This window comes from Setaria italica, chromosome IV (assembly GCF_000263155.2).
Source record: "Setaria italica strain Yugu1 chromosome IV, Setaria_italica_v2.0, whole genome shotgun sequence".
In the NCBI taxonomy this organism is placed as follows: Eukaryota; Viridiplantae; Streptophyta; class Magnoliopsida; order Poales; family Poaceae; genus Setaria; species Setaria italica.
In genome coordinates this window covers 26,077,005-26,144,846 of record NC_028453.1, presented here as the reverse complement: position 1 = coordinate 26,144,846, position 67,842 = coordinate 26,077,005, and the positions used below count along the sequence as shown (strand labels likewise).

The window sequence follows — 67,842 nt, the reverse complement described above, 5'->3', positions numbered from 1 at the left end:
ACACAGAAGTCGGGCGGGTAGGCGCATGCATGGAAGCAGTGGCAGGGTCTATTCGGTTGAGCTTGTTCAACCGACTTACTGTCATCAGACTGTTTTCCTCTCAGAGTTGGGTGAGTTAATGGTGGGAGGTCTTCTGCTGCGTCTTGGGGTATGGGTGCAGGTGCCTTTCGGTTCCCGCCGCCAAGGAGCTCGGCCGCCGGCGACGGCGATGTACGTGTTCCCTCCACCAGTTACCTTTCCCTCTAGGGGCGTCGGTGAGCTCTCAATCCCGAAAATCTGAACCTTGTTAGAAATAATATTGACTTGTTAAAACGACACTCATTAAAACGTTATGCATTAGCATATGGCATATTTAAGATGAGCTTTCAATCCCAAAAATTAATCTGAACCTTGTTAGAAATAATCTAGGGGCATATTTAGTTCTTGCATATAGGATAGATGTGTTTGTCACATTAATTCGTTAAAACGTTCTGCATTAGCATATGGCCGGCGGAAACGTGTTGAGTTCACGTTGTGGCCAGAGTTAGTTTGTTCATCGGTGCATGGTCTTTTGTTAGTCACATATGCACGTTTAGTTAGCTGGTTAGTTAGCAAACGCGTACGTGTGTTGCATGTGTTAGCAGAGTAAGTCTACTTTTTGTTAGCTAGAGGGGCGTCACACAGGTGTGGCATGCAAGAGCTAGTGGCTGTGCATGTGGATATTGTGTGGGCCTGTGCGTGAGAAGCCGGCCACAGGAAGTTGCTCGGGCGTTGTGTCAAGTCGTCACATGGCTCAGCACGATGTTGTCTAATAGGTGGTCTCATGCATTGACATGTAATTTTAAAATAATTAAACAAACAATCTGTACAATAGGATGTTGTCTTATAGTAATTCTATTTTCTTAACTGTGCATAGAGAAAAAAAAATATTATAAGTTGCATGTCAACCATAACTCATATAACGGTGGAGTAGTGGTCTCATAGTTCTAAAATCTAACCTATGAGGTGGTTGTTTCGCGAAACAACAACCTTCTTTTCTCGTCATTCTCTCTCTTCCACATCAGCAAAAATTTTATGTGGTACTGTATAAGATGATGTATAAAACTACTGAGGTGTAGCAATGCACTGAGCATCGTGTAATAGTTTGTTTTTTGATTGAGTTGAATACAGAGAAAAAAGGGCCTCGGTTGCCGCAAAAACTTCTCTTGTCCGGAGAGTTCGTGAGAGTAGTTGCTGCTCGACCTGATCGATCCTGGGCGGTTTCAACGAACCTCTAGCCTATGAATTTCTAATTTCACCGGAGTTCGACAGAGATGAAATGGGAAATCCTGCCCAGATGGGAAGGAAGAAAAATCGAGCGAGGGAGAGCTGCGAATCACTCGAGAGAGTGAGTGATAGCTTTCTCGAATGAACGGATCGAAAATTGCCAGTGTCATGCGTCTGCATCTGCATTTGTGTGGGCGCGCTTGTCGCGCCTGTCCCTTCGCCATCATTTATTTTGTCCGACCTGCAAGTCACGCCAATCAATAGGCAAGAGAGGCACTAGACAGAAAAGTAGGCAGGCAGTAGCATCAATGGAAGCAGTAGCAGGATCTATTCGCTTTAGCTTATTCAACCGACTTATCAGTCATCAAACTGTTTTCCTCTCACAGTTGGCTAAGCAAATTATGAGAGGTCTTCTGCTGCGTCTTGTGATATGTGTGCAGGTGCTCATCGGCACCGTCGCCGTCGGAGCTCGGCCGCCGGCGACGGCGATGTACGTGTTCCCTCCACCAGTTACCTTTCCCTCTAGGGGCGTCGGTGAGCTCTCAATCCCGAAAATCTGAACCTTGTTAGAAATAATATTGACTTGTTAAAACGACACTCATTAAAACGTTATGCATTAGCATATGGCATATTTAAGATGAGCTTTCAATCCCAAAAATTAATCTGAACCTTGTTAGAAATAATCTAGGGGCATATTTAGTTCTTGCATATAGGATAGATGTGTTTGTCACATTAATTCGTTAAAACGTTCTGCATTAGCATATGGCCGGCGGAAACGTGTTGAGTTCACGTTGTGGCCAGAGTTAGTTTGTTCATCGGTGCATGGTCTTTTGTTAGTCACATATGCACGTTTAGTTAGCTGGTTAGTTAGCAAACGCGTACGTGTGTTGCATGTGTTAGCAGAGTAAGTCTACTTTTTGTTAGCTAGAGGGGCGTCACACAGGTGTGGCATGCAAGAGCTAGTGGCTGTGCATGTGGATATTGTGTGGGCCTGTGTGCGTGAGAAGCCGGCCACACAGTGGCGGGCGCAGGATTTGGACTATGGGTATTCAAAATTGAAGATGGTAGGAAAAAAAATGACAGACTAAATTATAGTTTTATAACACATAATAATTAAGTGGTAGCAGCATCATTGATTAATATAAAATTTATCAGAAATTGAAATTGTGCAGCTACTAATGATCAACATATAATAGTGGCAACATGTGAAATAAATAGAGGCTAAAACAGTAAAATGGTAACAAAGATTACAACTTACAAGCTATAGGACAACTTTCCATTCTGCAATGCTTTGAAAATAAGCGATGATGTCCTTATCCTTAGCTTGCATGAAGAATTCCCTTTCAATCAATGTGACCAAGCAACCATTCAAATATTTCTGCCCCATCTTACTTCTTCTCTTGTTCTTTATCAAATTCATTATAGAAAAGACCCTCTCAACACCAGCAGTTGCAACAGGGAGAACAAGCACCAATTTGAGAAGTTTATAAACAATGTCATACCGAGAAACCTTTCCTTCTTTAACTAGCATCATAGACAACTCTGCTAGACTTCTCAAATTTTTGAAGTTTTCATCATTTCTGACATCATTGATATAGTGGTGCAACTGAAAATGAAGCTGGTTTATTTCTTGAAATTCAAAGTCATGTGGATAGAACCCAGCAAGCTTAACCAAGTTCTCAACATTAAAAGCAGAAAAGGAATTAGCTGGACTGAATGATGCCATGCATCTAAGTAGCTCTGTATTTACCTCATCAAACCTATTATTGAGCTCTTGAACTTGTCTATCAATGACACCCAAAAACATATCAGCATGAAACCGGTGATAATTAATGGCACCTCTGTAGAACTGCCTTGATCTTTGCATAGGAATATACTTCCCATTCATGTCAACAACTTTAACATTGTGCTTCTCACAAAAAGAAGTGACCTTGGTAAGAAATTCTTGCCATCCAGAATCTTGTCTCAAAACATCCAGTTCTACCTTTGTGAACTCCAGAAGATCCATTGCATTTACGATATCTTGCTCCCTCTTTTGCAAAGCATTGCACAAGTCATTGGTGTATCCAAATATTTCATTCATCAAGTGTAGCAGGAAAACAAACTCAAAGGACTTAAATACTGTGAGCATAGTTTGAGCCCCATTAGCCTCAGCCCCTTTACTTTCATTCCCAATCCTAAAGAGAACTTTCTTGATTGGAGGATACAAGAACATAACATGCATTACAGTTCTGTAGTGAGATCCCCATCGTGTATCACCTGGCCTTGCTAAGCCCATCTCTTGATTCAATCCTTGCCCGATTTCAATTTCACCCAATTTCAATGCTTCAATCATGTATTCAGCTTGAGCAATGCGAAGCATACGGATCTTTTTACAAGACATCCCTAGAACATTCAACAAATAAGCAAGTTGCCCAAAGAACCAATCACAATCAGTATTCTCCTTAGCAACCGCTACAAGTGTTAGTTAAAGTTGATGGGCGAAGCAATGAACATAATAAGCAGAAGGGGACTCATCCATAATTAGTTTCTTCAAACCATTAACATGACCCTTCATATTACTAGCTCCATCATACCCTTGACCACGTACCTTGGATAGGGGCAATTGATATTTCATAAGCAAGGACTGAATTGCTTCTTTAAGAGTCAATGATGTAGTATCTTCAACTTGGACAAGACCTAGAAACTGCTCAACTGGTTCTCCTTTTTTATTGACAAAACGCAAACAAAGAGCCAATTGTTCCAATAGGTATGCATCACTTGACTCATCAGCAAGAATTGCAAAACACTCATCACCAAGTTCGTCTATAATAAATTTGGTTGTTTCATGAGCACAAGCATCAATGAGTTGTTTCTGGATCTTGTGATCTATCATCTGACAGTTTTGTGGTGCATTCTCTAGTACCACCAGATTAACCTCTTCAAAGTTTCCTGCTAGCCATGCTAAAAGTTCCCGAAAATTCCCCTTGTTGAGTGAATCCTTTGTTTCATCATGACCCCTAAAAGCCAACCCTTGACGCAACAGAAATCTTATGCACTTAAGTGACCATGTCAAGCGAGCTAGATACTTAGCCTTGAATTGTGCAGTGTTTGATGCAACAGATTCACGGATTGATGCCTTAGGTCTCATGAACGATCTATATTTCTCTTCAGCTTCACTATGAGCACTATCGATACCACCAACATGCCTATGAATTCTCCTTTTCATATTCCAATTTCTAAACCCTTCAACAACAAAAGCATCTCCACTAGGAAATTTGCACCTATCTTTGAACAAATAGCAAACAAAGCAAAATGCAACATCTTTATCCACACTGTACTCAATCCACTTAAATTCAGCAAACCACTTATGTTGGAAGCGGCGCATACCTCCACAATCATGTTGCGGAAAAGCATCCCTCTTCATCTTTGGTTGACATGGCCCTTCTAACTGAATCTTGGTCATTGACATCATAGCTTGAGATCGGAGCCCTCAATCTAGGATCATGCTCAATGCCATAATCATTCTTGTCTTCATCACTAGAATCATTTTCTTCCACGGGTATGGATTCACCAATTTCTGTTGTACCGTGATTTGGTGGCTGATTAGATCTCACAGGTTCAGGTGGTACCGTGCTTGTTTCACTACCACTTTGTCCTTGGAATAACACTACTTGCATTTGACTTTCATTGCAAGATTGATTAACATTCTCCGGTTCAGGTTGTCTCTTCTTTGCAGCAGCCCTTGCCATGAAAATCCTCAAATCAGTAGCGGCACTACCCTTCCTCTTCATGGTTCAAACCTAAAAGTTACACAATTTCAAGTTATCAGATATTTACAATTTCACATTGAACTAAATTCGTGAGCATCCACATTTTGCAAGTTGATGTGCTATTCCAATCTGACAAACAATTGAAAATGATTACCTCAATTTCACCAACAATCAGCAGTTTGGGGGCAGACCGGCAGTACTGTCGCGGTGTCGCCGCGTGCTCGTCGGGTCGCCCAGTACTCCAGTAGTCCAGTAGGTCGCCGCGTGCTCGCCGGGTCGGACGGCGGCGCCGCCGCCTGCTCGCCGGCCGCCGGCCCGCCGCGGAGCCGCCGGCCCGGCCGCCGCTCCGCGGCTCCGGGGTCCCTGCCACTGCCTACGTGCACCGTGCGCCGTGCGGGGCTGCGGGCTGCCGGCGCCAGACGCCGAGCCGGCTGGCGCCGAGGCACACCGCGCCGGCCGCCCGCGGCCCGCTTGCCGCCGACCAGGCACGCGCCTCCGCCAGTCCGCCCCCCAGCCGCCTCCGGCTCGCCGCTCGCCGGCTGCCGCGGAGCTGCCGGCCCGCCGCTCCGGCTCCGTGCGCCTGCGCGCCGCGCGCACCGCGCCGGCGGACGGCCGCCCGCGATTCGCAGGCCGCCGCGCCTCCGCCCCTCCAGCCGCCGCGCCGCCGCTTGGCCGCCGCCGCCGCCGGACTGCCGCCGCTGTGAACCCTAGCGGCGCGCCGTGAGCCCGTGAACCGTGTGTGCGTGCTAGGCATGGGGGGGGCGGGAGGGGGCACTCGAGTGGGACGGATGGGCCGGATGGCCGGATGGGCTAGTTGGCCAGTTGGGCCAGAGAGCGAAGTTGGCCTCCGGTGGGCCTTTTTGAGTGAAATACGTATGCTACTTCTATATTTTTGTTTTTTTCATACATATACCTAAAATACACTATATATATGAATTTTTTTTACAAAAATAATAGGTATTCAATTGAATACCATTGAATCTAAGTGGGCCTGCCCCTGCGGCCACAGGAAGTTGCTCGGGCGGTGTGTCAAGTCGTCACATGGCTCAGCACGATGTTGTCTAATAGGTGGTCTCATGCATTGACATGTAATTTTAAAATAATTAAACAAACAATCTGTACAATAGGATGTTGTCTTATAGTAATTCTATTTTCTTAACTGTGCATAGAGAAAAAAAAATATTATAAGTTGCATGTCAACCATAACTCATATAACGGTGGAGTAGTGGTCTCATAGTTCTAAAATCTAACCTATGAGGTGGTTGTTTCGCGAAACAACAACCTTCTTTTCTCGTCATTCTCTCTCTTCCACATCAGCAAAAATTTTATGTGGTACTGTATAAGATGATGTATAAAACTACTGAGGTGTAGCAATGCACTGAGCATCGTGTAATAGTTTGTTTTTTGATTGAGTTGAATACAGAGAAAAAAGGGCCTCGGTTGCCGCAAAAACTTCTCTTGTCCGGAGAGTTCGTGAGAGTAGTTGCTGCTCGACCTGATCGATCCTGGGCGGTTTCAACGAACCTCTAGCCTATGAATTTCTAATTTCACCGGAGTTCGACAGAGATGAAATGGGAAATCCTGCCCAGATGGGAAGGAAGAAAAATCGAGCGAGGGAGAGCTGCGAATCACTCGAGAGAGTGAGTGATAGCTTTCTCGAATGAACGGATCGAAAATTGCCAGTGTCATGCGTCTGCATCTGCATTTGTGTGGGCGCGCTTGTCGCGCCTGTCCCTTCGCCATCATTTATTTTGTCCGACCTGCAAGTCACGCCAATCAATAGGCAAGAGAGGCACTAGACAGAAAAGTAGGCAGGCAGTAGCATCAATGGAAGCAGTAGCAGGATCTATTCGCTTTAGCTTATTCAACCGACTTATCAGTCATCAAACTGTTTTCCTCTCACAGTTGGCTAAGCAAATTATGGGAGGTCTTCTGCTGCGTCTTGTGATATGTGTGCAGGTGCTCATCGGCACCGTCGCCGTCGGAGCTCGGCCGCCGGCGACGGCGATGTACGTGTTCCCTCCACCAGTTACCTTTCCCTCTAGGGGCGTCGGTGAGCTCTCAATCCCGAAAATCTGAACCTTGTTAGAAATAATATTGACTTGTTAAAACGACACTCATTAAAACGTTATGCATTAGCATATGGCATATTTAAGATGAGCTTTCAATCCCAAAAATTAATCTGAACCTTGTTAGAAATAATCTAGGGGCATATTTAGTTCTTGCATATAGGATAGATGTGTTTGTCACATTAATTCGTTAAAACGTTCTGCATTAGCATATGGCCGGCGGAAACGTGTTGAGTTCACGTTGTGGCCAGAGTTAGTTTGTTCATCGGTGCATGGTCTTTTGTTAGTCACATATGCACGTTTAGTTAGCTGGTTAGTTAGCAAACGCGTACGTGTGTTGCATGTGTTAGCAGAGTAAGTCTACTTTTTGTTAGCTAGAGGGGCGTCACACAGGTGTGGCATGCAAGAGCTAGTGGCTGTGCATGTGGATATTGTGTGGGCCTGTGCGTGAGAAGCCGGCCACAGGAAGTTGCTCGGGCGTTGTGTCAAGTCGTCACATGGCTCAGCACGATGTTGTCTAATAGGTGGTCTCATGCATTGACATGTAATTTTAAAATAATTAAACAAACAATCTGTACAATAGGATGTTGTCTTATAGTAATTCTATTTTCTTAATTGTGCATAGAGAAAAAAAAATATTATAAGTTGCATGTCAACCATAACTCATATAACGGTGGAGTAGTGGTCTCATAGTTCTAAAATCTAACCTATGAGGTGGTTGTTTCGCGAAACAACAACCTTCTTTTCTCATCATTCTCTCTCTTCCACATCAGCAAAAATTTTATGTGGTACTGTATAAGATGATGTATAAAACTACTGAGGTGTAGCAATGCACTGAGCATCGTGTAATAGTTTGTTTTTTGATTGAGTTGAATACATAGAAAAAAGGGCCTCGGTTGCCGCAAAAACTTCTCTTGTCCGGAGAGTTCGTGAGAGTAGTTGCTGCTCGACCTGATCGATCCTGGGCGGTTTCAACGAACCTCTAGCCTATGAATTTCTAATTTCACCGGAGTTCGACAGAGATGAAATGGGAAATCCTGCCCAGATGGGAAGGAAGAAAAATCGAGCGAGGGAGAGCTGCGAATCACTCGAGAGAGTGAGTGATAGCTTTCTCGAATGAACGGATCGAAAATTGCCAGTGTCATGCGTCTGCATCTGCATCTGTGTGGGCGCGCTTGTCGCGCCTGTCCCTTCGCCATCATTTATTTTGTCCGACCTGCAAGTCACGCCAATCAATAGGCAAGAGAGGCACTAGACAGAAAAGTAGGCAGGCAGTAGCATCAATGGAAGCAGTAGCAGGATCTGTTCGCTTTAGCTTATTCAGTCGGCTTATCAGTCATCAAACTGTTTTCCTCTCACAGTTAGCTAAGCAAATTATGGAAGGTCTTCTGCTGCGTCTTGTGATATGTGTGCAGGTGCTCATCGCACCGTCGCCGCCGGAGCTCGGTCGCCGGCGACGGCGATGTACGTGTTCGGGTCCTCCATACTGGATGTCGGCAACAACAACTACCTGCCGGGGGCGTCCGTCGCCAGGGCCAACAGGCGCTACAATGGCATCGACTTCCCAAGCTCCATCCCGACAGGAAGGTTCAGCAACGGCTACAACATCGCCGACTATGTCGGTATGGAGTTTTTTTCGCATACTCATCTGTATGATATATCTGTTTGCATAATTTGTATGGAACGCACGCTAAATTTTATCGGCCCATGCGCTTGTATGTGCTGCAGCAAAGAGCATGGGATTTGCGAGTAGTCCTCCTGCCTATCTGTCGCTGGCACCGAGCTCCGGCCCTCTGGTCCAGAACGCTGTCGCCAATGGCATCAGCTATGCTTCCGGAGGAGCTGGGATCCTTGACTCCACTGTAAGTACTTTAACGTGGGATTAAACTAGTAAAAGAAATTCCTCCGGTATAAGTAGTTACTCCCTCGATTTTTCATTATAGGATGCTAGAACGAACTAGTTAATATAAAAATATATTCTGAAAAAGGTTGGACTAATTAATATGCACGTGCGTATACAAGCTATGATTGTGATAACTAGAGAATATATGCATATATATGCAGAATGCCGGAAACACAATCCGGTTGTCGAAGCAGGTGCAGTACTTCGGCACCACCAAGGCAAAGATGGTTGCCGCATTGGGCCCCAATGTGGCGAATGCCCTGCTCTCCAGGTCAATCTTCCTCATCGGCATCGGCAACAATGACATGTACGTCTTCGAAAGCGCAGAGCGGGCGCAAAATAGGTCAGCTGTGGAGCAAAGGAGGGAAACGGCTGTGCTCTACGGTAACCTCATCTCCAACTACACTGCAACTATGAGGGTACAGTGCTCTGGCTCAATCTTGCGCAACATTTTTTTATTTTTCTCAAAATGGAACCTCACTGATTATGACACTTTTCATTTACCCCTTGCCCTATACCCAAATGTTGGGCCCTTTATCTTTATCCGAGGGTCATAGCATCTTTCATCTCAACTATTTTCCTCACTCATCTTCCAGTACCCGCTTGCCGACAGCATCCCACTATCTTTCCACCTCGTCTACCAACACTACTGCAGAACCGACCTTTCGTACCCCCACTTAGTAACCCCCTTTAGTACTAGACGTCTAATCTGTACGGCTTGTTCGGTACTAAATACCACACCATTTAGCACCGGCCAAAATGCTTAGTACTAAATGGGCCATTTAGTACATGTTTGTAGTACCAACCGGTACTAAACTACAAGACACGTCGTGCTGTTGCGGACGGCAGTTTAGTATCGGTTGGTAAAAGATGGCAATTTAGTAACCAACCGGTACTAAATGGTTATTCTTTTTTTCCTTTCATTTTAATTTGTGGGTTGGTTAGTATTCGTATTAGTTGTAGAATATCCATTTGCGTATAGTAGTAATATTACGCTAATATATATATATATATTAATCTAGCACATAGTAAAGTTTACATATATTATATTTATACAATTTATATACACTTTAAATATTATAAGTTTTCTGAATATGCACTACGCATCGTCATCCGAGTCCCTGATTGAATGAAGTTGACCCACACTTGTTCCATCATAATACAATTCTCCCTTTGGATTTACGACATCCTCCAAAAGGAATCCACATAGTTGTTCTTGAATTGTCCTGAGTCGTTCTGGGGCGATGAGATCTTCTCTCATTTCAGCAATCTGTCACGTGCAAATTAACATCGTCATTTTAAACCAATATATGTGCAGATTGAAAAATATTAAAATTGATATGAATTGTGTTTATGTACTTGGTGTTGACGATTCCTGCCTTTCTTGGGACCTACAATGCTGTGGATGAACTCACAACGGTACTATCTACATAAGTTGTTTCCATCCTCCTGCCTCAAACACTAAATATGGAAAAAGGAGTTAAGAAATATTCAAGCGGTCGTGATTTTTAAAGAAATGACATGCACTAATGTCCAAATTGAAATCATACCGGAAAGTTATCCCTGATATAAAGTTCTCCGTTGAACGATTCTAGGTGTTTTTTATGAAGCGAGACCATACCCTGTTAAGTGCATTTACGAGGCTTTGGTACTCTGCTTTTGGTTTCCTCTTCGGGTCCAACACTATGACGTGGCTTTGATCAATCTCGATAACAAGCAGTATCCAATGGAACCTGTTCATATACATATACACACGCAATGTTAGACATACTTAATATTAATTTGAACGGATGATGAAAAAAGGGATGAATAACTCACTGAAAGTTGTACAACAAAAGTATGTATTGCATGTGATGTTGTTTATCTAGGAAGTTGAAAATAGTTTTCATGGTCCGATTTGACCATTGCATTAAGCATTCCTCGTGTATAACATGAGGGTCCATGAAGCCGACATGATACTATTGTTTTCTCTAGCAATGTTGAATCTCCATTCTGCATGATACAAAATAAAAGAGGGGATGAGACAGCCACAATTAATTTAGAAGCTAGGATGTAGATATCACAGCAAACACTTACAGAACCCATGCACTAATGAGAGACTTGTCAATAGTGTCTTGATGGTACAAGTACCATAGACTTTCAAACTCAATCCATATGTCATCTAGCCATTAAAAGTAATCATGATCTTGAACCCAAGCAGCGAACATGATCCGTCCATCTGCAGTTGCCTCATTTTCGTTGGTAGGTGAGGCACCAACTGTGGCTGCACAAGAGGTTCCCCCAACTTAAACTCCTATTTACCAGTACCTAGGTGAGTTTCGATATTGTCCCCCCCCTAGGAGTTGCTCTTTTGTGAGATTGGTCTCAGCAATCCATTGAGCTAGAATCTCATCTTCTTCTGAAAGCACTTTGAGCAGATCGATCGATTGTTGAGATTGTTCTCTGAGCTGGGGAATGGTGGACTGTGATCTTTTTTTCTTCTCAAATGCCTTTGTGATTGAGCGATCATAGTCCAAGATGGGTTCTTTCACCACTTTTTTAAACACCAGGGATTTAAAGTATTTCTTCGTTGCTTCATCAATTGGTGGTTCCTTAGGCTTCTTCTTTGGCCTGAAGTGAGCAGCAACTTTAGCCATAGATATCGCATGATTTTCCTCCATAGTTTGTTCATATGGAAGCTTCGGAGGTGGGTTTTTCTTCTACTTCGGAGGTGGAGGGACCAAAGCCTTCGAGTTTTTCTTCTTACAAACTGGAGGCTGAGGTAATGGTGAACTCATGCTTTGGTCCCTTGTAGCTGGTGGGGATGATGGACTAATGCTTTGGTCCCTTGAGAAGGTGCATCCCTGGATGGTGGCATTGGTGATCTATGCCTTGAGCTCTGAGGGGATGATGCGGGAACTGTGACTGCTTATGGAAACCTTATGTAGCGCTTGGCCCAACAAATCCAGGTGTGGATGGCATATCCTAGTTCCATTCCACCATTGCCTCCAAGGATCTCGAGGTCTAGGTCTTCCCATCCTGTTTCCACTCGGTCAACCTGGACTCTAGCATCTCCTTCAGGAATCTGCATGCCATGAATTGTCCCACCCAGTACCAGTACTTCAACAATACCATGAGCCACTACTTTGACCGTTTTCCTCACCGGAGTAAGAAGCTCATGTGGGGTCCTCACAGTGATATCGTCCACGGGGTAGTGTTCATTGTTGCCCGCAACCATGTCAGACGATTCTTCTACTAGTTGGAACTCCGTGGAAGAGACGCTACTATGACGCTGGGAAGCGGGGCAAATTATGTCACCATTAGCACCTGATGCAGCTCCTGCTTGGCTAAGTGCTAACACCTCTTGAAGCTGATCCATTCTTTCATTAGTGGAAGCTACTTGTTCTTCTAGGATATGCAACTTCTCTTCTGTTGCGGCCTTGCTTCTTCTTCAACTTATATAAGACTCAATATCTTCACTGAAGCCTTTCTTCTATGGAACTACACCCATGCCTCGGACACGTCCAGTGTGTTCCGGATTCCCAAGTGCATAAGTCAACTTGTCTTTCTCTCTGTCAGGCTTGAAATTTCCTTTCCATTTAGCTTTTAGTGCATCTTCCAACCTGGTGAATTCTACTATTAATGAATCATAGTAATAAACGATCCATCTTCCCTATTTAGTGTGCTGCCATGAGCATAGAAAAAGTCTGTTGCTCTCAATGGCCAATTGAGAGTTGTTGGCACGATTCCTCTTGCGATTAGGTCATCTTCCATCCTCTGCCATTTCGGCATCGCCATCTTATAACCTCCTTGGCTAAGACGATGATAATGTTTCTTTTTGCTCGCATTATCTTTAGCTTGTACAGCTCACTTTTTTGCATCTTCCGACAACTTGTATTGCTTGAATGCTTCCCAATAAAGTGCTAGTTTCTGAAACTTGTTCTCCAAATCTGGTTCGATGCCCTTCTTGATAAAGTCTTTGTGCAAGTTTTTTTTACGTCTGGAAAGCAATTGACATCTCCCTAAAGGCAAATTCCTTCGGTTGTTTTGCTTTCACTTCTGGATATGTGAAGTGCAGTATCAACTGTTACCAACACAATTCCTTCTCTCGCTCAAGGAGCGAGGTCTTCAGGTGCATCAGTAAATGTGGTTGCTCTCCATTTTTTAATGATTATGGGGATGCTTTCCCGAACAATATACCCACATTGATTGACAAATATCGTTAACACATCGGGGGGAGCAATTGGTGATCCTTCCTCATCCACTTATGTGATGATGGCTTTTAGTACCGGGCAAAGCTACTGCCCGATACTAAATTATGTCATTTAGTACCGAGCAAGGCCACCGCCCGGTACTAATTTGGCCAAAAAGGCGGGAGGCGAAACTGGGCAAATTTAGTACCGGGCAAAGCATCCGCCCGGTACTAATCTTCCCCAGCGTTTTTGTGGCGGATCCACTTTGGGTTTGCTTGATTAAACATGATTCAGCCACATGATACGCGACACTCACGCCTAAACCAAGTAACACGAAGTGCCGTCGGATTTCATCCGATTAAACCACTTGAACAGGACCGAATAGCAAACCCACACGAAGGTGAGCGGTTCCAGAGAATACAACAAGTCCACCGAGTTAACAAATTAACCATTTAGTTTGGTTATAAAACAACATCAGAGTTTTACAAGGTTCAGCAGAAAAACATCAAAAAGGTAAAAACCACTAGCGGAAGCTAACTCGTCGGGGTCGGACATCCCTGGTGAGGCCAACCGGGACATCAAAGATCCCTCTCCTCGCCGTCCGAGGAGGGATCCAACTCGACCATCCAACCCGGAGGGAGTTGGGGTGGCCAAGTGCCAGCAGAAGGAGGCTCAGAGGCAGCAACTTCACCTGAAAAAGAAGAGCCACAACAAGGCTGAGCTACTAAGCTCAACAAGACTTAACCGACAGGGAGCGCTCTAAACTACCTCCTCTAGACATGCAAGGCTTTTTGGCTGAGGGGTTTGTTTGCCAAAAGCGCTAGGTCTATCCCTTCTTTTAAGTTTTAGCTCCGGTTCTAAGTTCATTATCCGATCTAGGTTTGCAACCTATCCTAGGCAATCATAGAACCAACCAAAGGGTATATACATCATCAACAAAACCATGTCATCATCAGATTCCTTATTTACTCAGGGTGACATAGCGATCAAGTAGTCTCAAACTGTGAGAGGCAGATGAATCGATTCGAGTTTCTTAACCATGCATGGCGAACCTAATCTCACGACATCCGCGCACCACAAGGGCCGCTTCCTGTGTCGGCCGTCCCCATCAATTCCCAGGCGCGTGTCAGGTCCAAACTTCCCTTGGCATGCAATGCTCCACAGTCCCGACCTCTACCATACTGTGACCGCACTTGCACCCACATGATGCACCATGGGAACCTCGTTCCAGGGACAACAGGGGTATAAGCCACGTCCTAGTTCAATCAGGTACTAGGCTTCCCCATCCCATACTAGGTATGAGATTAGTACTTTCAAACACTTGATCATGAACACCACCACTGTCGGGCCTTAGCATGTTTCATAGATAGACAGGGCGAACATCCGACCACCAAAGAGTTACCCAAAACCCTACCCCATCCATCGTCCTTATAGTTGTGACAGAAGGGTAAACATCCAACTCCTACAACTCGCGAGTGACAGGGAATCACTCGGCTTTTACCATTTCCTATTTAAGCAAAGCATCTACTCGGTCCAACAGCTAGTGTTCAGATCAAGGGAGCTAAGTTATGCATCTATGGTTTCAAACAACTCCTATACGTAAATGCACAAGCATGTTAAAGAAGGCATGCGCAAGTCTGGTAAAACATAGGGGATTCATGCATCCGGGGCTTGCCTTCGAGCAAGGAGGAAGGGAACTGCTCGTCTTCTTCGGTAGCTTCGGCTTCTGGAAGCAGGAGCTCAGCTACACCGTCGTCTTCTGGCGCCGGGTGCAGCTCATAGTAGCCGTCAGCGAGACGCAGCTCTACACGAATGCAACACATTGGTTAGCATAGACGGTTATTTCAACAACAATACCTGCAAGTTTGAGCCTAGAAACTTGCGGCAAGTTACAGGAGGTGGGGAGGTTCGATGGAGTTGAGGGAGATCAAGATGTAAGGGTCAGAGGAGGGGGGAGAAACTTATGATCTGGCCCTTAATCTAGAGGAATAGATGTGCTAGGGGTCCTCAGACTTAACGCTGAGAAGTCCCCAAGTTTTACACATACACCCTCGGTTCAAAGAAAAAGGTACAGCCGAGCCCTCGGGCGAGGCGGAGAAGGGTCGGCGGAACAGACAGGGTCGGGCGAGACGGAACCGGGGTCGGGCAGATAGGAGGGGTCGTCTTACAGAGAAGGCTGGGGCGGAAGGACTAAGGGGCTTGGGACAACGGCGAGGATGTCCGGCGGTGTTCCGGTGGCGGCGGTGCTTCTTGTGGATCACAGCAAGCTCTTGGGCGGCACTGAAAGCAGTGGCTGGTGGATTGGGGAAAGTGGTGTTGCGCGGAGATGAGAGTTCCTCAGACTTAGGTGGTGGCGCTGTGAGCTCGAACAGGGAGCAAGAGAGAGGGCAACGATGGCAAAGGGGAACTCCGGCGGAACTCCAGCATCCCATTTTATAGCTGCGCGGCAGAGGGAAGGGGGAGCGGCGCGAAGGCCAGGGAAGAAACGATGGAGTGCTCTGCCGGGGTGGCAATTGAGTGTCAAGGGCGGTGGAGCAGGACTTCGGGGATGACACCGGCGGCCATTGGGCACTGACGTCAGGGCGGCGCAGGCGCAGGTTTGCCGGTGGTTGAGATTTGGCGGAGGTGGACGTCGTCGTGCGGTGGATCTAATGGAAGTGATCGGAAAAATAGCGCTGGAAACAAGGGCGCACAGGTGAGAAGACAGGCGGCTGTGGTCGTGCGGGCGAGCACGGAGCAACAGATTGTCGGGGCGGCTTCTGACAGGGCGGGAAAAGGAGTTGTCGCTGCCGCGGTCTGGGTTGGCGGAGGAGGAATCGTCGCGTAGCGAGGATCGGGGTGGCACGACTGTGGCGAGGTGACGGAAAAGACGGGCGGCATCGGGCTCTGCGGCCGGGATCTGGCGATGTGATGATGGGCGCGGGCGGCGAGGTGCTGCAGAAAGGGTAGCAGAGGAGCTTCCGTCGCGATTGAGGAAGGGGGCGCAAGAATCCATCCGGTCATGGGCCGGCGACGAGGCGGAGCGGCGGACGTCGGAGGAGTTGAGCCATGCGGCTGGGGAACTCTGAAGCGGGCATGCAACTCGAGTGCGCCTATCGCGGGAGATCTGGAGGAAAAGATCTCGTGGGCCCACCGGTCAGTCTCGGTGGTCCACGGCTTCGAACTAAAGGGCGACGTTGTGGGATGGCTTAGGAAGATCCAATGGTGGGTTGGGGGTCGGCGGGGTCGGAACTGGGGGAGACCACGGCGAGGGGTCAGATCGAAGGGGTCGGAAGATCTGGAGGTTGAACACCTAGGCTCGAAAACTGAGATAGGGGATCAGGCACTCGGATTAAGATTAACGCGAAGGATTTTTTTCCCGAGGCCGTTACAACTTCGTTTCCCACCAACACTCTAGTTTCTTTTCTTATTTCTAAAATTATTGTTATATTAGTTTTATGCTTAATAAATGGAGTAAACTTAGGAAAAATAATTGAAAAACATTTCATACCTTACTGTTGATTATCCTTACACCATACAATAATATATTTATTTAGTAAAATTAGAAGTTTTTAATTACTAATAGGATATGAAATATTTCCATACTGCTGGTAATCCATAAAAAAGGAAAAAACTACTATTTTAATCATGTAGAAATATTAAGAAATATTAGCTACAATAAATTTGATAATTATGCCATCAGTATACAATGTACTTGTATAATTGCCTCTAATTTAATGTTTCCAGACTTTTGATGAGCCAAAATAGTATTGTTAATCAAGAGAAATACCAAATAGTTATTCGAATTATACAAAATACATTACATAGTTCATCACATGACCATATAATACTACATAATATTAAAGTTCTAAAGCAACTCATCATTATTCAATGGGAACATTGATAATCTTCTTCTTGACGAACGTCCCTTAGTCATGATCGCAGCGTAAGTACGGAGCGTCTTCTTTGGATAATAAGATGCTGGGGTCAACCTGAACTAAGAATAGAGGAAGGTCATCAAACTGATCAAAATCTTCTAACTTCTCCAAAATGTCCTCAACTCCAATGATTTTTCTTTTCCCTGGCAGAACTATATGACGTTTTGGCTCATCTTCTGACTTTTTACCAGCCTTCGTCTTGGGTTTGCTTAACATGTACTTCACATAGAAAACCTGACTCACATCCATGGCTAGGATGAATGGTTCATCTCTATATCCAATCTTGTTTAGATCCACTATTGTCATCCCATAACGGTCTTTACTTACGCCTCCTCCAGCAACCCATTGGCAGCAAAACAAAGGGACCTTCAAAGGTCCACAATCAAGTTCCCAAATCTCTTCTATGACGCCATAGTAATTTCCTTATTCCCATTATTGTCTATTGCAACTATACGGACACCACTATTTTGGTTGGTACTCTTTTGATCTTGGGCTCTCATATAAAATGTATACCCATTTATCTCGTACCCTTGGTATTGCAATATTGAGACCCATTGAAGTTGTTCATCAATCATATTTTTACCCATGAGGTGTCGTCGGATCCATGTTGCAAAAGTATCTATGTGATGCCGTGTAATCCATTCCTCAGACTTCCTTGGATTTTCGGACCGTACAATATCCTTGTGCTCCTCCATATATGGAGCCACTAAGGATGAATTTTGCAACACTGTGAAGTTTGCTTTATGGATTTCAGTCTCATGTATGTTCATATTAGCTTTGTTCTTGAGTGTGCCCTTTCCCTTCACGTGGCCCTCATGTCATGACACAAGGATCCCTATCGAACTAAGTTCATCAATAAATTCAACACAAAACTCAATGACCTCCTCTGTTCCATATCCTTTGGTGATGCTTCCTTCTGAACGGGCACGATTGCAAACATACTTCTTTAGGACTGACATGAACCTCTCAAAAGGCCACATATTGTGCAAGTATACTGGACCCAGAATGGTTATCTCTTTAACAAGGTGAACTAAGAGATGAGTCATAATATTTAAGGAAGGTGGAAAGACCATTTCAAAGCTGACAAGATATTGAACCACGTCATTATTTAGCTTTATTAGATTGTTTGGATCGATTGCCTTATGTGAAATTTCATTGAGGAACGCACATAGCTTTACGATTGACAATCTCACATTCTCTGGTAGAATACCCATCAGTGCAACCAGAAGCAACTATGTCATCATGACGTGGCAGTCATGTGACTTTAGATTTGTGAATTTCTTCTCTTTCACATTTATTATTCCCTGTATATTAGAGGAGTATGCGGATGAGACTTTCATACTATTCAAGCAAACAAACATGCTTTCTTTCTCCTCGTTGTTGAGAGTCTAGCTGGTAGGACATAAGTAGTGTTGTCCATTCTCTCTCTTTTCCGGATGTAGGTCCTCTCATTGTTCCATACATTTCAAGTCCTGTCTTGCTTCCAATGTATCCTTTGGCGCCCCCATAAACACCGAGGAAATCTAGCAGGTTCATGCAAAGATTTTTCATCAGGTGCATCACATCAATTGTGTTGCGGACCTCTAAAAGTTCCCAATAAGGTAGCTCCTAGAATATAGACTTCTTCCACATGGCTGCACATCCATTATCATCATTCGAAATAGGTTGGCTACCGAAACCCTTACCAAAGACTACCTTCACATCCTTTATCATAGAAAATACACGCTTTCCATTATGGTGCAAAGGCTTAGCACAAGTGTCGGGCTCCCCTTTAAAAACTTTCCTTTTTTCTTAAAGGGTGATTCGTAGGAAGAAATCGACGATGGCCCATATACACCACCTTCCGACAGTGTTTCAAATACATCTAGACAGTGGGTGAATGCCCGATATCCTTTGTTCGTCTGTCCCGATAGGTTTACTAAGTGTAGGCCAATCATTGATGGTTACAAAAAGCAATGCTTTGAGAATGAAAGTCTCTTGTTTGTCGTTATCCCACACAGGTACACTTTCTTCCTTCCAGAATAGTAAAAGTTCATCAACCAATGGTCTTAGGTACACATCAATGTCGTTGCCAGGTTGTTTTGGACCTTGGATAATGATTGACATCATGATGAACTTGCGCTTCATGCACAACTAATACGGAAGGTTGAAGATATATAGGGTCACAAGCCATGTACTATGAGCACTACCGAACTCACCAAATAGATTCATTCCATCAGTGCTTAAACCAAACCTTATCTTGCTTGCGTCATTCTCAAAGCATGGAAATTCTCTGTCAACGTTTCTCCACTGGGAACCATCTGCGGGGTGTCTTAGCTTCTCATCTTGCTTACGTTCTTCTTTGCGCCATCGCATCAACTTAGCGTGCGCCTTATTTCTGAACAAGTGCTTCAAATGTGGTATTACAGGGAAATACCACATCACCTTTGCTGGAACTCTCTTCTTGACAGGTTACCCGTCAACATCACCAGGATCATCTCGCATGATCTTATACTGCAATGCCTTGTAAATAGGACAAGCATCCAATTTCTCATATTCCTGGCTATGATAAAGAATACAATTATTAGGACATGCGTGTATCTTCTGTACATCCAATCCTAGAGGGCAAATAATTTTTTTTGCTTCATATGTGGCGAGGGTAGTACCCTTGAGGAACATGTTTTTTACGACTCTTAATAGCTCCCCAAATCCCTTATCAGTCACACCATTTGCTGCCTTCCAATGCATCAATTCCAGCGTGCTACCCAACTTTTTGTGATCATCCAACATCTTCTCAAATTTTTTTGTCTCCTTTGTATTTTCGGAGTCTTTCTTTGCATATAGCAACTCCTGACTTAGTTCGTCAGCTGGTTCATCTTTTGCAAAATCTTCTTCAGCCTCACCCATTTCAAAATCTGCAAAGGCACCACCTTCAACCCAGTCAGCAGGAATGTTGTTATCATCATCATCTTCTTCACCATCTTCCATTACAACTCCTCTTTCTCTATGTTTGATCCAAAGAATATAGTTATCCATGAAACCCCAACGACATATGTGGTCGTGTAGAGTTTTTCTATTAGAGTGATCCTTGTTATTTTTGCACATTCTGCATGGACAGCACATGAAACCCTTCGGCGACTTGTTGGCCTCTGCCATTTTGAGAAAAGTCTTTAGGCCATTAATGAACGACATGGGGCACCGGTCGTCGTACATCCATTGTTGGTCGATCTGCAAAAAGTTTTTTAATTTACTTCTCCATTTGTAAAGCAACAAATGTAAAAAAAAAATACTCTCTGAAAAATATTGCTAACATTTTATATATGGACCACTTTCGATGAGCAAATTAAATCCCTACAAGTTTTATGGGGAATTTCGGCAATAACTCCCTTTGTCCCGAATCGTCGTTAGCTTGAGCTCAACTATGTTATTTATGTAAAGCAATAAAATTAGTTGATTGTTTCCGTTTCAACATTGTACTTATGTTATTTTTGTAAAGCAACAAAAGTAATTAACACAACACATATTTGTCAACATCCAATAAGAATTTCTCAATATCTAAAAATTCTACATTCTACATGCATGTATAAATTGAAAAACTCTCCATTCATCCTCACTCTAAAAAATCACAAATTTCTCTAGCTACAAAGCATGAAACATAGAATACTAATTATGAGAGGAGGGAGGATGAAGTCCTAACCTTTATAATAGTTGGAAGAGTGAAATCCCCCAAAATCGTGGGAAAAATAGGCAGCACCTCCCCTAGGTCACCATGGGAGTGAAGAAGCCTGAGCTCTCGGTCAAATGGTTGAGCTCGGGCTCGGGAAAAAGGAAGGAGCTTATTTTATAGTTTGTACGTTAGTATCGGTTGGTGGCTCTAGCCGGTACTAAATTGTGATATTTAGTACCGCCTAAAACTAACAGTTGGTACACATGTGCGTGAACACCATTTAGTACCGGTTGAAGCTACCAGCCGGTACTAAAGGGCTTCCAGGGGAATCTAGCCATTAGCCACCAGGTCCCATGCCGCCATTTAGTACTGGCTGAGGGTCCAAACCAGTACTATAGGGACTCCGGTGGTACTGTGCGTGAAGACCGGTACTGACACTAGGTACTAACATACGGTATTAGTACCGGATAAAATGACATTCGGTACTAATGCGTTGGACAAATGTTCAGTTTCCAGTAGTGCAGTTACCTCCACTATCAAGCCAACCTTCCTCCACTCCATGGACGAACCTCCTCCAAATCTCCAAATTAAAATCTTCCGAACCTCGTCAAACCTTAAACTCGCTGAATAGCGCGGTCTCACTAGAGATATAAATAGCATATTTAGGCCAATCTCGCCACATTTAGAGAGAGAGAGAACAATTGGGTGCCACGTAAAGCTAGCAAAAAAAACGGACGTACTATGGTAGCTTTCTCCTATTACTATTATTTCTTTTGATTGATTGATTGATTGGCCGGCTTACCTATTCGGTATACATGCAATCAGGAGCTGTACTCAATGGGCGCGAGGAAGTTTGCCATAGTCAACATTGGGCTGCTAGGGTGCGTGCCGGCGGTGCGGGTGCTCAGCCCGACGGGCGAGTGCTGGGACAGCCTCAACCAGCTCGCCGGCGGCTTCAACGAAGCCCTCCGGCCATGGCTCGCCGGCCTCGCCCGGAGGCTACCGGGCCTCGCCTACTCCCTCGCCGACCTCTTCGCCTTCACGCGGGACACCTTGGCCGACCCGCAGGCGTCCGGGTACACCGAGGTCGCCGGCGCGTGCTGCGGCGGCGGGAGGCTGCGCGGGGAGGCGCAGTGCTCTCCCAACTCCACGCTCTGCGCCAACCGCGACCAGCATGTCTTCTGGGATCGCGCGCACTTCTCCCAGCGGACAGCGTTTCTCATCGCTCAGGCATTCTGCAACGGGCCGGCCAAGTATACCAATCCCGTCAACTTCATGCAACTGGCCGGATCAGTTAGTGAAATCACGGAAGCATTAGAGTCGAGCAGATGAGATAGCAGGCCACTTGAAATGGAGAATCATGAAATCGAAATTCGGAGAAGCATAGCTCTTGTTTCTAAGGCCGTTCGTGAATTTCAATCGTGCGTATAATTCACAATCCCTGATCGGCTACGGCTATTCGGTTCTATAGGTACCAATAAGGATATAATTGTTGTAAAAAAAGATCATGATTCATGACTAGTTAATGAACATGAATAACTTAAAATAAAATCCCCTATTTAACATTAGAAAAATGAAGTATTCCTTATTTAGCATTGAAAATTTTGAACTTCATTCCTTATTTGACACTTCCCTACATTGCGTCAGTTAACCCATGGATTCTCTACCCTCTTTTTTTTACCGAAACAACCTTCAAATGGCCTTCAAAATTTATGAAACTCTTTATAGTGATACATTAAATGGGATAAAACCATTTTGCATAAAAATAGGTATGCAGCATTTTGAAGGATTCCAATTTTTTAGGGCACACAAATACTTTTCAAAAATTGTTGAAAAATACTTAATATTCCTATTGTGGGATGAAGTAATTTACAAATTTAGTTTATATCACAAGTTATAAAGAGAATTTTGAAGTTCTTTAAAAAAATAAGTTTTAAAGTTCTTCCAAAAAATGAATTTCTAAAAATATAGACAACTCTTTTTAAAGAAAACATCATAACATTTTCATATGAAGTCAAATGAAAACAAATTTTATATCAAAATTGTAGAGCATCACGACGGGTTCTAAAACATTATAGTTGACAATAGTTCTATTCAGGATCATTTACAGGCCCAAATATTTGTTACTATTTCTAATATCTATTTTTAAAATTTGATTTTTTGAGTTTTTATTTTTTTCCACAAACAACATCAGATGGAGATGTGCTCTATACCAAACATACAGTGCTTCGATGAAATCTAAAATTTTGCAGTTGACAATATTTTTATTAGGATCGTTCAGAGTGTCATACAGAATATAAGATTTGGATAAATGAAGTCAAAAGAATAACCACCCTTACATAGATAAGATGTGCTTTATAGTTGATATGGTAAGCAGGTCTTTTGTGCTGGCACCTAACCACCAGTACAAACCGTTTTGACTGCTAGCACAAATTCTTTTTGCAGTAGTGTGCTGAAGTCCAAATTGTGCTGCTCGCATGCCCGTGCCATATGATGAGCAAATTGAGAGCCTATATAGACGAACTGAGGAAAGAGCCGATAGGGAGCACTTGTACCAGGTAGCTTATAAGTTATACTAACAAGTACTTTTTTTCACAACATACTACATACGCTAGCGGTTAATTAAAAATACTACCAGTGGTACTATCACTACTGAAAAACTAAGCATTCGTCGATGGTGTTAGTATCAGACGGACTTTAGATCGATACTAACACGTACAGGTCCAAATTTGAAGTCCCCGGAGACCTTTTAGTACCGGGTCACAACACCACCGGTATTTTTAGTACCGGGTGGTGTTGTGACCCTGTATTAAAAGGTATCTTTTAGTATCGGGTCATAACACCACCCAGGGGGTGGTGTTATGACCAGGTACCGGGTGGTGTTATGAACCGGTACTAAAGGCTCTCCATGGGTTATTTCAAAAGAAAATCATTTCTAACTCTATTACATGTGTGGTGTAGGTGAGATGGTAAGAAAGGTTTACACAAAGATTGAGGTTGTGAGTTCAATCCCCACAGACTGCACATATTTGTTCATTTTAATCCGAAATATGAAATAGAACATGACGTATATGATAGATAAAGTAGGAGCATGATTTATTGTGTTTATACTAACGAGCATAAAGCATGCAGAGAACATTACAAACAACATGTAATGAAATAGTGAGAACAGTAGGGAGTACCTTGCAGCGGGGCCAATGCTGGTGGCACCAGATGCGCTGTTAGATGCGTTGGTACTCGACATTTCGAGGCTATTTGGTGTAGTCGATCAAAGTTAATGTCGTGTAGATGTTCACCGTGTAGTTACGCCTCCAGAAAGAAGAGGTGCGCAGCGAGCAGTCATGCAGATGCGCTCCCCAAAAACTTGATCGCCTTCTACTCCTCGAGTGCATGAGTCTCAGGTAAGAGTGCAGCTTCGGAGGCCTGCTCTTCTGGTATATTTTGTGCACACAGAATACCGGAATGGGGACAACATAAATGCAACACAGTTTTGGAGGAGCTCTGGTGGTGTGTGTACACTGCTGGAGGATCGACTTCTAGTACTAGCAAGTAACCCCTTTTAGTACCGAGCGCCCGACCGGTATCGATTGGTCGGTACTAAATGCCATGCCATTTAGTACATTTAGTACCGGTCAGCCCAACTGGTACTAAATGCACCATTTAGTACCGTCGGTAACACAAACCGGTACTAAACTAAGAGCCAAGTCGCGCTGTTGCGGATGGAAGTTTAGTACCGGTTGCTTTTACTAACCAGTACTAAAGTTTATTACTTTTCTATTTTTTGTTTACCCTTTTGTTTCAATTCGTATTCGTATCCAACGGAGCTTTTACTAATAATTACGTTAATATATCAACCCATTCAAATACAAATATCACAAGTATCAACCCATTCAAATTATTAATACTCAATAGTTCGTACATCAATACTTAAGGTCTTAGAGAGACCAAGTTTAAATCCATAAGAAAAGGGTACAGTAGGAGTACATCCATGCATGCTACATATTTAATAATTTGCGTCGCTTATGTAGATATGCCACATAGCTTTAGTCTCCAATCGTAAAGCCTAAAACTTCATCAATATAAGATAGAGCATGAATTAGTGCACTCTCTAGCGCTTCACAAGGACGGTCACATACACTACCATAAATCTCAAATAATGGAGACGACGTTAACTGAAATGACTAGTAGAAAGTGAGATGAGCCTGAAGCTTGAAATCTTTGGTGCGTATCGGGTTTCCATCAGTGTAACTATAATTCAACACATCCAAGATTTGAGCCAGAATCGCATGAAAGCTCATTGCCGCCAAGATTTGACCAAAGACATCCTAAAATAAGAGAATAATGTGATGAAATTTAAAAGATGTAACAAAATTAAAGATAAAAGGATGATTAGATATGTTCCATACCATGTCATGTTGATTCAGCTGACAAAGCCTCTCAGTAGTCCTAGTCACATTGCTTTCTCCCTCCTCGAGCGCCTTTATTCGAAAATATGAGAAGTCTGGCAGAAAGTACCAATGATCCTTAAGCTGTTGTAGGCAGGCCTCCACGACGGTCCTTTCAAAAGTTACCCTACTTGGTGCTAATTGACCCCATGCGGAAACCATCGGGGTGGGTTGTCCTGGTATTCTCATCCAGTTGGTTTGTGTTTCTTGAACAGGTACTTGAAAAGAGATTTTTACTCTTTTAAAATTTCGTGGACCAACTATCTTGGATTGCACTAAAGGAGAAGTACCACCTAGAGTTTTGACAATATCTTTGAGCCATCTAATATTGTCCATAAGCTACATTGTATATAAATAAATTTAGGAATTATTCATGTGTAGTTAAAAAACCAATTACAAGAAGGAAATAATATTACTATGTTGGGAATTGCTCCTTTCTTTCGATCGCCTTTTGACAAATCTATGACGCGATTAGGGAAGTGAATTCCTGGAGGACGAGCCAACGGTGGCTCCTCAAAAATGTAGTGTCCACGTGTCGGTGTTTTATACTCGGGAACCTACCGAGGGGTATCCCGAGGTAGTAGATTGGTTGGTGGGGGATTGCCGAACCTGGAATTCGAAGGTAAAAGCGATGACACAAGACACAGATTTATACAGGTTTGGGCCGCTAGGGTAGCGTAATACCCTACGTCCTATTTGGGTGTTGTATATTGCACCTTGCGCTTGGGTGTTGTTTGGTGTTAGGGATTTGGTCCTCTATTGTGGTTCTATGAGGTCTTCGCCTACCGATCTAGGGACCCCTACCCTCCTTTATATACTCAAAGGGCGGGATTAGTAGTCGGTTACAAGGTAGGAGTCCTAGCAGGATTACATGGTATGAGTCCTAGTAGGATTACAGAGGAATTCTAGTAGGAGTCCGTCTTCTTCCTTCCTTGCGGGTACTAGGGATCTATCCCTGACACCACAGCCACCACCACCACGGTGGCCACCTCCACGGCCGCCACCACCATGGCAAGAAGAACTTCCACTTGCCATATTTAGCCCAAACTGTCCAAATAAAATTGTGATAAGATAGTTTGCCACCATTTTTTTTAACTAGTAAACTTTGCCACCAATAATACATTATCATATACGCAGACCATATACATTAAAATAAATATAGCCTTATGCCATAATTGTATCACAAAAAATAATTACTAAGCATCCAATACAAATTGGTATCCAATTCAAGCAAAATCATAGTCATTTTAATCCAATATAGGTAGCAAATCTTTTTAATGCATCAAAATTAAAATTATCGAAGAAAAAGAAAAACTAAATGGGGAGTGATATAGCATTGGCCCGATCTTCCAATAGGTATAGATACACTCGATTTGGTGGAGACTCGATGTTGACGATCCGGATTCAAATCAAACACGATTCGAACCCTGCAACAGCTACACCACTTCTCCGTTGGTTATCAACCAAGCACAACTTGATTGACCTCGTCGAAAAGGCTTTCCCTGCAAGCGAATCGAAGAACACAAGCAAGAGAACAGTAAACACACAATCTGAAATTGCATATATGGATGAAGCAAAGATCAATATGGGGTTCAAGCTCTCGATTCGAATGGACTAATCGTCACAAGCGAGGAGAACAAGAACAGGGGCCCTGGATCACTGTAAATGGATTTGTCACCACAGTTACAATGAATCAATCTCAGTTTCTCGATTGAAAACTAGAACTAAACAAAACCCGAGTTCTAAAGGTGGTGGCTACTGAGTTTTATACCCAAAGGGGTGTCCTAGGGTTAGGGGTGACCAGGAGGGAGGCGCCCACACCATAGGTTTAAGGCCCAACATGATACAAGGCCAAGTTGGCCCAAATAGGTGATGCAACACCTTATCATGATTACACAGAATGATCCACGAAGCTTCTGGAGCTAGGACTAGAACCAAAAGAATGGCATCGTTGTCCCTTTTCCAACGCATCAAAGAACGCCCCGTTTCAATATCGTAGATATGGTCAAAATCGTGCAGGGATGTCAGATGAATCCGAACCGTACGCGACGACTGAGTTGGTGACGACTTGTGATTTGGAGAAGACCATGACTCGTGTGTGTCCAGCAGGGTGATGTCCTCATCAGGGAGGGCGCAAGGGAGAGGTGCGGTGGTGAGCGGGGGAGGAGGGGGAGGGAGAGGCGCGGCGCAGCGAGTGGGCGAGGCGACGGGGACGGGGGCGACAACCCTGGGATTGGGTGGCAGCGGTCGGGGATAGGGTGATGACGACAGCGATGGGGATGGGGGAGATGGGCGACAGACCAAGGACGGGACGATGGCAATGGGGATGGGGATGATGGCCGATGGAGCCGAGGATGGGGCGACAGTGACAAAGCCGGGAAGGGGGACGATGGTGGCGGGCCGCGGGCGATGACGGCAGTGGTCAGGGACGGGGGTGATGGAGCCTGGGATAGGGTGGCGGTGGTTGGGGATGGGGTGACGGAGCTGGGGTTGGGGTGACAGGCGACGAGGGCGGTGGGGGTGATGGAGTCAAGAACTGCTAAGTGTTTGGAGAAGACGAAGTATATGTTTGTGTGAAAGTTTAGTACCGGTTGGAAGACCTGCCCAGTACTAAATTGCTCCATTTAGTAGCGGTTGGAAGCCCTGCCCAGTACTAAACTGTTGCATTTAGTACCGGGCAGGACCACCAACCGGTACTAAAATTGCTAAAATGGTGGGAGCTTTCTTTTAATTTCCTAAGTTTCCTTCCCCGCATGCAGTCTTTTATTTTACTAAGTTTCCTTTCCCGTGGACACTGTTTTTTTCCAAAGTTTCCTTTCACTCATTTACAGTAACTCTCCATTCTCCTCGCTCTAATCCTCATGACATATGCAGAGTGTTAACTAGAGTAAATTATATATATGAAATAGTAGAGATAAAATTTCATCATATATACATATTAAGTCTTACATAAATGGGATATCTAGAACATAGGATTGTCCACATCACGATCGTTAATTTAGGAGATAAAAAGATACACCAATCTTAAAATAATGGTACAACATGAGATCTCATACAAGTCCACCTACTCTGGCTGAATTAATATCATAAAGGAATCTTAAAATAATTGTCCAAACGTCTTTCAGAGCAAGTGCCACATTTTCATAATACTAGTGTAACATCCTGTATTTTTACGAGATGTTTAAATTTGCAAAAATGTGGATTTCAAAAATTTTGTGTTGTAGAGTGAAACTTCCAAACTATAAGAGTGTCTTTACTGAATCTTTCCAAAATTCCTAGAATTAAATTATAAACTAAATGGAAATTGCTAAGGTGTGTTAGGTGCTAGAGTGAATATTTGGAGTTCATTTGGGTTTTATTTGGATTTCTTTGAGTGGGATTTGTATTTGAATTGGCCCAAACCTAACCTAGGTCCAAACCAACCCAGCTAACCCCACCAGCCCACCTAACTAACAACCCAAGCTAAGGCTAGTGCAAAAACTGGAACTTCCGATTTTCCAATACTGGAACTTTCGATTTTCTACCAAGACTGCCTCCACGCTGCAGTCGTTGACCGTCTAGCCCCACATGTCAGCCACCCGCGCCACTGTTGCCCTTTCTTCCCCACGGTAGTCACACGCGTGGCATAGGCGCGACAGCGATGTGCGCGCCGCGCACGACACTGGCCGCACCCACCCCCTTTTTGCGTTGGAGCTTGCGGATGTGTGCCATGCCGCCCAGTCATATCCCCTGCTGTCCAATCTACCTAGAAACCCTAGCTGCCACCTACTAGAGCCCCCACACCATCTACTCCCGGCCACATCCACATTTCGAGTTTTCCCCTTCACCGCCGCTGTTTGGAGAAGAGGAGGAAGGAGGGGGTGCAGGAGGCGAGGAGAGGACACCGGAGGAGGAGGAGACGCTGCCCTCACCGGAACGCCGCCAAGCCGCGCTCGTACGTCCACGCTGTCACTGCTTCACCTTGTCACCGCGCCGCCATACCCTCACCAGCAGGCCCACCAGGTGAGCTTCGCGATTCCCGCTCACCTAGAGGAACCATCGTCCCAGCTAAGGCCTGAACCACACACCCGCGCGCATGCAGACCCCTCACGGCCAAACCCGTGGCAAAACTAGAACTTTCGGTTGCCAAACCGGAACTTCTGGTTATATTCTGTTCAGTTAGTCTGCTGGAGCCTCAGAAACCCTAGGAAGGTCTAGCCAAAAAAACTCCAAACCCATGAGTTATGAACCATAAACTTCCTAGGACCATCCAAAGTCCTTCCCAGGAGATCTCCCAAAGGGAAGAGATCTACCTGTGTGAAACCGGAACATCTAGTTTCCAAATCGGAACATCCGGTTTCGATGTGTCCAAAGCATCCAGAGTTCTTCCCAGGAGACTGCCCTAAGTGAGCTAAAACCGGAACATCCGGTTACCCTAACTCGAAACTTCCAGTTCCAAATCGAAACTTTCAATTCCTAAAGGTTGAAACTTCTGGTTTTTACCCTAGAAACTAAAAACACCCCACGACAGCTTAGACACCGGCCTAAAAACCTTCCAAAGCTACTTGTGAACCTTAGTGGCAGCTTGCATCCAGATTGCAGTTGACCTACAGCCAGTAAACTACTAACTTCCTTGTTTCCTATTTTTGCCTATCAAATCAAAATTCCGAAAAATGTTTTCAACTTCAAAAAGTCATAACTAATTCATTCTGCTTATGAAAATTTTGAAACCAGTTTCATAATTTTTCTAAAATCATGCAACACACATTAGACTAGGCTTCGATCTTGTTTGGTTCTTCTTTGGATCTCTTTTAGGTTTACTTTGCAACTAGACCCTCGGTAATTATGGTAATTGCAAAATTAGGAGCTACAGGAGACTTGGAGCTGAACCAGTAGCCGGAGCCATTCAAGGACTACTATGAGGAGGAAGACTACTCAGGTCACGCCCATTCGATTTGAATACCCATTAGAGATTGCTAAATTAGTATGCTAGCGCTTTATTCCTCGCATGATGATTTTGAACCTTGCATAGCCTTTTTTATGCCTTATATCCTTGTTTGACCTACTAGTATACTACTTATATATGCGATGTGCGATGCTTGCATGTGTATGGGATATTGTGATTAGGATTCTTGGCGTGTGTGGGGTTAAAACTGGCAGGAGAAGGTGTTTTTGGGATACTTGACGGGGGTGAGATTTACACAACCCAATCTTCGGATTGGGAGCTTGTGGTCCGTTCTCCGATGTTCCCTGCTTGGTACTTGTTGCGAGTACACAGTTCAGGAGCATAGGAGTTGGTGGCGATACTTGTTATGGGTGCAGTTGTGGACCATGTTGTGCAGACGCTTTTGGGAGTTAGGAGCTCGCCCCAATCTGAAACCGAGTGGGTCACCATGCTTCACGAGAATATGTTAAACGTGCACGGCACTCACCAAATTATGGGTCTAGGGCTGGGTTGAGACTGGAAAGTGCGGTACCATACCTGCTGTAGGATAGAGTATCAGTGTAAGAGGGAGTGGTGCTGACCTTTTGCCTCCTGATTTGCTTTTGCCTCTGATTGGGCCCGGTGGGAGTGCTTCACAGGTCCGGGGTGATCCTCTGTGGGGGATCGCATCCGAGCCTGGATGCAGGATGGTATCGTAACTCCCAGGTTCTTCACCCGGTAGGGTGACATTCTCAGAGTCGATGGACCGTTTGGGCTCACTCCGAGATGGGTCCAAGTGTACACACTCTGTAGAGTTAAAACTATATATATAGCCACATCCTCGGTCATGGGCAATCCTGTGTTGTGATGACTCTCCATTGTTTTTGTGAAATCTCTACCTCCCCCTTATAGCTACTTGTGTGTATTGAGCCGCAATTGCAGTCGGGGAGAGGGGAAGCTGCTCCCCTTCCCTTTAGGATCCGGCTGTAGTTGTTGAGAGACGAAAAGAGGGAGTCTTCGCCTCAACCCTAGTATGGAGTTAGGATGTTGGTGATAGGGACCCTATCGAGGCAGGTGGTACCCGATGTGATGAGAGATTTGGATGATGGATATGGAGTTTTATTCTTTATGCTTGTTGCTGCATAGGAAACCCAAGCCATTCCTTGACTATATTTTTTATCACTAGCTCTAGGCCATTTAAAGCTTGCATATGGATGGTGACGTGAACTTGTCCCAATCCTTGGGGACAGCTCATGAGTTTGCAGGTTACGAGTCCGAATTCGACAACAACCACGACGGTTGGTATGACTGACGGTTGCGGTGCTACGCTCAAGAATGCCTGTGGAGATGATCGTGATGATGGGAATGCTTCCAGAAGCTAGCTACCGTTGCGTTGGTTTTATTCATGTCGTTTAGCCCAAGGGGCATGTGCCAGATCATACTCTCACTTTTTGAAATGTAATAAATAAAAATTGTACTGTTGTTGTGTTATGGATGTGATATTATGCTGAAATGAGTTCTATATGTGATAGCTTCTGATCCAGGGACTATCACAAGAATACAGGGAGTCGGATTCTCCTCAAAGAAATCTGGTTCGTTTCACGAAGTATAGTGGCCCAATAGCCTGTCCAGGCAAAAGCCATATTCATTGAGCATGGCCTATTTTGGCAATCCAACACCAACCAAAAGCCGATGGGTCAAGGTCGGTGAACAAATTCCTGCCTGAACCAGTTATTGCCCACCATACTTCTATTATGAAAATATGGCTCCAACAGGTGTTTGAAAAATATTTGAAGATTATTTTATGATGTGCAACCAGAGTTTGTAAACTCAAAGTTCTTCTATTCTCTGGTATTGGAGGAGCAGAGGTGTTATATCCATTGTCGGTCCATCTGCATCGTATTACGTGATAAATAGACATAGAGCTTCATATTAGATAAAGAACTTGATCAATATTAGGTAGGGGAAAGATAGAGTAAATGTGTTTATAATATTTAGTCCTCACTATAAAAAAACTCTCAATTCTCCTCATTCTAAAAGATCAACAAGTACTCCATTTGTAAGATAAAACTCATTCTAAAAAACTCTCCACTCTCCTCACTCTAAAACACTCTCCATTCTCCTCATTCTAAAAGATCAATAAGCACTTCATTTGTAACATAAAAGTCACTCTAAAAAATTCTCCATTCCCCTCACTCTAAAAAACTCTCCATTCTCCTCATTTCTAAACGATCAATAAGTACTCCATTTGTAATGTTAAACTAACTCATTCAAAAAAACCTAGAATACTATGACCAAAGGAGGGAGAATGAAGTTGCCAACTGGTCTAGTGAACAAGCTGGTCGAGTGAAGAAAAACGAAGCCCGAGCAAATGGTTGAGCTTGCTCGGGGAGGAAGGAAGCAGCTCATTTATACAGGAAATGGTTGACATTAGTACCGGCTAGTAGATTCAACCGGTACTAAATGTTTACAATTAGTATCGGTTCAAGCTACCGGCCAATCCTAAATGGCATTCAGCTGGTACTAAATGGCTTCCTGGGGAATCTAGCTGTCGGCCACACGGTCCACGTGCCAGCATTTAATACTGGCTGAGGCTCCAAACTGGTACAATAGGGGCTCCTGTGGTACTGTGCGTGATGATATTGACGCTCACTATTGACACACTTTTAGTGCTATTTAACTAGTGTTTTCATGCATATTCTTATACTACCCTGCCACTTGGTACCTGAAATAACCTTATTTTCGTATATGCAAGACATTTTGGAGGATATTCTGTTTTCACATAAAATTGGACTAAATATGAATTTTTTGGATAAAGCCATGAACGAGAAGTGGACCAAAGAAAGATGAAGACCAGGAGGCACAAAAAGGGCCCAAGCCAATCAGCCTGGTGCCTCTCAAGCCGATTGGTGTGAGGCCTTCTGAATTAGTATAGAATCATTTTACGAGTGCACAACGTTGATACAAAAGTTTCGACATGTTTTAAGAAAAATGGACTATACATTGTTAACAAATGGTTAATTACTTATAATGTTTCATAAGACTCAACTCAAACTCTCCAACTTGTGAACTAACTTGCAAAAAAATCATCCTATATATATCTCAATATAATTTGTACATATATAGAGTACATATATATATATATTCTTTTGTAGGAGTTTCAATAATTTTGAACAGATTCACTTGGTTTAAAAAATTAAAAGGAAAATAAAAAGTTTAGAAGGATTTCTGCCAGCACATAATTGTTGCCGGCCAGCGCAACTGGTGCAAATGTGGTACGGAAACAAAAATTCGCATCTGTGACTGCGCCAGCGAAACACACTGCCTTCTCCTTTTTATCCGGTTGCTTTCCCTCTCTCCTATCCTCACATCTCTTTCATCTCTCTCTCCCTCCCCCTTATCCCTTTCATTCCTCCCGTGGCGGCGGCCGGTACAGGCGCTCGTGCTCGAGCGACTCCCTTTCATTCCTCCTGTGGCGGTAGCTGGTACGGGCGCGCGGGCTCGAGCGACTGCGAGTGGCGGCCGGTGCGAGCGCGTGGGCTGGAGGGACACCTGGTACGAGCGCCGCCGTCTTTCTGATTCTTCAACCCCATCCCCCCACCCGCCAAGAGAAAGCGCCTCAATTCCTAGCGATTGCTCCAACTTCCTGTTTGTCGTGCTGTACTGGTGCTGTAATCGTTTTTTTTCCTTCCCCTCTTTGTGTGAAATATTTGACAGGAGAGGATGCGCGGAGGTGGCGACGGGGCGGCTGCCCCGGAGCGACCCCGCAGCAGGAGTTCTAGGTGGAGATTTCGGAGTCCGTCTCGTGACTCTGCAGCTTCGACGCTGGTGCACGACGACGAGCATTGGACAGCCGGTAGAGGGGCGGTTGCCGGCGCCGATCGAGCAGAGCTTGCTGTGCGCGGCTGCTTTTTTTCCTAAAAATATCTTTGGTGGTGGGCGGCATAAGCACCCACCATCACAAAAATCATATGTGCCAGCGCAAATAGCCATTTTTGCTGGCTCAAGATTGCTGGCGGGTGCGGTTCCCACCAGTATAAACCTCTTCTAGCCGCCAGCATAAAATTTTTCTGGCGCAGTGTGATGCAGCTGAATTTTACTGCAAATTCCCCGTTTTCATTTTGCATGCTATTTTCATCTGCATGTTAAGCAAGAACAGTTCGAAGTAATTACCTAGTCGAATCGTACGAAATGTATCGAATTAACTAAAAGGGGAGTAAAAACCAAGTCATGATTTGCCAATGAAATTCATTAATGGCACTAGAAACAAGAGCACAAGCTTCTCTGGATTTTCATTTCGTGATTTGATTCTCCATTTCAAGTGGCCTGCTGTCTCATCACATCTGCTCAAAGTCTCAAACTACTAATGCGCGGTTTCGTGGTTACTGGACTGGGCCCGTTGCATGAAGTTGATGGGAGTGGTGTACTTTGAGGGTGTTTGGTTCCATGGAGTAAAGTCTAGTTCGTACCACATCGAATATTCGGATGCTAATTACGAGGACTAACTATGAGCTAATTATAAAACTAATTACACAGATGGAGGCTAATTCACAATACGAATCTATTAAGCCTAATTAATCAATCATTAGCAAATGATTACTGTAACATCACATTGTCAAATAATGGGCTAATTAGGCTTTATAGATTCGTCTCGCAAATTAGTCTTCATCTATGTAATTGGTTTTGTAATTAGTCTATGTTTAATACTTCTAATTAGTATCTAAATATTCGATGTGATAGGAATTTTAGGACCTCCTAAATAACCAAACACCCGCTTTGCCGGCCCATTGTAGAACGCCTGGGTGATGAGAAAAGCTGTCCACTGGGAGAAGCGCACGCGATCCTTGAAGACATGTTGATCGCCGTCGGTGCAGAGCGTGTTGGGAAAGCACCCCGCCTCCGTGCTCAGCCACCCGCTGCCGCAGCACGCGCCGACAATGTTGGTGTTCCCCGATGCCCGCGGGTCAGCCAAGGTGTCCCGCGTGAAGCCGAGGAGGTCGGCAAGGGAGTAGACGACACCCGGCAGCATCGGGGCGAGGCCAGCGAGCCGGGACCGGAGGGCGTCGTTGAAGCCGCCGCCGAGCTGGTTGAGGCTGTCCCAGCACTCGCCCGTCGGGCTGAGCACCCACGCCCCGGCACGCAGCCTTGCAGGCCAACGTTGATGAGGGCGAACTTCCTTGCGCCCATCGAGTACAGCTCCTGCATGCGTAATTAAGCCAATATTCCATCAAAAGGGGATAATGCTACCGGAGTGATGAAGAAAACCAGAGAAAGAAGAAGGCACCTTGACCATTATTGGAGGGTGCAAATTGCAAAATATGGGTATGGGCTAAAGGGGAAATATGCCTAGTGTTCTCGAGATAGAGTGGCATGGATGACATGGTTCTTTTTGAGAAAATTAAAACATAATCGTGCATGACTAAGCCACTGTACTTTACCGGTACGGTGGAAGAGTAGTTGGAGACGAGGTTGACATAGAGCATGTCCTTCGATCAGCAAGGGAGTGATTGGTTGGCCACACGCAGGACGAGCCTGGCTCCCTGGATGCAAGGCTGGGTTGATTGGTTGCCTAGCCTAGCAAGCGGGCCTAGCCCACTACATGCAAGGAGGCACCCCGAGCCTGGCTCCCCACTGTTAGATGTATATGTGCTGTATGTGCTGTGCGTGTACATGGATCCTGGCTGTGCGCTAGGTCCAGGCCGAATTCCTGCCGTGCCCTAGATGGATTAGAATGGGCAGTCTTATCCCTTGGTCGGTTGTGTTTCTATAAATCTCACCAAGGGCTGCCTATATATTTGTACATGTTGTATACCTTAATCAATCTATTATTCCACACAATCTCTATTGCTTTCATGGTATCACGAGTCCAGGTTATTCCCAATTCCTTACCTTCCGCATCCTAGCATGCTGCCGTCGCCGCTCCAGCACGCCTCCGCTAGCGCAGCTCCCAGCATGCCTCTGCAGGCGCTGCTCTCAGCGCGCCTGCCTGCGGTGCTGCTCCCACGCCAACTCTCTATCGCCGCTTTTCTCCATGGCTGGCACTCTGCCGCCCGAGTCCTCCACCGCCGCGGCTGACACCGCTGCTGCCGAGGCCGCCAAGCGCGCGGCTGATGCTAGTGCCGCCGCTGCCGCTTAGTGCCGCGCCGTCGCCGCCGCTCAGCACCGTGCCGCCCGCGCCGCCGCCCTCGCCCGCACCATCACGGCTGAGGCTGAGGCCGCTGCTGCCATGCCGGAGCATGATGCCCGCCTTTGTGAGGCCTTAGCGCGCGCCACCTAGGAGCGCAAGGGCGCCCCGACTGACTCCGATGAGGAGGACGCAGCCGTCCTCAACCTGCATGACCTCTCCAACCTCTCCGATCAGGCGCCCAACGCTCACTAGGCCATGATGCTCCTCGAGGTCGCCGCCGTCCTCAACCTGCATGCCCAAGCCGTCGCCGTGCAGTACATTCGGTGCCTCATCCCCGTCATCCTCGACACCGCTGCCGACAACTACTCATGGTGGCGTGAGTAGTTTCTCCCCACTCTCGGCAAGTACTCGCTGCAGGATCACGTTCTCCGTGACATTCCCGCCTTGGCTTCTCCTGATTGGGGCCGGATGGACTGCTTCATCCAGTCTTGGCTCTACGACAGCATTGCCAACAACCTCGTCGACGTCATCATGGATCGCGACGAGTGTGGCGCTACCGCCCGCGCCACCTGGCTCACCATTGAGGCGCATTTTCTTGGTAATCGGGAGATACGGGCCCTCTACCTCGACGCCAAGTTTCGAAACTTCATCCAGGGTGACTTGTCCATTACGGACTACTGCCGCCACTTCAAGAGCATGGCGGACACCCGCGGTGATCTCGGCGAGCAAGTCTCCGACCGCACCCTCGTCCTCAACATCATCCGCGGGCTCAACGAGAAGTTCGCCGCCGTTGACCGCGACATCCGGCTCTCTCGTCCTCTTCGCTCCTTCCTGGAGGCCCGCGATGATCTGCTTCTCGAGGAGCTCACGATGGCGCCTCCTTCCTCGACTCTGTCCACGACGCTGCTCACCGACATTAACACTAGCTCCTCCTCTCACCGCTCTGCGCCTCCCCACCAGTCTGCTAGGCGTTCCGGCTTCGGGAACGGCAAGGGGGGCCCTCCTCCAAGCAGAAGCGGGATAGGGGCAGTGGCAACAGCAGCAAGGCCCCTACTGCTAGCACCCAGGTCCGTGTCGTCGGCACCACCCAGAAGTCCGGCAGTCCCTGACCCTCCTTCTGGAACCCTTGGTCTGGTACAATTTAGATGTACCCGAGCCCTCGGCAGTGGGTTGCCGTTCCTTCACGTCCAGCCGCGCCCCCACTGGTGTTTTAGCAGCAGAGTCTCCTTGCCCAGCAGCACACGTTGTACGCTCAGCAGCAGTAGGCGCAGCTCCAGAGCCTTTAGGCCCCCCTTATGGGGCAGCAGACGCCCTACCTAGGGCAGCAGGCGCCACAGGTGCCCTCGGGGTTCTACAATCCCATGACAGGCCTGCCCTCCTCCTGGGATCAGCAGTCCGTCATCTTGACGTTCAGCACCATGACCCTCAACCAGCCGCAGATGAACGACTGGTATCTTGATTCAGGTGCCACCTCACACATGACTTCAGACGCTGGTACTCTTTCACATTTTTCTCATCCGCGATATCTCTTTGCTTCATCAATTGTTGTCGGTGATGGTTCCTTGCTTCCTGTCATGGCTATTGGCGTAGCTCATTTTCCAGGTTCCTTGTCCCTTAACAATGTTCTAGTTTCACCTAAACTTATTAAGAACCTTATTTCTTTTCGCTAGTTTACTTCTGATAACAATTATTCTATTGAATTTGATCCTGTTGGCTGCTCTGTGAAGGATCTGGCGTCTTGGAGGCTGATCGTCAGGTGCAATAGCTCTGGGCCACTCTATCCCCTGCGGTTTCCTGCTGCCCACACTCTCGCTATTGTCTCCACCTCCTCTGTGTGGCATTGCCGTCTTGGACATCCCAGCCATGAAGTTTTGTCCAAAGTCGCTTCGGTTATTTCTTTTTGTAATAAGGACATTCATACCATCTGTCATGCGTGTCAGTTAGGGTGGCACACTCGCCTCCCTTTTCAGTCATCTGCTTCTAGAGCGTCTAGTAATTTTGATCTTATTCACTACGATTTGTGGACGTCTCCTATTCCTAGTGTGTCTGGTTATAAATACTATTTGCTCATTGTTGATGACTGTTCTCATTATTTGTGGACGTTCCCTTTATGTCTCAAATCTGACACTTTTGTGACTCTGGCTAACTTTTTCTCTTTTGTGCGTACTCAGTTTGGTGCCACTGTGAAGGCTGTTCAGTGTGACAACGGCCGCGAGTTCAATAACTCCAGCACACGCACCTTCTTCCTCACGCACGGGGTTCATCTTCGCATGTCCTACCCTTATACATCTCCCCAGAATGGCCGGGCCGAGCGCACAACTTAGAGCGTCAACAATGTTGTCCGCTCCCTTCTTTTTTAGGCTAGTATGCCTCCCTCTTATTGGGTTGAGTCTCTGCACACTGCCACACATTTACTGAATATTCTACCCACAAAAACCCTTAGCTCCTCCACGCCGCACATGGGTCTATTTTGCATCTCACCGTGTTATGACCATCTCTGGGGTTTTGGTTGCACTTGCTATCCGAATCTTTCCGCTACTGCGCCACACAAATTCGCTCCTCGCTCCACCCTGTGCATTTTTCTTGACTATTCTGCTCATCATAAGGAATATCGTTGCCTTGATCTCTTGTCCAACCGGGTCATCATCTCTTGCCATGTCATGTTTCATGAGACTACCTTTCCCTTTTCTCAGCAGCAACCGCCCCTAGCTAACGAGGAATTTGATTTTTTGTTGGAGACTTCTGATGTTGTGCTGCCCCCTATTGGCTCGGCACCATCTCTGTTGCCTACAGGACTTCCAGCGCACCTTCGGCTTCTGCTTTTGGCGGCTCGGCTACACCCGCAATCCTCGCACAGCCATGTGCAGCTGCGCCTCCCGGCGCCCCCGCACTGCCACGTGCGCCCCCCGACGCCTCAGGTGTTCCCGCACAGCCACGTGCGGTTCTTGCAGCGTCTGCTGTGGCTTCTCCCGCACATCCTCTTGCGGCGGCTTCTTCGTTGCGGTAGCTTGCCACATCGCCAGAACCTGCTAGGGCCACGCCATCGTTGATGGCTCCGACCGCAACCGGTGCGGCCCTGATCGCGACCGCAACACTCCCAACTGCTCCGACCATGACCGCGCCATGCGCAGGTGCGGCCCTGACCAGTCCAATCGGTTGAGCGAGCGCCCCGACCATACCGGCGAGCGCTCCGCTCGGTTGGGCGAATGCCCCGACCGCACCGACAAGCTCTCCGATCGGTCAGACGAGCACCCCGACCGCACCGGCAAGCGCTTTGACTGGTCAGGCATGCGCCCACGGTTCTCCCCCCGCGCAGCCTCCTGCTCCGGCCGTTCTTCCTCGCGCTGCAGTTCCCGTGCGTCCCGTCGCCAATCAACACCCTGTGACGACACGCTGAAGCTGGGATTTCATCTGCCAACACCTTTTCATTCCTCCCAGCTGTCCCTAGTGCCTCGCACTTACCGGGGCGCTCTCACTGATCCCAATGGGTGCCGGACCATGCAGGAGGAGTTCGACGCGCTGCTGGCCAATCACACATGGGATCTTGTACCACGTCCTTCTCGGGCCAATGTTGTTACTGGAAAGTGGGTTTTCAAGCACAAGTTTCATGCCGACAGTTCTCTGGAGCACTACAAAGCGTGATGGGTGCTTCGCAGGTTCACTTAGTGACCCACGATTAATTTTTCTGAGACTTTCAGTTCTCGTCAAGCCAACCACCATCCGTACAATGCTATCCCTGGCTCTCTCTTGTCATTAGCCGATTCATCAGTTGTATGTGAAGAATGCTTTTCTTCACGGGACGCTTTCAGAGACAGCCTACTGTGCTCAGCCTACTAGTTTTGAGGATTCCACCCGTCCTGATCATTTTTGTCGGCTGAATCGCTCTTTGTATGGACTTAAGCAGGCTCCTCGTGCTTGGTACAATCGCTTTGCCTCTCACCTGCTACAACTTGGCTTTGTGGAAGCCAAGACCAACACTTTCTTGTTTGTGTACCACCGCGGCGATGACATGGTCTATCTTCTCCTTTATGTGGATGATATAGTCCTCACGCATCTTCGACACCTCTTCTTCATCGCACTATTGATGCCTTACAGCGGGAGTTTTCGATGAAGGATCTTGGTGAACTTCATCATTTTCTGGGTATGCATGTTCAGCGGTCTGGTGATGGTCTTCTTCTATCTCAGCACTAGTTTATGTTGGAGATTCTGGAGCATGCTGGTATGACTGATTGCAAGCCTTGTTCCACACCGGTTGATACAAATCTGAAGCTGTCTGCTACTGACGGTGCCCCGCTTGTCAATAGGACTGATTTTCAGAGCCTTGCTGGTGCTCTACAGTATCTCACCTTCACTCGCCCCAACATTGCTTATGCGGTTCAGCAGGTTTGTCTACACATGCATGATCCTCGTGAGCCACATCTTGCCGCTTTGAAGCGCATTCTGTGGTATATTCATGGCACTCTTCACTTGGGTTTGCATCTCCAGCCCTCTACTCAGTCGGATTTGCTGGTTTACTCCGACGCTGATTGGGCTGGTTGCCCAGACACCCGGAAGTACTTCCGGGTATGCAGTATTTTTGGGCGATAACTTGGTCTCCTAGTCTTCAAAGCGATAGACTGCAGTCTCTCGCTTGAGTGCTGAGGCTGAGTATCAAGCGGTTGCCAATGCCGTTGCCGAGGCCTCCTGGTTGCGTCAACTTCTAGTTGAGCTGCATGTTCCTCCGCATCGCACCGCCTTGATTTATTGTGATAACATCAGCACTGTCTACATGTCTTTGAACCCCGTTCAGCATCAACGCACAAAACACGTGGAGATTGATCTACACTTTATTCGTGAGCGCGTTGCTACTGGTGATGTCCGTGTTCTTCATGTTCCGAGGAGCTCTCAGTACGCCGACATTTTCAAAGGCCTGCCTTCTTTAGTGTTCACGGAGTTCAGGTCCAGTCCGAACGTTTAAGTTGCCGACGATCAGACTGCGGGGGCGTGTTAGAAGATGTGTATGTGCTGTGCGTGTACATGGGCCCTGGCTGTGTGCCAGGTCCAGGCCGGCTCTCTGCCGTGCCCTAGATGGATTAGGATGGGCAGTCTTATCCCTTGGTCGGTTGTGTTTCTATAAACCCCACCAAGGGCTGTCTATATGTCTGTACATGTTGTATACCCTAATCAATCTATTATTCCACGCAATCTCTATTACTTTCACCCAGATACGCTCGAACCCTCATTTCTGCGGAGGCAGGAGCTAGCGGTGCGACAGCGAGCTCGCGGGCGAGCGCGCGGGCGACGAAAATGGATGCGCGCATGCACGTGGGAAGAATTCCGGTTACCGCCCCATTTTCGCGCCATCCACTTGGATGGTCTAGAATTATTCTCTCTGGATTTTCTCTATCATTTGGATGCTTCAATATCAATACCATAGAATAATCCTAGATATCATGGCTTAGTCACTTAAATACCATAGCTTGGATACTCGAATACCATGATTTGAAAGTCAAGAATATCATCATTTGAACCTTGCCATGATTTGGTTTGCATTCTTGGGACCTAGAAAACCTACAAGGTACATGCTAGACAAAGCATTAGTCCTAATGGCTATGTTGTCACTCAATCACCAAAATCACAAACTATGGCTTAAGGAGGCCATGTTCGCTACAATTGACCCCCTCCCTCTCACTTCTCTGACCGAATCTTGTGATTGTGATTGAATGATTTTGCGGTGCTCTGGATGCTACTTATGTGAAGAAAGTGATATTGTTGTTTTCCTCTGATTCTTGCGATGCTCTGGATGGAACTTACCTAAGCATATTGTCCATGCTAATGATGTAAATAATGTGAAATATGAGCATACTTGTCCCATGCTAATGATGTTTTCATGTTAAATTTGAGCACACTTGTCCATGCTAATGATGTTTTATGTGAAATCTGAGCATACTTATCCCATGCTAATGATGCTTTTATGTTAAATCTGAGCACACTTGTCCATGCTAATGATGTTTTATATTAAATTTGAGCATACTTATCCATGCTAATGATGTTTTTTTGGTTAAATTTGAGTATACTTGTCCATGTTGTTACCTATCAGTTATGCTCATTCCTATCTAACCACTTAGGATTCATTTTTTAGATAGCTTTGGAAGACCAGAGAGGCATGCTTGTTGTTCATGCTGCTGCTATCATTGCTACTATGTATGCATTCCTATTAAGTAGGCTTAGACTGCGGCAATGCTCACCCCCTCAAATAACTTATGCCCCAATGAGTGCAATGGATAAGGAAGGGTAAAAGAACTTGGATAAAATTTATAACTGCAATGATGTTGAGTGTGTAAATATGCTTCGCACGAGGAGAGCCCCTTTTCTCCACCTATGCAATGTGCTTAGGGAAAGAAATTTACTTAGAGACAACATATATAGCAGCGTAGAAGAACAAGTTGCAATGTTTCTTCACGTTGTTGGGCATAACCAGCGGTTTAGAGTTATACACCAATCTTGGAGGAGGTCAGTTGAGACAATGAGTAGATATTTTAAAGAAGTGTTATATGCTATTGGGGAATTTAGGCATGAACTTATTAAGGCTCCTTCAACTAAGACACCATTTAAGATTAGAAACTGCTCAAGATGGTATCCATATTTTAAGGTAATTGCTAAGTCGTTGTGGTAACAATAACTGTTGCATACTTGGGTGCATGTCATGTAACCTATTTTATTGGGTTCAATGTGTTGGGGTAATAGATGGAACTCATATCTATGCTAGAGTGCCAGCCAAGATACAAGCAACATTTAGGGGTAGGAAACACTGCACAACTCAAAATGTGCTAGTGGACTTTGATTTAAAATTCACATATGTCTTGGCTGGTTGGGAGGGGTCAGCACATGACACTGCTATTCTCGCTGATGCACTATAGCAGGATTATGGGTCAAGTGTCCCATAAGGTAATTAACATAGCATGGGTAGATAAATAAAGTCACAAACTGCATAACTATAGGACTAATGCACTTGTATACTTTTTCTAGGAAAATTCTACCTAGTAGACGCTGGATATGCATGCCGAGGCACTAGATATCATCTTAATGAGTTTGGTGGTAGAAACTATCCAACCAATCCAAGAAAGTTGTTCAATTTGAGGCATTCAAGCGTGTAACAATTGGGAGGGTATTTGGGACTTTAAAAAATTGATTCCGCATATTGACAACAAACCATTTCATCCATTCAAGACACAAGTCAAGTTGGTCCTTGCATGTTGTATTTTATACAATTGGATACTTGGGTATGGTATTGATGAGGTTATTCCTCTTGAGCCCACTTAGGAGCCCAACACTGGTTATGGGCATGGGGTTGCTATGGATGACAATGCAGCATGGGCTACTATTAGAGATGAATAGGCTAATCAAATGTGGGCCAATAGGGGTAATGCTCATATCTAGATGCATGTAGTAGGTTATTGCACTTTGTATTCTAGATAATGTATGCTCCTAAGCTTATGCATTGGATAAGTAATTACCTAGTTGAATTGTACAAAACGTATCAAATTAGTTAAAAGGGAAGTAACAACTAAGTTATGAGAAAATTCCCTATTTGACAATAGAAAAATGGAGGCTTTCTTATTTGACATTGAAAAAGTTTAGCATCCTTATTTGATGCTGGGTAGAACTTTGATTGTTTATTAGACATTTCCATCCAATATGTCATTTAACTATAGTAATATGTGGATTCTCTCCCATCTTTTCTCGACCAAAATGACATTCAAATCATTTTCAAAATTCATAAAACTACTTTGCAGTAATACATATGTACCATTTAAAAAATTAAAACTAAAATTCACCAAAATAGGGTACTTTTGAAGATTATCCCAATTTTTCGGGAACACCATTACTTTCCAAAATTGTGGAAAATTCCTAATGTACCTATCATGGGGTGAAGTAATTTAAAAATTATTTTGTATCATAAGTTACTACTCCCTCGGTTCCAGAATATAGCTACTTATAGAGTTTTTCAAACAGATTAAGGATGTAGAATAAAAGTCCATATTACCCTTCATTAGTTTTCATGTGCTAATTAATAGGATAATTATATCTTTCCAATTTAGTTAGTTGCAGGCTTGCATGCCATAATTGTTTTGCATTCATGGAGGGTATTTTAGACCTCTCATGCCAAATAACCCACTTGAGAACTCAAAAATAGCTATATTATGGGACAAAATTTGAATGCTAGAAGTAGCTATATTTTAGGATGGAGGTAGTAAGAAATTTTGAAGTTATTTTATAAAATCATTTTTGTGGAAGAACTTTAAAATTATATTTTTCTTAATGAACTTACAAAGTTCTCTTTGTAACTTATAACATAAACTAATTTTTGAAATTACTTCATCCCACAATAGGAATATTAGGTATTTTTCTACAATTTTTGAAAAGTATTTGTGTGCCCTAAAAATCAGAATTCTTCAATGTAACCTATTTTGGTGATTTTAGTTTTAAGATTTCAAATGCTACAAAAAGTTTCATGAATTTTGAAGGTGATATAATGATCATTTTGGTATGGGCTAAAGGTGATACAAAAAGTTTCATGAATTGCAAAATATGGGTATGGGCTAAAGGGGGAAAATGCCGAGTATTCTCTAGATAGAGTGGCATGGATGACATGGTTCTTTTTGAGAAAATTATAGCATAATCGTGCATGACTAGGCTACTGCACTGTACCGTTACGGTGCAAGAGTAGTTGGAGACGAGGTTGATGTAAGAGCGTGGCGACATCCCTCCTTCGGTCAGTATCTGACTTATTCTGCGCCCGCTCTGCTGCAGCCGCGGGGTCAAACATGTCATTGTTGCCGATGGCGACGACGAGGATGGCCCTAGAGAGCAGGGCATTCGCCGCACGGGGGCCTATCGCGGTGACCATCTTAGCCTTGGTGGTGCCGAAGTACTGCACCTGCTTCGACAACGGGATTGTGTTTCCGGCATTCTGCGTATGCGTGTAACACCATAATTTCTCTGACCACCAAATTCAAATGTATATGCGTGCACGTGTGTATGTGTATGTTAATCATTCCCTCTGTTTTAAAACATCAACTAAATAACTTGATCGAAAAATCATATATTAAAAAACAGTTAAAACTGATGGGTTTGTTAGTTAAAGTGCAGGAAGTTTCTTTATAAGTTTGATATCACCAAGTTGAAGTACTTACAGTGGAGTCAAGGATCCCAGCTCCTCCGGAAGCATAGCTGATACCATTGGCGAGAGTGGTGTGAACCAAAGGGCCGGAGGAGTTTGGTGCCAGCGACAGATAGGCAGGAGGACTACACGCGAAACCAATGTTCTTTGCTGCAGCACACACAAGCGCATCATATTTTTTTGATAAAGGAAATTTTATTAAATTTTAAGGGTATTACATTGAGTTGATACCATATCTTGAAATACTCCCGACCTCTGCATAGCGGGATGCACACAGCCTAGAAACAAGAAAGAAAACCCAAACACTCCAATGGCAATCAATCGGTAGACTAGACCGCCACCCATGTGCCAGGGTAAAAAACTCCTTGACCACCTGCGCCAAACGTAGCGATGCCGCAGCAACCAAATCCTGTGTGGCCGGCTTGTGTAATATAGCCCATGTACGGAGCCAGTGTATAATCGAGTAGATAACCTAGAGTGGAAAAGTGTTATGTTTATTCCTAAAGATAATATCATTTCTACATAGCCATAACGACTAGCAAGTAGCAGGTGCTCCTAGCACAATTAGCGGTTTTAGTTCCTTTTCAATACCCCACAGCCAACTCCCAAACATATTGGGTACACTACAAGGTTGAGACAAACCTAATGCCGCACGAATCATGGACCATACCACCTGAGCAAGGTGATTAATTGTTTCATCTTTGTGGCAGAAGCAACAACTTTTGCTTCCTTACCGATTGTGCGTTGCTAAGTTATCTTTTGTTATTATCACTTCTCTTTGCAAGTACCACATAAAGATCTTAATTACACAAGCGCAGCATGGACGGATGGAATTTAGCATTGCGATTCATGTACAGTATTATATACTATATATATGAATACGAATTTTTTTTCCTTACCGACATAGTCGGTGATGTTGTAGCCGTTGCTGAACCTTCCGGTGGAGATGAAGGCTGGGAAGTCGATGCCGTTGTATCGCCTGTTGGCCCTGCCGACGGCCGCCCCCGCATGTAGTTGCATGTGGTTGCCGACTGATATAAACCCGCTAGGGTTGAATCCCGATCTTTCGATTAGACAAGGTGGATAACTCGATTTGGGGATAAAGACGACGTTCACGGCCCAACTACAACCATCCAAGCTGCACCTTAGTAACCGATACACCACCTCCAATGATCGCCGCGATCTTGTGGAGCATGATCAACCAAACCACTACGGTAATTCCTGCAAGCAATCGAGGAACAAGTAAGAACAAGTAGAACAAGCAACTCAATTGCAAATATGGAGAGAAAAGATAATCTAAAACCACAAAGTTGGGATTCTGAATCGAGTAGAAGGGATGGTCTAATCGACACACGCGTTTACAAGGAAGTAGCAATGGCTAATTTTTCAACAAAAACAAAACTCAATCTGTTTGTAGCGGCTCTAATCCTTATTAATATCTAGGAGAATGACCAGGGGGTGTTGGGGTGATGCTCCAACCCTAGGACGTGTCCCTAATGGACCCAACTTGATACACGGCCCATCAGGCCAAAATAAGGCGACGCAGCACCTTTGGATAGAAAATCTCTTGGTAGTAATTCAGTCATTGCGGCCGCCTCAGAATAGATATGGACTTGAGTCCAGATCCATAAGAAAATAGACTTCATAAAGATTGCAAGGAGTACTTAACACTCAAAACGGAGTTCGGATGGGGTCGTGGCGGCCGTTGCAAGTTGGTGTAGTGATGTAGTCCGAATCCAGCCCCAAAACGTGTTGGATTGGATCTCTTTCTTTCCTTGGACCAAAAGTGACGTGGTGGCTTGGTGGAGGACGTTGGGAATACTTGGACTTATCTTCCAATCAACTTCTTTGGTTCTTCATGCCTTCCATGTATGTTTAACACTCTTTTTGATCCACGTATGTATTTCTGAAAATGAGAATGAGAACACATCATGATGCAGCATCAATTCATCAAATGTATCAAATATAATCATGATAAAGAATTGTTTCACCTTTAAATCAAAAGTTGCTAATGTGGTTGTATCCGAGCAGGTGATGTCCTCATCAACTATGCTAGGTATCCTAAGGTATTGGAAGGCTACAGTGACTTAAACTTGATATTAGATGCTGATGAGATAAAAGCCACAAGTGGATATGTGTTCAGACTTGGAGGTGGCACTATTTCTTGGAAGTCTTGCAAGCAGACCATCTTAACGAGGTCAACAATTGAAGTAGAACTTACAGCATTGGATACCGCCATAGTTGAGGCTGAATGGCTTTGTGATCTCTTGATGGATTTGCTAGTGGTTGAGAAAACGATACCGGCTATCCTAATGAATTGTGATAATCAGACTGTAATAAACAGTTCAGCAGACAACATGAAGTCATCAAGGCATGTGAAAAGACGGTTGAACTCTGTCAGGAAAATGAAAAACTCTGGAGTAATAGCTTTGGACTATGTCCAACCTGCTAAAAATTTGGCAGATCCGTTTACTAAAGGTTTTTTCACGAAATGTGATTGACGAGGCATCGAGGGAGATGGGATTGAGAGTTATGTCATATTGGTAAGCTGTCCTATTTGATCGGAGATCCTGTGAATTAGGATGGCGAAACAAACTATTGGCTAACTGAGAAGGAGAATACTTTTGTACAAACTCATCCCATTGAAGATGCATTCTCTTCTTTTTCTGCATGGCAGGTTGGTTAATACCTTAATGTGATCCAAGTGGCTTATTTTCAAGCAAAGATGTTTACCTGCAGAAATATCTTTTGAGAAGCACACCTATATGAGTTTGACTGCTTGGGTAATCCCTAGAGACTCATGAAAGGCCTAGAAGTATGACTTATATGCTTCAACCGGAGGGGATGCATTTTGCAGCCTAGTATCGGTAAAAGACCTAAGTGAAACTTGTTCGTACAAAACTGGCAATTCAAAGCATAGTCCGTTGTTCAGTTTTGGACAAATGTAGCTTATGCTCTAGGTGGATGTTCAACCTTAACAAGGTCTCCATAAAAAAGCCGATATATCAAACAGCATTGGAACTGAATGTGTGCCTTGGAATTTGGTGGGGATTGTTAGATTAAATGGGCCGGTGGCCTAGACCGGCCGGACGTGATGTGTGGGCTGGGCTTGGTCTAGTTTTGTAGTTTTTTTTATCACGGTTGATGACTAGTAACTGACAGTAGTTGATGGCGATTAGTGACTAGTAACCTACGATACTTGAGTGACTACTAACCGACGATGCTTGAATGGCTGACCGTTACTAGTAACCGGTCCTTTGATGGTCCCAATTAACTGCATGAACCTAGATGCTCAAAGGTCTCAGGGTGCCTATAAGAGAGGCGCTCCTTCTCATTCTTCCGCGCGCTACCACTATTGGAAAACTGAGCATTTGTCCAACGTGTTAGTACCAGACGCATTTTCGCCCGGTACTAACGCGCTGCATTAGTACCGGTCGTCTGTTGATAGCAGTTAACATGCCAAGTTGTGAACCACAAGTGCACGGATTATCGTAGCTTTTTTCTTAGAGTATTCCATCCAAGGTTCATCAACCCGTGCATCAACAGTGAACTGATTAGGGTTCTCTATTTAGCTAAACAGATCTTATCCTACCAAGAAGCATGAATTGCATATAAATGTAACCCAATCATGAGATAAGCATTATAGATAGGGTAAATAGACCACATCCATGTATATATGAGGTAACACAACCAAGGGTAGCATGAGCCTATCGTTTTCTTGCTGTAGTTCCAACCAAAGTGGTAACCAATCTATGTAACACCTTGATAAAGAGTCATCTATTAGAAAGGTGGCTTACAAGCAACCTACTTTCTTATGGTCGCCCTTGCGAGGTGCGTGTTGATGCCTCTAATTTCCCAAAGCTTTATCTCAATGACTCCCACAATACTCGCCATCGATCCTACTCAACATTACACAATTGTTCAGCCTTTTCCTCCCACATGCTGTCACCACACAAGAGTAATCACACTGACTTCCTACGCACTACTAAGATGTATCCACAAGATATAGATTAATCACCACGATTACATCTATTCCTACTAAGAACATATGCTAGCTATTCATATGAGAATAAGCATGCATCATAGTAGATCAAAGTAAATACAAGATTAGATTGATATCACCATCGTCTGTACATAGGCCTTGATGATCACAAGGCTCGACTCCAGAACTCCACCATGGCTTCGCCACACAGGGACGACCATAGCGGCTAGGGTCTAGCCTAAGCCATCTCCTCGACAACCTCGAAGATTTGCAGTGGCCCTCAGCTCTCTCTGGTGTGTGTCCCTCTATTCGTTGATTTTGGTTGATTCCTCCTCGGGCTCGGTGAATTTTTGGGGTATTTATCGTCTGGAGAACCTGTGGGTTAAATTGGAAGGTGAACGGGCGAACGAAAGGGGTTGGCTGATCGGCCTGGCGCTTCCTTTTACCCCATCGCGTCCAGCTTCATCACCAAGTCTTCTTCAATGTTCTGGAACCTTATTTTTGTATGCATGTGGGCCTGGCACGTCGGTAGCTTCGGGATGAGATTGATCCTCAATAACTTTCTAAATCTTTGCTTGATCTTCTTTGATTCCTCATTGATCCCGAAGCGATCCTTGCCATATCTTCACAAACTTAGCTCTTAAGTCATCTTGGAGGATTGCTTGCCAAAAATGAGCATCGGTGGTGGCAAATAGAAATGATATTTTTAGATAGAAATGATAAATTTAGATAGAAATGATAAATACACCTAATATATTTTGCGAACCTTTCATTACTTTCATAATTTGAGCTAAAATGAAATATTTGTCCTTAACATCATTTTTCTAAAAAATTTTATATCTTATATCTGAAAGATTTAGTTCAAATATCAATTAATATCAATAAGTATGCTTATAATCATTTAAATCTTATAAAATAGTACATGACTTCTAAAATTTTTGAAACTCCTACACAATAACACATGTCTTCTAGTATATAACAAAAATATATTCTAATATGTAATATAAAGTTTTTAACTAGTTAAATATGTTTTGTCCTTACCAACAATGAAAATTGAAAAAGCATGCATCTATGCTGGCGGATTTTAACGCGCCAACTCCGGGACCTTTTGTGATGACGGGTAGCAATTAGGTCCACCAGCAATCAAAAATCAATACGTCAGCACAAATTGTTTTTGCCTAGTGTCACAAGATTACAAGAATACCTCCGTACGACTGAATTAGGCCTCAGCTTATGATCAATACAATCAAGGGGAAAAGAGAGACAACAAACTAGCCTCACAACTGAGTAATCTACAGTAGACCTGAAAGATTTCCATCGATTTGCCTTCTTGAGGTTCAGAATTGTAGTTGTGATGTATTGATCTATCACTGGATGAATCTGGGGACTCGCATGCCAAATCCACGCCCCATTTTCTCAACTCTGCACATTGAAAGAACAAGGGTAATACACTTCAGTTAGCAAGGAGCTGTGGTTCATAGCCCAAAACCAATACAGCAATTCAAGAAATTAAGGAGCATGACTGTTTCTGAAATGAGGATCATGTACGCCAGCACACCACATATCGAAGTTCGTGGGACAGCATAAATAAATTAGTCTAACAGCTAGAACAAACAACCGTCCCACTAACATGTACAGTCAGGATTTAAGAGTACCAGCCAATGATGCCAAACCATCTTGACAAAGCCATGCACATGAATCTCTGATTAGATAACTAATTTTTGTGAGAAGTCTTATAAGATTTCCAGTTGGCCTGCAGGCAGTTGTAGAAACCTGCTCATATTTTTTAGATGAAAATCTTGCTTTGACAACTATGCAATATAGGATTCTCTGACAGACACCATATAGATTTTGACAATGCTTCCTTATCATTTCTAAACAGCAAAAGTTCGTTGTCAAGCACTACATGTTGAGCTGAAAAAGATCAGTGTGATCAATACTAAGAAAAGACAAATGAATTAGGGTACCTTTTTAAGAATGGGACCCATAACCCATCTAACAAGAAAGATTTTGTTGTTTGACTATATTGATTCTTGCATGTCTTTTAGGCATTGTAGAAGAATGGGTCACCAGGCACCTGAACCTTAGATCTTTAAGGACCTTTAATTGACATTTTTCAGGTAACTAGGCAAGATGTACATCAATATATACAACATCAGAGACTTAAAAAGAATTCGCAGGAAGCACAATATGATAGCATACTCGCAAGAAGTTTTGATTAATGAAGCAATCCAAAAAATTTCTTAATAAGAGATACTTACGTTGGTGCAAGCTTGCCAAGGCCATAAAGCTCTTCACCAGATACTTCATCTGAAACCTTTCCAGAATTGTCTACTACATAAGATCTACCAGGGGAATCAGAGAGTCCTCTAGTCACAAGCAAATCCAAATCCCTCTGGTGAAGCTCTCTTCCATTAACAAATACGCTAGTATTTCCACCAGCGCAGTTCTTGGGCATGGGGTAATTAAACTCTGGAACATAAGGCTACAAGCAAAATATGCACTTTGAGCTTTGATCACCACAGTACATGATAAAGAAATGAACAAAATACAAGACATTAGCTCATACAGGTATCATGCCAAGGCAAGGACGCCCCATAACACCCCAGAAGCCAGCATGGTAGTCATACCTAAGTTAAATAACATCAAGATCACATTTGTATCCGAAATATTTCCTTTTCATGTTAGGAAAGAACAGGTTAAATGTAAAAGCCATAACTCAATAGAAATTTACCAATAATCACCAGGGCAGATTGCTCCAGCAAGCTTCTCAGCCTTCCTGACCGCACGATCAGAGATAGGAAAGCCATTTACATACACCCTTGCTCTTCCATTGCGCATTCCATTATTAATTTTGAAGCTCCTTTTTATTAGATTGGTGAGAAAAGAATCACTGGGCTTTGTTCTACTGCAGCCAGTACCATGTCGCACATTTAATGCATCTTCTATGTATTCAGGTTCATCAAACTCATTGTCTGGAGATTGCATCTTGTTTGATACACATACATTTTTAACTGAGTTCTGCTTGCAACTCTCAGTTAATAGTATAACCTTTTCAGGTTCAGGTTCAGAATGAGTACTTCTACTTCCCACTCCAGAATGTTCAGATGGAGATGATTCACAGTGATCGCGATGTGGTAAGCTTGGTACCTGCGAAACAACATTGTCTTCAGGAGGAAGATCCCTGGAATGGGAAGTACCCTCAGAATTAGTTCCTAGAGGGGTATTGTTGTTCTCTGACTCGCTCAAATTTGAGTGCAGATCTTTTTCTTGAGACACAGGGCTCCCATCAGAAAAATGATAAACTGGAACAGACCTCTCATCTGGAGTTTGCACATTGGTTCGCATGTTATTCTCCTGTCCATCAGATAAATGTGTGCTTACTGCAAATTCTGATACATTGAGCCTGTTTCCATCAAGCTTGACTAGAATTGCATGTGAGCATGATCCACATCGCAATTTATACTCCTTCCCTGACAAGGATTGATTCTTTGGTATCTGAAGCACTTCGTAGCAATTGTAGCATATGGTGAAAGGGGCACCACCTGCAACCGGTTCACAACTCTGTGCAGGCTTCTTGCTTACATTGGCCCTCGGGTGATTCTGAGACAAGATATTGGTGCCTCTTGTGCAGTGTCTTTGCTGACCAAACAAGGGACTGTCCACAGGATAAACCCCGTAACTGTTCAGAAGATATGGAGCCCTTTGATCATTGAAGCCCAGGTGGTTTCCCTGTACAGGCATGAATTCTTGGTGGCAACAATGCATGCAAGAACAAGCAGCTTGGTGATAGAAGCCATCATGACGGCAAGAGAGGAGAGGATCAGGATCATGCTGTGCAAAGAAATAATTTTCAAAATTTCTCCATGGATAGAGGCTAGCAGGATAGCTAGAGGCTCTTGCATGCGGAATGGGCTCTGCATATCCAACACGATCTTGTTGTGCAGGCAGTGCAGCATAAACGCGAGGAACGCTAGGACTTCGCACATTCAAGGATGGGGAGTGATGTGAACCATTCCGGTGCAATTGAGGTGCATCATGCCTCAATTGACTCAGCCGGTCAGAAGTACCATATGAACTTGAGGCATCTGCTGCTCTACTAATTGGTGCACTTCCACTTGGCCCGTCAGTTACCTCGCAGGATTGCTGCACCTGGTCTCTCAACTCATCAAGCATCCTCAAAATCTCAGCACGGTCTTTCTCAAGTCCCCTGACTCTGCTTGGACCATCCAGGTTTCTTTCATTGGGGCGTTCCCTAGTAGAATATCTGTACCTCTGCTTCAAATGATAGTCAACAAGGCCTTCTCCATGATAACCATTGGGTGAAATGCCATTGATTGAAGGCCTCGGGGATATGTCTCTTACTCTCAATGACTGCCCCATTTCTCTGTTCTCCCAATCACGAATGTGTCGGTACTTTGCCTCTTTGCCATCATCTCTAACAGAAGTGTTCAGATTTGAGGAACTTGGCCCAGTCGCAATGCTATCATGATGTCCGTAAACTGGTTTGGTATGTACATCAGCCATTTTTCTGGTTTCTGGCCTATCAGCAGTGCTAGCTCCAGGTTTTGTTGCAGATGTCTCTGGAACACACTCCAGCACTTCAAGGTATTTCACATTTCCATTGTCTGTGTCATGTAAAGATTGGGCTGAGCTCTTCTTCTTTGCTGCAACATTTTCAGCACAGGATGACGTTATTTTCAGATATGGATTGCCACTTTATGACAGTTCAATTAGCCGTTAAAAAAAGGGAGACTAATGACCACCCTGTCATGTTGTGATACTCCTACTTGACAAGGAGTTATTTTCCCAAAAAAAAAAGATATTTAACAAGGAGCTCAAAACGATGAGCCATAGAAGACTGGTTCTGAAACACTGGCGCCAAAGGCACTGCTCTGGCTCCACATTGACCTCAAAAGCAACCTTGAAAAGTACAACCGGAGACTAAACGGCAGCTAGGATTTTAAACTAATCACTGATGACAGGGTATATTGGATATAAAAATCACTGAATCAACTAACGTATAATATATGGGTCATATTCAACATTAAGTTAAAAAGAAAGACATGGGAGTCTTTGTGCATCTTCTTCTTCAAGGAAGCAATCCAACGAGGATCTAATCCGGGCAACTCCATACTAAGCCCAATGCAATCTATTTAAGAAGTCATAAAGATAACCGCAGATAACCTGAGGGGACAGAGGCACAGAGCAGTGCCCCATCACCAAAGCACAGGCTAGACTTTTGTACATTAGTATACTTTGTGCCAGAAAATAGAGACTTGGTTTGTCCAACTTAAAAATCAATCCAAAGGACTTTAGTATACTTTGTGCCTGAAAGTTCAAACCATAATTTGGATAAATATTAAGAAGTTTCATTTATTTCTAAAACATGTAGTAAATGTTATCCTGAAAACAAAACCTGAAGCTTACATTTGCTTGACAAAAATGGAGTGCGTATCTGTTAGGAAAATCAAGAATCTACATTTGCTCCTAAAAATGGATTTAACCTTTCCTGAAAAATCCAGGGAGCATCTATTCCATAAATGGAGTAAACAGTATCCTGAAAACTTCAGAAGATTACATTGTGCTCCTAGAAAATGAGTAAACATTTGCTTAAAGAACCAAACGTTTACATTTTGGCAATACGAGAAGAAAGCATTTTTCCCTTTCAAAAATTCAGAAGTTTCCAAAAAAAAAGGAGTAAACATTCATTACCGTGCATTACCATATATACAAATCAAATCGAGGTCTGAAGTCAAACTAACTGACATAAAAAAAACAGCGATGTCTCGCCCCATTTGCAAAAGAATTGGGATAAAATCCCCTTTGCAAGTGTCAGCCAAAGACAATCCATTTGCGATGCTGGGCAATGGAGACCAAATTCTGTTCCAGAATAATACCTTCGTTCAGTGGGAACAAATGGAAGGATAGGGGCAGAGACGCACCTTGGAGAGCGGCGCCGCATCCGCCGCAGATGTAGACGGAGTAGGCAGGCAGCTCCGGCAAGAACTTGTCGCACCTGGGGCACCGCACCAACCGTATCCGCGCCGCCGCCTCGCCTTCCATTACCCCGGTTTCCTCCGCAACTGACAACTTCCTCTCCGCTGCGCCTCCGGTCACAAGAACCGCCGGCGGCGCATCAAGAATCCCCAAGAAGTTCAAGGTCGAAGTAGGAAGGAATACCTGTCCTCCGCTAAACAAGGTCCTCGACCAGCCAAGAGCAGCAAGAACCGCGCCCTGGCCGCCGGACCGAGCAACCGCGGCAAGGAGGTGTGTGCGAGAACTGTGAAGGAGGTGAACTGCTGAAGCCTGAAGCCCGGGAGAGGAGAAAGGGCGCGGGCTAGAGGATGGAGGTGGGGAGGGGAGATCAGGTGGGTGCGAATTTAATTTGGGTCGTCACGGGGCCATGCCATCTTGGCCTCTCTCTGACTCGGACGCGCAGCCTTTCCCACTGCCGCCGCTGCTGCGGCTTTCGTCTTTCTCGCTCGACGACGACGACGCACGCATAGGGCGCCTGCGCGCGCACGGGTAGGCAGGAAATTTACGCGACCATGGCCTACGTCGTCTGCTCGTATTTGTTTTTCTATGGGGAGGAGGAGGAGAGAAGTGGTCGCTCAACCACGCGTGGCCACGGGCTGGTGTCATACTGCTGCAATGCTGCCAATCAAGCTGACCTCCAATTCCCTCGTGTTTCTGCCCTGTTTTTTACGCGGTGTCGTCTTCTCCGTAGGAAACCGTCAATGGTTCGTGTACTCAAACTGCTAGTAAAGCTGCTACTAGTGGTGAGCGTCGTTGGTAACAAACACATTATGTCTTATTCATGTATACTGTACTTTGATCCATTTTTTTTTTTTTTGCAAACTGAGGTGAGATCTCTCCACTCATATATATTTTTTTAACAAACGGACACCGAGACGGTGCCTATCTCATGTATAAAGCAGGTAGAATAACAGTCCAGCTAACCGGAAGGAAAAAAACTCACGATCCAAGAGTCTGGCTAGGTCTTTTGCGCCAGCCATAATCCATGTTGTGGCTTCCACTTTTATTTTATACATCAGCGGCTGGGGAGGCTTCTTGATGCTCAAAAACTTAACTTTCGTGTTCCTTTCCTTCCATAATTCCCAGATAATGAAAGTGTCGTGGTTATACTCGTCCACCGTTCGAGTGTGGTTGCACTCACTCATATATAAGGCACCATAATCCCCTAAAAGGCTAACAATATGTGCAGTTACATAAGGAGAATGACAAGGCTCCAAATTGTAAGCATTGGTGTACATCACACAAGGCAGGGGTGAGCAGCCCCAGGCATCCAGCTAAGAGCAACTCCGAGAGTACCTTAAAAAATTCTTCCCCAAAACTATGTATTGGGGGTTCCTCTAAAAAAAATTTTCTCCAAAAATATATCAACCCACAGCAGATCGCTAATAATTAACCCCCAATATTTCAAAACACGCCACATCATCCTCACCGCAGCCGGCACGGCGACGTCGACTGCCGTGGAGCTACTGCACCACCCGCCGCCTGATCGACCATCCACCAGCAGCCGCTTCCTCGTCGGCACGGCACCGTACACCTCCTCCTCCCTTGCTGCTGATTGGGCCGCATGCAGATGGCCATCAGGGGTGTCTTCCCCTCCTTGTCAATCGACTGCAAGCACACGAACAATTTGCCCCCAACAATAGCAGCGTAGCAGTGAGCCGGCGGATTCCTAACCGCGTAAACAGGTGGTAATAAAAGGTGTGAATTTGTTATCCTGAGTTTCTGATATCAAGGCCCGCGCCCTGCACTCGAAGGATCTGAATCCCGTCGGCGTTGCCGTAGTTGAACTGCTGGTACAGAAGCTCCTCCTTGGACTGTTGCAGCCCCATCCCGACCCACGAAATAGCCCAATCAGAGGAGGAGGAGGGGATTCTCTCGATCAAAAACGCCCGAGCAAGTCAGCAGAGGATCCTCGAGTCGTGCCATCGCAGGCACGGGTGGGGAACCGAGGGGCTTTCGGAGTGGTGAGGCGGGGGAACCAGCCTCGTCCCCGCCGTGGGAGGCGAGCGGGTGGTTTCTAGGAAGGCGGAGGGTGGCCTCGCCCCGCCGCCGCCTGGCGCTTGCCCCGGCCACCCGGACGCCGCCCCGGCCCACCACCGCCTGCCGTCCCTCATCCTGCCGCTCTCCCATTCGCCGCCGCTGTGCGAGGGGGAAGGGTGCTCGCGTGGGGGAGAGGGCAGCTCGCGCACGGGAATCGGAATTGGGGGAGAAACATCAACGCTAAAATATACATGGTGGCAGGGTGTTTTTTAGCATCACGAAAAAATTGGGGAAGGTTTGGGTGGACTGTTGGAGTTCGTTTTTTCTTTTTTTCGTAAAAAAGGTATTGGGTAAGATTAGCAGCCTCTTGGAATTACTCTGGCCCCGTTTGGATCATTGGAATTGAATTCCATCCTAATAATCATAATTTAGACACAAATTAATTAAGCTAATATAATTGTATGTGGAATATAGTTGTATATTATAGTTGGTGATATGGGAGAGATACTTGTATGCTGCACTTCTACTATAGAGAAGCGAGTCTAAGAGCGTGCTATAAGAATTGAATTCCATCTAATAACCATAATCTATAGAATCAATTTCCATCTCCCACCCCATGAATTTAAGATAGGCTTATATCTAAACTTTGGAAAGTTGTGGAATGCCACATTCCAACATAAATTAGCCTACTCCATTAAATAGATTCCAATTCCTTGAACCCAAACGGGGCATAACATACTTCAATCTCTACTTAAAAAATTCGAATTTCGATAAAACTTTGAAAAAAACTCAAACTTTCCCTCGGCGAGTTTGAGTTTGGAGGAAAATATGCTAAAGCTCAGTTGGAGGTTTGTTGGCCTAATGTTTCCACGTTCACTTCAGTTTCTTGTAGGTCAGCCGTAATCAATCGCTACCATCCGTACCTCCGCACTTGCTGCCACAAACTAAACTCGTGGATCCTGATCTCATTGACTCCGGCATGCGTCGTGTCGAGATTTCCCTAACTCCTAGGAACATTCCGCCAGCATCAGATTTACCACGTCCCATTGTAGGCACGGCGGTGCCCGAATGCCGAGTGATATGTGCTTCGCCTCTGGGGAGCAGACCCTCGGCTGCTACCGTAGGAAGAGAAGGTGGTGCGAGCGTTATGGCGGCAATCACACGTGCCTCGTGCTCAAACTTGCCGCTCAATCACCAAGGCCCCCGTAGTGCTGCAATGACACATGAGCCCACATGCTACAACGACCGCAGACGAGCTCTTCCGCTTGGCTTCTCCCCGTGCTTGCAAATGGAGGGTGAGGTGAAGGTGGAGAACTGGCCCCCCACGCCCCCCGTCGGAGAAGAGGTGGCGGCAGCGTAAAGGGTGAGGTGGAGGAGTGCTAGTGGTGGTGGAGAGTCGACTTGAGTCAGGAAGAGTCACGAAACTCTTTCGCTCATGACACGGATTCAACGACAATGCAAAACTTGGCATGTGCAAGCCACCTCCAACCAAGATCGGACGGATGAAATTACTATGGGATGTTGCCTGACAACAGCTCGAAAAATTCACCAACTATGGGTCTATGGGGATTGATTGCCTATGACTTGGCTCTCCTGAGGATCTTGATTCGATTGGAATAACTTTATAAACAGTGAAGAACATCTGAACTGGTCAGCTGGCTGACTGCTGGGTGGACAAATGGACAACTGCACTCCACGTAGAGGCAGCAGGAGAACCAGTCAGTCAGACAGGTGGGCAAGGCAGCGCGTCGTTGACCTTGCGAATTAGTCAGCTCGATTTGTTGGCAAATCAGCGGATTCACGCAACACGAATGGATCACTTGGAAGTATTAAAACAAGAGAGCCTAGTAAAATTTTAAGGGGCAGTAATCTACTTACTTTGAAACGTAACCAATTTTTTGAGTGAGAAAAAGAAAGAAAATAAAGAGTGTCTGAAACTCGTGAACAGGAAGGGTGGAGGAAACACATTATCATCGGCACAGCACACAGCACGCGATGGTTCGGTGCTAATGTTGGGATCCGAGATCCCGAATGGATAATAGAGAGAGGAAGGGAGAAAATCATCCAAGTGAATAAGTGAACCAAGTAGGCAAAAGTTCTCTGCTTCATGCCGCATCTGTTTATAGGGAAGATGAGATGGTTGTTTATATTAATTCTATTGGTGGGGTTGAATATTGTAAGTAGGTCCCTAGACTTTACAAAGAGATCCCTAGATGTTACTTCCCAACCCTCACAAACAAGCTCTTGGATCCCATTTCAAGCCTCTTTTACACACAAGGGGGTCCCTAACCTTAGGCCTCCTAAGGCGCACCCCCAACAACGAACTAACAGACATGTGTTAAAAAAACATTGCAGAAAGAAGTTAACGACAAAAAAAAACATGTGAAATTGATGAGAGAGAAGCACGAGGGAACCTGCTCTAGACCTCAGGTGATTTTTTCTTCTTCTAAATCAAATTCATAGAAGGAATTCATCGAAAAATATTCATAGAAGGAAGTCCTTACTCATTACATCTTGAAAGAAAGGGTATATTTTTGTCTGCTTTGGTCATGTTTGGTAAAGCTCTCAGCAGCTCCGGTTCCTTCTGACACCCACCTAACACATCATTGTAGAAGTAAGGGTTGATATTCTCTTCCTTTTCTCTTCTCATAGCAGCTGGAGGAGCCGGTGGAGCTACAAATTATGATTCCTCCGACTTCGACTTCTTAGAGCTCTTCACACGCTACATTGGTGGTGTTAGGTGGAGCCGGAACCGCAAGAAGCCTGGCCAAAGTGGCCCTTGGTTTGCTGCCGCGACTGCCGCCGAGGACGCTGCTTCCTTGACGAAAATCGATTCGGAGAGTATCCCTCCGTTTGCCGCGGCAAGAATCAAGGTGCAGTCGATAGAGTGAAGACGAGGACGAAGAGCGCCCCGTGCTAGCCGCAGCGCATCCAGCGGCCACTGTTGCTCACTCCGGCCGGCTGGTCCCGTACCTCCCGCCGCTGCTTTCAGTTGGACGACCCTTTTGGCTCTTTCACAGTCTCCCACGCTACTGTCGCCACTGTCCCAATCCTATCCCCGCCTGCCGCTACCGCAGCGTCTGATGCTGTTTGGCTGTTGCTGTTGCTGCGGCCACTGCGCCGCGCTACAGCACGCAAGGCCGGGCACCATCCCATCCATCATCGCTCATCGGCCATGTGACCCGTCTGCGAGCCAACCGCAGCTGGCAGAATTATATTCACCGTACCGGTCGCGAGCATGTTTCCACCGCAACCCCATGGCATCACATCGGCCGTCAAAACTTTGGTTGGCCAGCACAGCAGACTGAAAAAGCAGCAGGCCGACCCACAAAACCTCCGTGATCTTTGGGGAAAAGAGGGGGATCCTCCCGTGTCCCGTCACCCTGGCGATGCGGATGTGGCAACGGATCCGATGGATGGATGGATGAGCCAGCTCGTCTCCGTTCCACGTGTGCCAGGCCGGCTTGGCCTTGGTTTTGGTTCCGGTTGCTTATTTTTAGCACCCGTTATATTAAATTTATAGATACTAATTAGAAGTAATAAACATAGACTATTTACAAACTCATTACATAAGTGGAGGCTAAACGGCGAGATGAATCTATTAAGCCTAATTAGTCCATAATTTGACAATGTGTTGCTACAGTAAACATTTGCTAATGATGGATTAATTAGACTTAATAGATTCGTCTCGTCGTTTAGCCTCCACTTATGTAATGGGTTTTGTAAATAGTCTACGTTTAATACTCCTAATTACTATATAAACATTTAATGTGACACGTGCTAAAAATAAGCAAAGGGAACCAAACGCCCCCTAATCACTGGCAATGCTTGACTGACAAAGCAGGGGACCAGTTTATAGAAATGTGGATTAAACATTTATCTTTTATTGTTTATCTAGTGAAGAATTAGTGGGTGTTTGGATACGAGGTGCTAAACTTTAGCAGGTCACATTGGATGTTCGGATGCTAATTAGGAGGACTAAATATGAGCTAATTACAAAACTAATTGCGCATATAAAGTCTAATTCGTGAGACGAATCTATTAATGCTAATTAATCCATCATTAGCAAATGGTTACTGTAGCACCACATTGTCAAATCATGGACTAATTAGCCTTAATAGATTCGTCTCGCGAATTAAACTCCATCTGTGCAATTAATTTTCTAATTAGACTATGTTTAATACTCCTAATTAGTATCAAACATCCGGTGTGATAGGTGCTAAGGTTTAGCATCCCTTGTAGGTAGGGAGGCCGTGGCCCTCTATGGCCATAACATAGCTCCACCGGTGTCAGTTATCACTTCACGTAGCCACGGTTGCTTTGCTCGACTGTGTTGCGAATGAGCTGCTTCAATGCAGGTCGGCTCGTAACGGAACGGAACCGATGACTGTGTTCCTCGAGGGCTATTGGTTTTGAAGAGGTGCTACAACTGCAAGGGAGCGAGCCAGAGATATATGGGGGGTGTTTGGGAGGAGGGGGCTAAACTTTAGCCCTGTCACATCAGATGTTCGCATACTAATTAGGAGGACTAAACATAAGCTAATTACAAAACTAATTGCAGAACCCCTATGCTAAATCGCGAGACAAATCTATTAAGCCTAATTAATCTATCATTAGTGAATTGTTACTATAGTACCACATTGTCAAATCATGGACTAATTAGGCTTAATAGATTCGTCTCGCGATTTAGTCTAGGAGTTGTGTAATTAGTTTTATAATTAGTATAGATTTAATACTTCTAATTAGTGTCCAAACATTCGATGTGACGGGGCTCCCAAACACCCTGTAGAAATCGGCCTAGGAGCCACTGCTGTTGAAAAAGAACGTAAAGACCTTTCAAGTGATGGCCCTAATGAGTTAGCGATGTGACAACTCATTGCCAGTGGCGGAACCGAGAGAAAATTAAAGGGGCCGAACAAACATCTGCCGCCGGTTCAAGTGCTTAGCAATTTGTTCCAATTTTTCGTTTTGCCTTGGCTTCCTACAAGGATTTGACCTAATTTCGTTAAAAAATTCTATAATATTATGAGATAAGAAATAAAATTGAAAATAATTTAGGGGATATGCCATGACTTAGGGAAATAGGAACATCAGAAGCAAGAGGATCCGCCGTGATGTTGCCCTCAATCGTAGCCATGATGCGATCACTTGCTCGTCGTCGATGGTGCAATGGCAGTACACCGCAGATTGCAGGCGGCGGGCAGCGGACGAGTCCCCCCACCCCCCCACCCCCATTTCCGCCTGCGTGCTTCTTCGTTTGTTGAACCCAGTCGGTACATGAATTGCTATTGCTAGTTGAATTAGTACTTGATTGGTACGAGTGATTTTAGTGCCCTTGGTATCTGAATTAGAGATTAGTTCTGTCATTTCACAATTTGTCAACTTATGAGTAGACAACACGAAGACGAAATAGAGGGCCCAATAAATTGCGGCCAGGTTTAGGGGGACGTTTGATTTGATACCCATGTTACCCTGTAATGCATGCTGGTTCCAGTGTTTTTGGCTCACCCAAGCCCAGCAGCAGCTCCTGCTAGTCTGTTCTCTTACCAAATCAAAGGCGAAACTGTTATGGACACCTTTTTGGTGAAAGGTTTAGGCGCAGGAATAAGAGTCCAGTTCAAGGTAGTTCTGTTTAGATTCAGTTAGAGATGGATTTGGAAATTAGTTGGAAGTTGTTAGGGCCGGCTCATTATATGAGCCCCGGCTGCATAATTGTAATCAAGCAAGAAGTAGAGGAATCAATCTCAGAGCCTCCAACGTGAGGGTGAGATAATTCATCTACCTCCAGCTATATCTATTGCCAATAATCTAGCCATAACAGAAACAGTGGCAACTAAAACCTGTGCAAAAAAATTGGTGGAGCCAGCAATTTGGTGGGGCTAGCGCAAGCTAAAACCAAAGGAGCCCTAGGTCTCTGTGGTTGTCAACATCCTAATAGACCTATTATTAAACCGGCATAATGTTTAAGATTACAGAGTTTTGAAAAGTATTGTTGTGGGTTGATCTTCCTTGGACAAAAGATCTTTTGGCTTGCTACAAACCTCGAAATCAATGGGGAGCTGCACGAAACTGCTACTGAGCTCACTGAAGCCCAGGGTGGTCCTATATCCTCCGGGTATACTTACGTCACAAGTCACATTGGTCCACGTCTGCTACTGACTAGCTTTCATGTATCATTGCAGCCAAAACCTAAGCAACGTTACAGAACACCAGTCAGCAGCTAGGTACTAGTAAACTATTCATGGTACATTGATGCATATCGATGCAGCAATTGGCGTCGAAATAAAGGGTGCGAACGAAGCAAAAGATGAAGAATGCAACCAAAGCCAACGACAGGGTAATCTTTGGGCAAAAGATCTCACACACCCCGCCAATGCAAACTTTGCGCTCCCAAAGAAACTCCTACTGTCCTACACATTTCAGATGCAACGAACCTCAGCAAGGGGCCTACTTTCAACTTGAACTTTCGTTCGAATTTGGGCGGTGCAAAGTTGAGAATGTCCGCCAGTAGGGAAGAAAGCAAAGTAGGAAACGAGAGGCAACAATCTTTTAAGAATTTTTGAGACGAAGATGCCCAGATTCCCTGTGAAACTTCCTCGCATGAAAGGTCAGCAGGAAAAGCGAGGTGACGTCTTCTCTGCCGCCAGTGCACGAGCCTCTGCCTCTGCCTGGCCCGTGATCATTCATTCTACTCTCAGATATGTTCTCGAATTCATTTTGGTGCACAGTCACAGAGATCAATGCAGCATTGTTCTTTATCAAAGGCGCCTACAGTTCCATTCCATCTCCCCCTTTTCTCCTTTGATGAATGTATCTTTAGGAATAATTTCACCTTTAGCTTTGGAGTACTCTTTTTAAAATGTAAGGCCAATGTCTGGATTCTTTCATTGTTTGGGCTCGAGCTGGACGTCCCATCTCCCATCACCGCTTCCCTAGCTACCTGTTGCATTGCAGTGTAGCACTGCCTGAGCTAGGCATCTTGTGGATGGGTAGCTGTGTCAGAAGGTGTGTGCACAAAGATGACGTCTTTTCCTGTGGCTCCTGTTTTTCTTTTTAAACAGGTTGCAGTTACCTGTTTTCAGACAACATTACATGAAGACTATGTTTAATACTCCTAATTAGTGTCCAAACATCCGATGTGACAGGTGCTAAAATTTAACACCTGCTATCCAAACACCCCCTTACTTGGCTAAGCAGGCAGTCTTCTAGTTGAGAAGGCGCCCTGTCTCTGTTTTTTTTCTTTTCTTGCCTTTTTTCTAAAAAAATTGGAAGTGTTCTGACTTCTGATAGCCTTTGCCTTCAACCATGAGGAACAACTGGCAAGGGAGAATCCCATGCTGTGCTACAGTTGCAGTATTGAATGCCACGGAGTAAATAAGGGTTCTTAAATGTTTGTTCGGATCCATGAACGATTATTGCATTCAGACAGCGATAGTGTCTTTGAATCATTTTTTAGAAGATGCAGAGTCTGAGTCCTTTTCTTTGTGAAAACAGCTCGAGTGAGATGGGAAAGGTTTAGCTATACTGTGGCAGGGAAATCCAGAATTCCAGACCAGTACGGCCCAAACTATGAGACTCAAATCGTCAGGCTCGGCCCAAACATGTTTCAGGCAAGCCCAACCTTGCTCGCTTTTCTCTGCAAAACAGGCCCAGTCCATTGCACGGCGAGCTCCTCTTTACTTCCCCGGATTTATTAGAACGGGAGACCTCACCTGCCTATAAATATAAATATAAAAGATCACGGTCGATTGAGAGGTATCTAATCGATCAAAACATATCAATCTACTATTTTTGCCTTTTTTTTCTCTTTACCCTAACTTTTCAGATCCCATCTTGTTGTTCTTCCTTCGTCTCTACGGCATCTGAGAACGTTCTAGGTGGCCTACCAACCCTACAACAACCCAAGGTGCTTGCCCTGACAGGGTTCCTCACAGGCAAATGTTCGTTGGTCCTTCGCCAGGCTCACCGGTGAAACCGATCTGTGCAGAGGTATTGTAAGGAGCCCCTCCGCACGCTGCACGTTCGAGTGCAAGTATTTGGCACGGTGTGTTTTTGTGCCAACATACTTTTTGACGACTCCGCTTGGGAAGAAAAGGCAATCATCGGCTGCGATGGCCGGCAAAGATGACCTCTCTAGTATTAGCCCCAAGAAGGCTATCATGCCAACTCTTGAAAGTCTTCTAGAAGATGTTTGCCAACGTTTTTGCAGAAAATCAGAAGGCGATAGAGGAATAAGAGTTGCAACGCAAGGAGCGTGAAGAAAAATACTTGCAACAATTACATGCACATTATAAGGTGGATTGTCGAGGCGCGGTGATTCAAGTCAAGAAAGTCACATTCTCCTCCAGCAAAGATTTACCACTTGAGGTGAAAATCAATGTGAGCACATCATCATCGCCATCCCCTTTTGTTACCATAGACAATCATAATACTGTAATAGATTATTTGTGCTTATCATTAGCTAAAAATATGCAGGATATGGTAGATAAGCAATGGCAAACAAATTGAAGGGGTAACGATGTTACATCTGTTTGTGATTTTGTACTACCTGAAGCACCATCTTATAGTACATCCGTAGCACGTGTAGTGGAGCCTTAGTATAGCATGCCGTTGAACTATTTCGTAGGAGGTCAGACTAGTCCATGTGCCATGGTTCTATATTTATCATCTCTAGAGTCTATAGCTACTATACCTTCCATTCAAGCTGGCTTTGGTGGATATGGTGAGGTTACTAGTTTTGTAGCTTCATATACTATAGTAGCTCTGTTGACGCTCGTTATTGACACACTTTTTACCATTTAAGTGGTGTTTTCATACATATTATTATACTAACCCGTCACTTGGCACCTGAAATAACCTTATTTTTGCATATGCATTGTATTTTGAAGAACATTCTATTTTTGCATGAAATTGAACCTAAAAGTATATTTTTGGATAAAGCCCCGAATGAGCAATGAACTTGTCAAAGACAAAGGCCAGCAGGCTTAGAAAGAGCCAAGGCCGATCGGCCTGGTGAAGCCAAGCCGATCGGCTAGGGGTCTTCTAGCCTCCTCCGACGCTCATGATTGGCAAGAACTCCTCCAAGATTACTTAAGGGCTAAGATTGTGAAGATATGATAAGTATCACTTCGGAATCAAAGAGGAATCAAAGAAGATCAAGTGGAGATTTAGAAAGTTATCAAAAATCAATCTCATCCTAAAGCTATAGACGTACCAGGCCTACATGCATACAAAAATAAGACTTCAGGACACGTAAAAAGACTTGGAAATGAAGGAAGGCACGAGAGGCCACAAGGAAGGGCCAGGCCGATCGGCTTGGGGCTTTCCTTGCTCCTCTCGCCTTTCAATTTCTGCCACGTGGTCTCCAGACTATAAATACTCTAATATTTCATCGAGCACACAGATCAATCTACTATAAGTCGACGAATAGAGGGACACACACCAGTGGGAGCTGAGGGCCGCTGCAAATCTTCGAGGTTGTCTAGGAGATGGCTTAGGCTAGACCCTAGCGGTCATGGTCGTCCCTGCGTAGCGAAGTCATGGTGGAGTTTTGGACCTAAGCCTTGTGATCATCAAGGTTTATGTACACACAATGGTGATATCAATCTAATCTTGTGCTTACTTTGATCTGTACGATGCATGCTTATTTTCATATGTGTAGCTACCATATGCCTTTAGTAGGAATAGATGTAATCGTGGTGATTAGTGTCTGTCTTGCGGATACATCTTAGTAGTGCGTAGGAAGTCGGTGTGATTACCCTTGCATGGTGATAGCATGTACGAGGAAAAGGCCGAACGATTGCATAATGTTGAGTAGAATCGATGGCGAGTATTGTTTGAGTTGTTGAGGTAAAGCTTTGGGAAACCAAAGGTGTCAACACACACCTCGCAATGGCGACCACAAGAAAGTAGGCCGGTTGCGAGCCGCCTTTCTGAGATATGACTCTTTATCCAGGTGCTACATAGCTTGGTTACTACTATGGTTGGATCTACAACAAGAAGACAATAGGCTCATACTACCTTTGGTTGTGTTACCCCATATAGATGGATGTGATCTGTTTACCCTATCTATAGTACTTATCTCAATTGGGTTTACCTTTATCATGTTATTGTTAGATCCATTTAGCAAGATAGAGAACCCTAGTCAATTCACTACTGATCCATGAATTGATAAACCTTGGATGTAATACTCTGAGGAAAAAGCTACGATGATCCGTGCGCTTGTGGTTCACAAATTGGAGTACTAACTGCCGTCAACAAGCTCATAGCACTTTGTCTGTAGCACATTTTTGGAGCAGGTGTTCCATATGGTTCGATGTCTAACGCACAATTTAATAGCTATCTGCGACATAATGTTCCTGATCCACTTATACATCAGAATATGTTGCAATCGAATGCTTCTGCATTAGGCCAACTACTATTCAAGAAGTTCTTGATAATTTTCATACCAAATTGGCTAAACAAATGAAGGAGGATTATGGAATAGATGTGAAATATAG

The 67,842-nt window shown here is 44.8% G+C and overlaps 2 protein-coding genes, 1 long non-coding RNA gene and 1 pseudogene across 3 annotated transcripts; 2 read left to right on the top strand and 2 right to left on the bottom strand.

Annotated features, from left to right (window-relative positions):
• Positions 1 to 7,921: 7,921 nt before the first annotated feature.
• LOC101752990 (GDSL esterase/lipase At5g55050) lies at positions 7,922 to 22,292 on the top strand. The gene is made up of 4 exons (XM_012845509.3): positions 7,922 to 8,688; positions 8,795 to 8,928; positions 9,131 to 9,388; positions 21,530 to 22,292. The coding sequence occupies exons 1-4, from the start codon at positions 8,472 to 8,474 to the stop codon at positions 22,034 to 22,036; spliced, it is 1,116 nt and encodes a 371-aa protein (XP_012700963.1). The 5' UTR covers positions 7,922 to 8,471; the 3' UTR covers positions 22,037 to 22,292.
• An 11,090-nt stretch (positions 22,293 to 33,382) lies between these two features.
• Positions 33,383 to 34,183, top strand: LOC101753389. Its single transcript, XR_215066.3, has 2 exons — positions 33,383 to 33,607; positions 33,770 to 34,183. It is a non-coding gene; the product is annotated as an uncharacterized LOC101753389 (long non-coding RNA).
• A 232-nt stretch (positions 34,184 to 34,415) lies between these two features.
• Positions 34,416 to 46,362, bottom strand: LOC101762579 (annotated as a pseudogene).
• Positions 46,363 to 50,406: 4,044 nt separating this feature from the next.
• LOC101753661 lies at positions 50,407 to 55,847 on the bottom strand. Its single transcript, XM_004965440.3, has 5 exons — positions 55,270 to 55,847; positions 52,059 to 53,991; positions 51,894 to 51,954; positions 51,586 to 51,809; positions 50,407 to 50,746 (listed from the first exon to the last, which is right to left on the bottom strand). Exons 1-5 carry the CDS (start codon positions 55,388 to 55,390, stop codon positions 50,692 to 50,694), a joined length of 2,394 nt encoding a protein of 797 aa, XP_004965497.1. The 5' UTR covers positions 55,391 to 55,847; the 3' UTR covers positions 50,407 to 50,691.
• Between the last annotated feature and the right edge of the window lie 11,995 nt (positions 55,848 to 67,842).

Bases quoted from the DNA above. Each gene is read 5' to 3' on its own strand.
- LOC101752990 (XM_012845509.3), top strand. From the start codon at position 8,472: ATGTGTGCAGGTGCTCATCGCACCGTCGCCGCCGGAGCTCGGTCGCCG. The intron at 8,929-9,130 runs GTAAGTACTTTA...ATATATATGCAG, and splicing joins CTGGGATCCTTGACTCCACT to AATGCCGGAAACACAATCCG. The intron at 9,389-21,529 runs GTACAGTGCTCT...ACATGCAATCAG, and splicing joins ACTACACTGCAACTATGAGG to GAGCTGTACTCAATGGGCGC.
- LOC101753661 (XM_004965440.3), bottom strand. From the start codon at position 55,390: ATGGAAGGCGAGGCGGCGGCGCGGATACGGTTGGTGCGGTGCCCCAGG. The intron at 53,992-55,269 runs GTGCGTCTCTGC...AAAATGTTGCAG, and splicing joins ATGCGGCGCCGCTCTCCAAG to CAAAGAAGAAGAGCTCAGCC. The intron at 51,955-52,058 runs GTAAATTTCTAT...TATTTAACTTAG, and splicing joins ATCTGCCCTGGTGATTATTG to GTATGACTACCATGCTGGCT.